The 72089-nt window shown below is 34.9% G+C and overlaps 3 protein-coding genes across 6 annotated transcripts; 1 reads left to right on the forward strand and 2 right to left on the reverse strand.

Moving 5' to 3' along the window:
- Positions 1-14739: 14739 nt before the first annotated feature.
- On the reverse strand, positions 14740-46028 carry LOC106102136 (rho GTPase-activating protein 100F). 4 transcript variants are annotated; one of them, XM_013281563.1, is made up of 22 exons: positions 45854-46028; positions 27326-27445; positions 27065-27148; positions 26548-26646; positions 24808-25084; positions 24435-24555; positions 23870-24034; positions 23581-23721; positions 23269-23399; positions 22712-23180; positions 22553-22638; positions 22233-22384; positions 21426-21660; positions 21010-21263; positions 20735-20923; positions 20417-20639; positions 20085-20285; positions 19759-19869; positions 18914-19084; positions 18024-18104; positions 17761-17873; positions 14740-17690 (listed from the first exon to the last, which is right to left on the reverse strand). In XM_013281563.1, the coding sequence occupies exons 1-22, from the start codon at positions 45938-45940 to the stop codon at positions 17112-17114; spliced, it is 4089 nt and encodes a 1362-aa protein (XP_013137017.1). In that variant the 5' UTR covers positions 45941-46028; the 3' UTR covers positions 14740-17111. The 4 variants fall into 4 exon arrangements, with proteins under 4 accessions (XP_013137017.1, XP_013137010.1, XP_013137003.1 ...); XM_013281556.1 differs by having other exon boundaries at positions 22712-23177; positions 24435-24564; XM_013281549.1 differs by having other exon boundaries at positions 24435-24564.
- A 4019-nt stretch (positions 46029-50047) lies between these two features.
- Positions 50048-55003, forward strand: LOC106101371 (dedicator of cytokinesis protein 3-like). Its single transcript, XM_013280575.1, has 4 exons — positions 50048-50229; positions 51036-51119; positions 51765-51958; positions 54723-55003. The coding sequence occupies exons 1-4, from the start codon at positions 50193-50195 to the stop codon at positions 54873-54875; spliced, it is 468 nt and encodes a 155-aa protein (XP_013136029.1). The 5' UTR covers positions 50048-50192; the 3' UTR covers positions 54876-55003.
- A 1009-nt stretch (positions 55004-56012) lies between these two features.
- On the reverse strand, positions 56013-70452 carry LOC106101366 (innexin inx3). The gene is made up of 9 exons (XM_013280563.1): positions 70213-70452; positions 65216-65401; positions 59008-59204; positions 58580-58702; positions 58115-58210; positions 57928-58038; positions 57700-57836; positions 57305-57452; positions 56013-57105 (listed from the first exon to the last, which is right to left on the reverse strand). Exons 2-9 carry the CDS (start codon positions 65376-65378, stop codon positions 56920-56922), a joined length of 1161 nt encoding a protein of 386 aa, XP_013136017.1. The 5' UTR covers positions 65379-65401; positions 70213-70452; the 3' UTR covers positions 56013-56919.
- Between the last annotated feature and the right edge of the window lie 1637 nt (positions 70453-72089).

The following is a 72089-nucleotide window of genomic DNA, read 5'->3' on the forward strand; positions in this document are numbered from 1 at the left end:
AAACTATCCTTATATTGATTTGATTTCAACAATTTATAATCCAATAGGAAACTTTTTCGCCCTAAGTTAACTATTGGCAAATTACCAATAGTAATACTTAAAGCTAACTTCGACGCAACTGAGTATATTTTAAACATTGCTTACAGGCGTGAACTACGTCTTAATAATTCATAGTCATCCCTTATTCATAGTAAGTTAACGTTTAATAATTCATTTGAAACATCCCTGGTTGAGTTCTCGCCGAGTTTTATAAAACTAAAAGACTGATCTCAAAAGTGTTTTATGAACTTATTGAAAATTTAAATAATAACAATTATGAATTTTTAAACAATGATCTTATTTCTTTCATTTGACTAATTCTTTCTCTTAATAAATTCAAAACCGTAGTTTTTTTTTCTTAGGAATTACATATACTTTCAATATGAAAGACCTACCTTGACGTTAACGTAGAAATACATTTTATAATAACCTCATTTCAAATCAAATGGAATATTTTCTGCAACATGACACTTCACAAGAATTCTTAAGAATTTCAATTTCAAGTTATTTCCGTTTAGACGGTTTCCATTTTTGTAAAATGAAACGCCATGAGAAAATTTTGTAAGAAAAATTTTGGGCCTTTTCCTTCCTGATACATTGATAAAACAAACTATTGTTAAAATCGATGTTATCCGATAAATGTAACGTGAAATATGTTGGAATATTCGACTTTCTTTTAATGGAATAAAGATTGATGTCAACAAACATTATCGACCGATGTTGTGTATTGTGTACGTGTGTGGTAATTACAAACAATTTTATACTCTTTTATAATAGAATAGTTTTAAAACATTGTAGCAATATTAGTATAAATATAAACAATGTCTAAAATACTCCAAGTAAAATATGCTGAAGCACGAAGTAATATTAATTTTGCTCCTATAAAGTTTTGTATGCTGAAACGGGAAGTTATCCCCTTATGTATTTTATACATTATTAAACCAAAGTATGGTCGATTCTTTTGTACTGTATTTAAAAACGATACAAAGCTTAATGTAATTCTATGTAAAGTTTATCTCAAGGATGACTCAACTCAATCGTAATCAATCTCAACTGATCTCAAAACGCGGAATGACAATATGTTTTTATTTTTAAATATAACTGGCAGTAAAAATCCACACTAAGATAAATCCTATTTCTATAAATTTAATCTGTCTGTTAATTCTGGTTTATTACATTTCAAGCATTGCATATAAATAAAAATAAATTCTTCAACCGTAATTTTAATGGTTGGATGAGTAATTAAAGAAAATAATTGATCGATTGCCCATCTCTAACTTTGTTGAACTCTACTTGCAAAAGTTGCAGTCTGGCAAGATAGTGCTGAACTTACAAACATGTTGGAAATAAATTGTATAACTTGGAAATTTATTTATTAACTTTAATAAGTAGACCTGAAGATCACATGGTCAAATTAGCCTTAAACATGCCGACGACGCGAACTCGCGGAAGACCACCTACCACTTGGAAGATGACGATCCAAAAGGACATGAAGGAAATAAAATTTGACGAACAAGCCTCTAAGATTCGTGCTGTCTGGAGACTTAGGACAAGGAAGGCCGACCCCAAATAACTGGGAAAAGGCGAAGATAGAAGAATAATTAGATATCTATGACAAATCAACACTGAGTATCATCTTTAGTGATACATTAACGTCTCTGAATACAGTAGAGAGACTTTCCAATAAAGTAGAGATTAAATTTAGTAATTTTTTTGTAAGAATAATTATTTTCGATGATCCAAAAATTATTAATGGATTTAATTCCTATATCCTTAATATTTTGATCACACCGCTTGGTTAATGGTACTTATAGGTGAACCGAATCCTTTTTGGAAAGGCTTTCAATTTATCTGAAAAGGACTTCAGTCAGATGAAGGACACATATTAATTTCGAATGTTAAGTATAATGAATTGAAGCGTTTTATAATTAATGAAAATACAAAGCGATGTGATGAAATTTAAATCATTTTAATCTACCATTTTTATACTGACAAAAATGCTTTCAGCTTTTGTTTGGTTATCATTGAATTTAGGGCAAAAAACTAAATATTTTACTAACATGTAATAAAATTAATTTTCCAACAAGATCAACCTGATGTACTTAATTATTTTTCAAATGTCTTTTAATGAGTTATTTTTAATAAAATATCAATTTAACTAAAAACTACAAACTGCAGAAACTATAACGTGGTATAGATTTACAAAACAAAGCCTAAAAAGCGCAGCTTTGGGACAAAAACATTTTTTTTCCATTCAACTTGTTTTTCGGCTTCGCGTTCGGGTTTACATACTAAAGCTTTATAGGATAAAACGTAGTTTATTTTGATTACAAAAGGGAAATAGAAACTGTTTCACACTTATGCCTATTTTACATGTTTTTAGATAAAAAAAATATTAAAAAAGGTATTTGATCAAAAGACGACCAAGCCTCGTTCATTCTTATTAACTCGATGATAAAAAAAAAGTAAACATAGTACTAACTAGTGACTAATGACTTAAAAGCAAACAACAGTATCTGGTTAATGTTATATTTGAAATTAAAATAAAAGAAACTTTATTTTAGAAAAAGTAGGCTTGTTTTTACATGATTCCTTTTAGAAAACAGACCTTAATGTTTATTTTTTATATTAAAATGTAAATATTAATTATCTGTTGTAGAATGTGTAGCCCCACGCAGCGTGCGGATGACGGATGAAAAGCCCCTACGGGTTGACGCCGACATTTACATATCTTTGCATAATTTTAATCTCAGGCATGAGTGTACCCTAACAACATTCTCTTTGTCATAATTGTACATGATTTATTAACGTTTATCTATAGCATTTAAAGCTTTTTAAATAACATCTAATCTGACAGCAAAAATTTTCCGAAATAATATTCGTGTATCAATTATTTTTAAATTTTTGAAATTCGAACACTTAAACCTCCTTCGTAGTAAACGAGGGCACGAAGGAAACTCCCCACGATAGTAAATTTACATAAGTACAGGAACCAATAAAACGGTAAACGTAGGGCCATAATTACTGACTACTATGGGTATCATAAACTATCATAAAGTATTGTTTGAACACACCCCTCGTTGTTAGAATCGATCGCAACCAACGTAAACTACAATAAACTTCATATATTATGTATCAGACTAGCTCTCGCCCGCGACTACGACCGCGTGAATTACAAAAAAAAAACAAAAGCGAGTAGCCTATGTGTTCTTCCGAACTATCCTCTACAACTACAAATTTCATCGAGATCCGTTCAGACGTTTAGGCTATAAACTCTAACAAACATTCATCCATCCATCCATCTAAACTTTCGCATTTATAATTATGTATCAGATTACAATACTTTAGAATACGACTACTTTTCAACAACAGGTAATTAACAGTTTTATAAATTTTTGTCTAACGTACACATATAGAAATATAAAAAAGGCTAGGACATAAAATTCTGAGTATTTGTAGCTCGTCCACAAAGTATCAGATTTGCAGCTCTATTGGACGTAAATTACGCAAACCAATTTGATACAAATTTTATCGATGACGTTACGAATTCTTGAAAGTTTTCGTGCTAACCTTTAAGACACGTAACTTCTGTACTAAAACAACCTCATCCCTATCATTCTCCTTGAAAGGAAAAGAGATAACAATCTATTTTCGTACAAGTATTCCGGCAATAGGAACCCAAGGTACGCAATGTGTTGTAGATGATGACATTTAAAGTTAATCGATGTGTCGTGTGACAGACGTGTGGGATATTGGATGCGGCATTTTTAATTAATTTTCCGTAATGTCGCGAACACACGTTCCCTTAAAATGTTCGTGATAAATCATGTTTTTAATTTGTTTTTGCGATCGTTAGATCGCTTGAATTTGAAAAAAAGTTAAACAAAATACTGTAGATAAGCATAAACATTCAATCGATTATTACCTTCGGTCTTTCTAATGTGTCTGGAGAAAAATGCTTATTTAAAAGAAATATCTGAATTCTATGTAAATTGTTGTTACTATTTCAGTAAACTTTCTGATGTACTTTGAATATTTTGTTTGAAAATAGAAGCAATTTCTTAGGAAAATGGCAAGTTCAAGGTAATATTTCGTGAGTAACGTCACATGTTACCGTTGAAGGTAAAATAATACATTATGTAGATTGGCCGAGCCCGCACAGCCCGCACAGCCCGCCAGCCCGCAAAGTCCGCCCCTGACTAACATGTCCCTATTTTATATCGTACATTTCTTACGATTTTCCACAGTATGTAAAACAAAATATATTCCTAAATGTATACTTAGATGTTTACGCATATTAGTACAAAAGAATACTTGCTTGTGATTTTTAAAAATTAGTAACATCGGCTAGCCTAAATTACTAACAAGCTTGTTGCTATTTGATCACTAATTTTGTAGAAATATAAAGCTTTTCATGTTCAGATAATCTCCATGAATTATTCGTTTAAACATTAGGTAGTATTGTTTTTAATTAACAATATTTATAATCTGTATATTACAGCAATTTTTGATATGAGAAGGTCATTGACCTATTCTTAATTAATATGTAGCATTTGTCTTTGTCTACTTAAGCGACAATTTCGTTTCACTTTTGTTGGCAGCAAATTCCAGTAGCAAATTTTCAAAATCACTTTAACTTTAAGGCAATCTCTGCCGTCAGAGACTGTTACATGAAAAAAGGAAATTCAATTTGACTGTGTTTTAGCCGGCAAACGAGATTCAGTGTAATGTCACGCCGAGTCTCTGTCACGGCACACTGCCTTACACTAAATAAAACATTCTATACAACGTAACATTACGTTTCTTTCTTGAAAATTGAAAATACACTTTTATTAGATAATGTATTATTATCTATACTAATATTATAAAGCGGAAAATTTTGTGTTTTTGTTCTTCTTACGCTAGGTTTTTTAATAATTTTTAAATTCATTGGGACGAAGTCGCGAGTAACAACTAGTATGTTAGTACTTTGTAAACTAATAAAGTACATCTATATCTATGCTAATATTATAAAGAGGAAAGATTAGTAATTTTGTACGTATTTGATTCATGCAAAAACTACTGGTCCGATTTTAAAAATTATTTCACTATTAAAAAGTTAATTTATCTGTGTGTAACATAGGCTGTATTTTGTATTGTTTTTTTTTTAATTTCACGCGGGCGAAGTCACAAGCAATAGCTAGTATGCTATATAACGTATTTAGCAGTTATTTTTGTAGTGTCGTTCGATATTTTAAAGGAAGCATCAAGTTGACAAGAAGTTTGTCTTCATACGAATTGAAAATAATATTTTCAATGAAAATGAGCTTACATTATTACAGATTATTCTTTAAAAAAATCAATTTCCAATTCAAACAGCGGCTGACCTATTTAAATGCCAAAGGGATTGCTAAGAAGGGCCAAAGGGGCACAGTATTACTTTTTACGTATAAAAAAAGATCCCCAATTTTCATTTCGACATTTGATAAGTCTATCTTTCTTAGACCGTATTTAAATAGCGAACAGATATTGGAAATATATTGTACGTTCCTATTCACAATAGACAAAAAGAACTTTTTTTTTTAAATATCTCAATATCCATATTTGAGAAGACTAAAACTGATCGAAATTTGTTACTAACAAGGGTACTCTGTACAAAAAGAGTTGAAAGAATAACGAAACGTGCTAGGCTTATCCCGGCTAGTGCCACAACACTCATTGCGCCATGTTTATAAATATTCAGAAAATTATCTAATGACAATGTATTCATTCTAGATACAATTCAGAATAGCTAAATTCTAAACAACTCACGTTCACTTAAAATATACTTGTACATTTGCTGTTCATTATTATCAAAAGTTTTGGATTAACTCAAATTCCCCAGTGTTTTGTTTGAGGCATAATTTAATAGCAAATTTTCACACGAGCTCACGCCGCCTTTTTGTGGGTGAAAAGGGGTCGATTTGTAATCAAGTTATGGGTCTAATCGAAAAGGGATCAGTTAAAGAGCCGTCAATAACAAGGTAAACTGATTACGTTACAGCCCTTAAGGTTGGTTCTTAATTCTTAGTGAACGATCTTAGTGATAGGTATAGTATATACTCGTATTTGTAGTAAGAACCAAGAACTATACTTGACTTCAAAGTAAAGTAGTACTGAGAAGTCTTAAAGAGTATCTACTGACGTAAAATCTTGCTTATATTATAAATGCGAAAGTTTAGATTTAGATTTTAGATCAGTGATTCCCAAAGTGGTCTATATCGACCCCTAGTCTATGACGACTTATATGTACATAATTGCTGACATCTTAGGCAAAAAAGAAGTGTGTATTTACGCTCTATTATAATAGTATAGAAGTATAGATTGTAGTTTTTAAATGTTTTACTAGTAGTTTCTCAAATCCTTGGCGAAAATATCTTAAATAAAATTCAAATAGATTTCAAACTCAAAGTCTTTGAGTCAAATATATGATTAAGACAGTAAATATACACTTTTTGGTGCAAAAAGGCGCAACTACAATTTCTAATGTTAGTTTCAACCTTGGTAACATTTTCTACAAGTAATTCCATTGACATGTAAGCGATCTGTTCGTTCATATAATATCTTCCACTTTGTTGAGTTTCCAAACAATTGAACAATCCCTGCGTCTAAAGAAAGAAAGATGTAAGTATAAAATACCAAAGAAAACTATCTTTAACAAAGCTTGCGGCCGAATACTGGAACGACATTTTAATATGTAAATGTAACATTTAAATTACGAATCAATTAAAATTTGGACACTTGTTAATTTTTTGAGCGGTATCTACGCAGTGTTTAACTTTTGTTTCACTATCCGGCCGTAGTCTTTTTCTTAGTTTCATATTAATACACACTATGTATGGGTACCGAGAGAGCTGCCATCGTAATTCCTTAAATATGCTGTAGCATACAGCAGTATTAATGAAATTTCAAAGTAATTAATAATAATTTAAAAGTTTGTAATACTTCCCTAAATTAAATTAAATAAACTTTATGTACTAACTCTCGCCGGCCACTCCTTTCACATGTAATATAAAATCAAAACCCGTTCAGCAGCTTAGGCTAACAAACATCCATCCATCAAAATTTTCATATTTATAACTTAAAGAAGTATATTAAAATTAAATAACTTAAAACGGAACTAATACATCCTGCGTGGACTTGACAGGGCGTTAAGCTACGACGGGCATTAATTAAGCTTAGATGACGCATATTGTTCGCTGCGATTAGTGGAAGGCTTTGTTAGCTATGTATCATCATATCTTTGTACATTATATACTGGAGCAGTTATAATGTGGTCTTAAGTAAAGGTGGAAAGGGAAAAACGAGGAGCGTTATTATGAAGTACAATATAAAGTTGAAATCAGAATAGTTTAGTTCCATTTGAAAAAAAAATGTTTTGGGGCAGTTTTGCCTCTTCTCCAGAAGGAGGAGATAGAAATACTATCTTTAAAGTTTTTTTTGATATTGTAAAAAATAATTAATGAAATGAGGCCCTTTTTCTTAAATGGCTTCAGAAAAAATGGTTTCTGAAGGTAAGCTTTCATACAATAGCGGTAAATTTCTATGTGATAGTACTGAGCTTCGCATTAACTGTACCTATTTTGGTATAATACACTGAAGGAGCGCGCGCACACCTTTGATTAAACTATTGCCCAACTGTTTAGTCTCGCTTTGACTCCTACAAGCTTATATGGAGGTGCGCACACTATTCAATTTTTAGTTGTGCAACTAAACAGTTTTATTACTGCAAAACAATCGACAATCGCAGAACGGTTGTGCGACTGTTAAGTCTAATATGTGCACTCACTTTTACTATGTAAAACTCGTATGAGTTTGGTAACATGCAGAGCGAATTAGAAATTGTCAAAGTTTGATGTCGTAATATTGTAGAGTAAATTTAATTAAATCGAAGTGGCAGTGAGCCATTTATGTGCAAACTTAGTTCTTTAACTATGTCAATGCAAATTTAATTTCTTAGTTTGACTTAAGTTACTATTTGAATATCGAGTGAAACTATGAGATGACCATAATTTTACAGTGGTAGAGCCCGCTTTAACATCTTAGCACGAATTGGCCGGCACGCCCGGTGTAATACCACGACCACATAGAAGACAGGCGTGAAATGGTACCAATTCCGTGTTTCGTCCGATGAGTGTGGTGCCGGTAGCCTAATTTTAGTCCCTTTATCTTTACCACCTTTTTCCTATAAGAAGAGAATGGAAAGAGGAAGTGGATTTGACGGTGGAGAATATGCTTAGGAAGGGGAAATATCCTCTTTATGTGCGTCTCCTCCTCCGTCGGATAAGGGTAGGCAACGCATCTGCAATTGCGGATGTCTATGGGCAGCGGTTGCTTCGCCATTTTGGCGGATTGAGGTGGTCGCTTGCTCGTTTGCCATCATATGTTATAAAAAAAATATTATACTAATTATACAATCGTAGTACATAATTATTTTAAAAATGCGAAAATTTGAAATGATGGATGTTTGATGCTATATCTCCAAAGTAGCTTAACTGGTCTCAATCAAACTAGGCATAGTCAAGAACATAGCATACTTACTAAGTTTTTTTAAAATAAAAAAAACTTGCTGTCAAAAGTTACTTTTAAATAAATTTTAGCAGAAAGCCTCAGGCTGTATAGTAACAAATAGGTAAAATTTGTTTACTATTTAATTACACTTGGTTACTAAAAAAAACAATAAATGTACCATATTTTAATGTAAAATAATTACAATTATAAAAGACTCTGTTGCATCGTACCACTTTGTGTAAACTTCCACATTTCTCTTGTTTTAGAATTACCGAAAACCCAAAATAATATTGAAATAGTACAATGATACATAGACAATATATTAAAGGATATAACAACGTATTTAGTTGCATTATCTATTTTATAAACTATTCTATAAATATCCGCAAACATTTGATGTACACAAAAACTAAATATTAATATATTTATAACAACAATTATCCTCGTATTACTTTCACTATTACTCAAATTAAACTTAAGTATAGATCTCAAAATTAAAATTAAAAAAATAAAAACAACACATATAACTGGCCATTTAACAACAAAAAGACATATCAACACATTTCTATGATATTGTTCATTTTTAACGCAAAATGATAAATAAAATACTAAAGTTATTACACCTGGTAGTAACCAAGTACATAAACTTACCAAATATAAATTAGGATTTCTCAATTTAAATACTTTAACAAAACAATCGTACATATGCTTACTGAAAACAAACATCCAAAATACAAGAGCAACTTCCGTGTAAATCATTGATAGAGATCCGATTGTATGAAACGTAATTACTTCTGTATGCATTCTGCTGCTAACATAACCACGAAGAGCGTAAAGAAATCTGGAGAACATAAATTGTATCAATAGTTGATTCTTGTAGTTCTGTCTCCATTCTTTAAATAAACCAGCTGTTAGAATTAATAAACATAAAGTACAAGCCAATAATACTATGCCGATTGAACGACTTATATATATAAAATCCATTAATACTGTCGAATTATTATCTAAGACGTAATATAAATTAATGTTTTCCATTTCATTACTGTTGATCGTTTCGTAAAAAAGTATCGATGATTTTTATTTTGAAAAATTCACTTCACTTTTTAACTTTTTTTGTTAAACTATATAAACTTTCATGACGGAAATAATTTTCTTCTTCTAGAAATGTTTTGATATTTATCTTCAAACTGAATAACGATCTTGAAGACATTTTTATTTAAAATTTCTGTACTTTTTCTCTTATATCGGTCTTACACATGACGCGGTGGGACATCAGTCTGTAAATGGTTTCAAAGTATATTAACACTAATACTTGAAGATAACGTAATTTATCTAACGATAAAATGGGATAGTCCAATCATTATTCGACAAACATTTTATATTGGACCTTCGTGATTACCTTTATTGACAACTTATCTAGTATCCACGTTGTCTATAAGTAATTAATACTGTATTTTAACATAATTATCATATTATAGGAAACGTTTTAATATTTTTTTAATAAATTTATTATTCTTTTTATATCTATACATATAATAACATTAAAATATCTATTTGTAATATCAAAAGGAAAATCCCAGATTTTGGGAAGATACGTATTTGCGTTACTGATAACGAAAATCGCATTCGAAAATATTTGTCTGTCTGCCTGTCTGTCCGGAAACTGCATTTGTTCCAGGTAATCTCCAAAACGGCTGAGCTGATTTCACATGACATAGACAGGCATATTATAGGCTACTTTTGTATATTAATATGGCGTGGCCGAAGTCGCAGGCAACAGCTAGTACGCTATAAATACGTAACGCAAAAATATTATTTTTATAAAATAAATAATTCGTCAGAAAGCCCCATATGATATGGGTTTGAGTGAGTGAGGAAAGGCATTGTAAGGCCGTCTATTGTTATCCGATATCCAATCCTGCTCATAGCCTTACGACGCGTCGTTTCCATTCCGGAGCCGAGCTTTCCTCGTATTCTTTACGACGTAATGACAAAATGTGTTTCAACAACAAAAACTTTAATAACACCCATAACATATACATTAAAATACAGACAATTTGTTAAAAATTGAACGTACATTTTGTGTTATAGTTATCGTTTGTTTTTTTTTTTTGGTATTGTAAAATAATGTTAAATACCAAAAGCATTGTTTCGACTACGATACATATTAAAAAAAGCAAAAATCCGTGTCAATTTTCTATTATTCTTAAGTTTTAAACTAACAATGCATTATGATGAAGAATTAATAAATTATACTTGTGATGACTTTATTAACTATGACTTTATTAACACAGTTGCAGTTACTTACAGAGACAAATGAAAATAGAAACTATTATTTTAGTCTAAAACCACCAAAATTACTAATAAATCGATATCAATTTGCGATACTATCATCTCCTCAATACGTGTCAATTAACAAAGGATATTAAAGCTCACTATAGAGGCTAATGCATAATTCATGTTATAATATATTTAGTAATACCTCCGGGCATTCAAAACAGATCGCCGTGTCATCCAAGTCATTAGAATAACAAACCATCGCAATCAGCAGGTTTCCGCTTCTGCGCGTTTAATTCTAGCCTACAATCGATACAGCTTTACATTCTATAGCTTTTGTAGGCTATGTGATTGTGCTTGTCATCGCTGCACTGTTATACATCTCTATTTTATTGTCCATTCATCCAGATAGCATTCAATACCTCCAGCCTACACTTTACTGCGCAGCAATATAGTTCCTGAACGCTGTTCCTATTGACAAATATATAATATGATGTAGGTGAGTTTACAGAATACCATTTAGTACGATTTTAACATTCTTTTCCATACAATAAACATATAGTCATGAATATTCGCAGTACTCCATTTACAGAAAACTTTCTTTTACAACGAGACTTCTTCCTCTTCTTTCAAAGGAATGAGTTTAAAAGCTGAGTTCTATTAGTAATAGTTCCGCGTCCAGATCTCAATGTACAAAACTTTCAAATGACTTAAGATTTTTTTTTTATAATAATGGCAAACGAGCGGCGAGAACACCAAGGTGGTCAGCGACGCCCATGGACATCCGCAACACCAGAGGAACTACAGATGCGTTGCCGGCCTTTGAGGAAATGATAGGCTCGCTTCTTGAAGTACCCTCAGTCGTATTGGTTTGGAAATACCGCCGACGACAAACCGTGCCACAACGAGGCTGTGCGGGGCAGAAAGTTTCGCGAAAACCGCACGGTTGTGGAATGCCAGCCATTGAGATGGTGAGGATGGTACCTGGCGGTCTGTCGTGTCGTCCGATGACGAAACTCGGCGGTAGGAGTCGTTCCAAACAACTTCTCGGAACACTCACCGTGGTAAATGCGGTAAAATATGCAGAGGGAACTGACGTCCCTCCGCAAGGCTAGAGGATCTAGCCGATCAGTAAGAGCTCGGTCGTTGACGATTTGAGTTATATCACCGCCAGATTCCCCGATTGTATGTTTAATAACCCTTTATACCATCTAATCCTACTTGTATGAATTAGTAAGAGTAGGTATTATTATTAACTTAGAGCAGCACATACTGTGCCGACCCTCCATAAGGGATAAGGGCAAGTGGATGATGAGGTATTATTATTAACTTGCGGCTAGTTATTTATAAAGTAATATAAAAGGGCGCTGGGAAAAGCCTTACCATATATTGCTTGTATTTTGGATGACATGACGTTTATTGAATGAAAATGGTAATTAATGGGAATAAATAAAAAGCAAAGTATAACGTCGTATTATTTATTTTCGTCTGTGTTCCAGCCGCCCGGTACATATACGAGCGGCGTTGGTTACGTTTAATACACGTAGTAACGCTACTTTATCAAATTTTCGAAATACTGATATTATCTGTGAGGCCGAGGGCCTCGCAACGCAAACGAACGGCGGCGGCGCCCCCTGGCGGGCCCTTGCACACCTACTCTATGAACACCTAAGGTACACGTACATACAGGACACGAAAGGCAAACAAAACACTATTTACATGCAAACATCTGAATAACAATTAGAAAATATTTCATTATTGCTCTACATCTGATGCTCAGACCCTCCAATCGCATTGAAGGGCTTTGGGGTTTATAACTATTTCCTTTCCGTTATCCAGTCAATGAAAATAATATCTCACACGACTAAAATCAATTTATAAGATAAACACATATATCGATCTCGACTCACATTTATATAGAAGCATTGTCTAGTTAAAATTTTATCAACAACAACTCCGCGATACAACAATCGTTATTTGAACACCAAGAATAATTAAATTAATTTATATACAAAACATCTCACAATAAACTATATTCTATTCTCTACACTTGTACAAAGAAATATCGTTTGTACAGAAAATAAATGCAACATTTAAACGGGCCAGTATTTTAAAGAATTCCTTTGTAAAACTCTAAAAAAATCCTATACCAAAATGGAAGAAACAGACTCGATGAATTTAATAAAACTTTAGGATCTTTAAGACCAACAGTTATAATTTATTTATGGTTTTCATTTGCACAACACGTAACAAATCTATCTATATATAGGAGAGTGTAGGGCGAGGTTTGGGAGCGCCGCCGCGGGAAAGCCAACGCAAGCTGTGCGCCGTCGTCACTACACTACCGGTCACGCACTGTCGAGCGACACTTCAAGTCCCACGTATATCTATGTAGATGTCATATGAGCGGCGACAATACACTGTTAGACTCATAATGGAAACAGTGTCTTTATAAAGCTAGCTTCACACGACAGTAGCACAGCAGAACTGCTATTGCGTGCATTTTCAGTAAGTAATTATGTTCTTCGTAGAGCTGCTCTCGTGTGAAGCTGTCAGAACATTGGAATTTGAATTCTAAAAGATTTATGACGTCACTTTAATCTGTAACAATTGTTAGCCGTCCATGTGACATCTCAGTTAGTACTATAATATCGGTTCGTATTGTTGGATTTAACAATAATTCTTATACAATATTTTTCCACACAAACCCTGTTTTAATTTCAATGAGTTTACAAAAATTAGGATCGTTTTATTTCGTGGCATGACATGAAAATTTTATAAATGAAATTTTAATTACATAAATACTAAAATTAAATAAAAAAAATAGTAAAGGAAGTGACTAAAATATTTTCACTAACAAAACATTTAAAAAGAAAATATCCTGTTGTGCTTCACTTGCATACTAATTCAAGGGTAATCAAAGCAGTTTCCTATCTCAGTAAATACATATTTTTCTAAGCAACATTTTTTTCTATATAGAGCTATTCTTTTTTATAGAAATTACCAAATTTATTAGGAAAGGTTAATCAGTATAAGAGAATCAAGAATAAATCTGGCACCACAATCAATTTAAAAAAAAAAGTATCGTATTATGATGAAAAATTGTATGTAGTTTGATATAGTGTATTCCCACTGAAATATCTACAAAAAAATATAGTTATTCCATTAACTCAAAAATGGAATAGCAATATATTTCTGCACAAATATTTCGTCAGTGGAAACCGACGGTTATGTGAAATTAAACTACCAATACCCAACGATACAAACCGATGAACTATGTAATACAAATTTTAGTAGGCGTTATAGTTTAACATTAAATATTCATTACACTTTTTTTTTTAATTTATAGCTAAAATTATATTGTCATTGATTGTCAACCTTCAGATTTGAGTCACACACCTTCAGTTTTAATTGAATATTTTAAACGTGCGTAAGAAACTATAGTTTGTCTAAATAAAATAGATTAGTTTGATAAATGACGTTATGAAGTATCGAATTCAATTTCTATGAAGGCAAATGCCATACTTAAAAGACAGGTATCATAGTGACGAACAAACACGCATAGCGAATAATTTGGAACTATCGATATTCGGTTTAAATAATTATCGAACTCGACAAAAATTATTATTTTCTTATTAACTAATGTATAGGACAATCTAGTATTGATTATAGTGTAGAGAATTTAGCAATGACAGAAATAATAGCGAAATCCAATTCAATTACGTACGGCTGTAGTAGTAATAAACATTTATTTACTCTCATTATGTGTTATCGTCATTATTAATTTAAGAAATGAGTGTTTTATTAATTCATAAATTTTAATTACAAACCTATCGATTCCAACTTCTGCAAGAATAAAAATCAAAAATCGATAAAATTCATAACTGATTTTACACAACCCATCCCTAATATATTTTAAATGAATTGTCAAACTAATCTAAATCATTTAGATTCACTATAAGAATTACAGGCTGACGGTTGGAATGTTGCCAACACCTGTTTTTAATAAACAGTCTAAACTTACATTTATAACCGAAGGTGTGTAGCTGGCTTTAGACATTTTAATGTACGTGCATGAATTCCTTGTCACAAGCGATCAATGAAGATTTATATTCAACAATTTTTGTTACAATGTTACCTGATACAAAAGTATTAATACTAATTAAATCCCGTCGTGCGTAATAAGAGAAACATATTTTTATTTTAATGTTATAAACCGATAAATTAAATTTTATTAACAACATATTTTTTTATCTACATTAGTTGACTTCACTTTTAAACTTCTCCCAAATGCATATTTTTAATAATAAGTCGATTAACTCGTCTACAACTAAAATTCAATTTCTATTTTACTCTAAACACTTAGTTTAGTTCACACACCTAAAAAGCAGAAGGTATGAACTCATATTACATTCACATTGGTAGGCAAAATGTGTATTCAGAGAATTACGTCAATATTACAAGAAGTTTTCCCTAAATTTACGCACGATGGAATGACAGTACAGAGTTTAAATTTCTTTAAACAATTATATTTTAAAGTTTAATTATTTATTATTATAGTTTCTGCTCAGCAACATTCGACTTTCATAATCATCATAGGAAATACACCTAAATACATCAACATACTACGACTACATATTCCTCTTGCAAAAAGTTATTTTTTTAAATAGTTTATAAATTTATATCATAGATTGAATAATTAACAATGTTATTTTGAGATATATTATAAACTAATGAATAGCATGATAAACAAATAACGATGGTGCATAAGACGCGATTTCGAAAAGAAATTTCAAGAATCAGATTACTATCGGCTGAAGGAATTCGTGAACGAACGTTACTCAGTTACATTAGGCGAGGTCAAAACAAGTATTAATGCCGGACTATATGGAAGGCTTTGGATATATGATGCCGATATTATAAGTGAGGTTAAATCATTACATGTGCTTGAAATCGATGAGTTATGGAACAGTGATACGGTCAACATTCATACAAAGCACTCCATATAACCCTACCTTAAGTATTCAGTATCACAAACGAGAAATAGGTAAAACAGTAAAGTATCAAAAACATTGTGTCCCATATCAGTCGTGTTATTTGTGCAATGCTATTATAATAAACAGTAATAACAAAACTTCGCCTTGAAGTGTAGCTCAAAAGTTGTTTGTAACCAAACAGCCTCCGGCAGACATATAAACAAGTGTAATTAATACGTTACATTCTCTATTTAAAATGGACCAATCATGGCAGTGACAGTCGAATCAGTGCTGTCATTGGTCAATTTCTACCACTCTTATATGTCTAGCAGACGCACGTCATAAGAACTGAGATGCTATTTCAGAATCTCGAAGGATCATAGATAGATTGTTTAGTTGCATAGTTCTAAAATAACAAATCGAATGTTCGACATTCGAAAATAGCAAATAGACCTTGAGATTGCGACCTCAAAGGATTACACCATTCCTTCATAGAATTAGCGACTCGTAAAAATGCTCCACTAAATCTATTTTAGTTTAATATACCGTTATACAATTATAGACATTAATTGAATAATGAACAAGGATTACTTCGAATATTTAACTTTCAATCAAAACTGCTTTGCTTTAGCTTTACCTCTTAGACGTCGCCAACCGATCACGCAATCGCTCGTTCTACGACGGATGTCCATCGCTACGCTGTACGAGCTACTTCTGATATGGTCTCAGTCTCAAGACAGTCCATACGTCTGATCTATGATACGATCTCCCTACTCGACCTACTGACTTGTGTTCACTATCGACACTACTACATACGACTTCCCATACGATGCCTGTCGATCATTTTGTTAGTCAAAATATGTTGGTTGATATTTGGAATGTACTGCACGATCTTCAACAGTTGACCGCATATTTTTCCAGTGTCGAATGTGCACGCAAGCCTCTGATATGTGGGATGATGTGTAGCGCGTCGGACCGTCCGTCGCCGCCCCGCCCGACCGGTACAAAACTGGAGCGCATATACGTATATTATATACAATGTACAATACAATATGATAACGCTATAGCTACAGATGCTACGGGGCGGGACGCCGGCGGCGGCGAGGCTCCTGCCTCACGCATCAGAAGGTAAACATTCTCACAATAATATACATCATAAGTCGCTCTATATATAACAAACATTAGACGAACGCGCACCACGCTCGTTAAAAACATAATATACAGCAGAATCGTAGCACTCTTTCGATTCAATAAAAAAATTGACTAGAAAATTTCAATTCGCTATGAGCACTATGTGTGCGTGGAGGGCGAGGAGAATATGTCGGCGGCACGCCACGCCTCCGCCTCCTCCTCCGCATCGTACTGCTGCAGGAACGGGTTGGTGGAGCTGTAGCGCGGGCTCAGGCCGCCGCTCGCAGCGCTCGAGTTGAGCGTCACCGCCAGGCCGGCCGATGTGCCCGGTATAGCCGAGCGCGGGGATTCGCGCGGTGTCGACTCCCGCGACGTCATCTCTCGGGGCGTGAGGTCCCGTGGCGTCATCTCACGGGGTGTGAGATCCCGAGGCGTCAAATCTCGCGGCGTCAGGTCTCGCGGCGTGGACTCGCGTGGTGTGCGCGGGGAATCACGCGGGGAGGCGCGAGGGGAGTTCCTTGGCGAGGCTCGCGGGGAGGCGGCGCGCTCCGGCTGCCGCAGGATAGACGACACAGAACCGCCATGTTTGATGGTATCCGCCGGGCTGTGGCTGCCAGAGCTGCTACTGGGTGAACCGGGAGATGAGACTGTCACCTGCCGGGAGCGAGGTGGAGCGGGCAGAGGGCCGCGCAGCGGCGACTGCGGACGATATTGGCCGCCCCTGACTGATGAGAGAACCTGCAATAAATTATGAATAATGTTATGTTAAGTTTTAAGCTTTGTTAATTAATTAAATAAGTGTACATACATGTGCGGGCGGCGATCGGTCGGCTCCGTGCCGAGCCAAGAGAGCTGGCGGCGGAGATGCTGCTGATGCTGCCGCTTGAGGCCGATATGGACTGGCTGAGGGCAGAACTCGGCCTGCGCACACGTAGACAATGAGTAAAGTCGGACTATAGTGGATTAAACTACAAATAAAATCTAGCAAGTGTCAAAACATGTCAAGCCTCCAACGAAAAGAGAGAGGTTGTTTAGTACAATAATATTAACTAGTTAGTATAAAATGGTGACCTGGGGGTAGGGTGGCTGAGCCCGCTGGCGATGCACTGACTCTGTTTCCACGCGGCCCGGTTGCTGGCTCGCCGCGCCGAACTGTCTACAAACATACATGCGTTAAGGTACCGCTTAGCCATTAGTCTGTTGAATACATTTGGTACATACACGCTGCAACTTTGTGTCTCTGAAGTTCTTAAGTAAACTTGTAATAAGAAAAAAGCATTGTCTTATCGCTTTGTTTAAATTTGGAGTCTTTTCAGAGATTCAAAGTTTTGTAGCAAGATTAAAATATATAGTGTTATGCATAAGTTGTAAGTGAATTTTGAAAATTGTTGATTGTTTTTGAAAGGAATAAGTATATAGAATGTCTTAATGTTTCTAGTGATAATAGTTGCCAATAAAATTACTGAACTAATAATTTGTATAACTCAGTTCGGAAAACAGTAATTAAAAACATTTGAAACTAAATAAAAAAACAACATGCAAAATTGGTCACCTTTATATAACTTTATACGTAAACAACTGCGCATTATATATTTATTAAGAAAAACGTATAAAGAGAAAAAGAATTGCTCCTAATAATAGCTAAATGAATGGACATCGATTAGTAGAAGGTGAAGGTATAGCATAAAAAAACATACAAATGGATAAGTAGCTTCTCGTGATAGCTGAAATGTTTATGAGTTGCATACTTATGAATAAAATCAAACTTGTCAACAAATTTAATGAATCTAATTATCTAAGACTAGCGTAAGGGTAGTGCTAACTACAAAACTATTTTGTGTGTATGATTGTATCTTGTATGGGTTGGTAGAAGCAGTTTTCTACCGGTCGTGCTGTGAGCGTTCGTTGCGGGTTTCGGCGGGTCTACATTCGATGCTCTGTGGCATTGGAGGTGACATTACCTGAACGTTTAGGCGGGGGCCATATTTGTAGTAAACACTGTAGTACGTGTATGGGTCTTTTATAGTCTAGTTCGTTAGGGGGTTGTGAGTGTAGCATGAGGGGCGGCGCAAGTGCCACGGCTAGGTGCTGTGGCGACATCTTGTTGCGATCCTGTGCAGCCACCACCAGAGCTAAAGCAGAAACAAGACGTTTAATCACACGGTTAACTTTTAAAAAGCCATTTTTTGCAAGGTGGGAAACGAGCAAGCGGCCACTAATTCCGCCGAAATGGCGTAGCAACCGCTGCCCATAGACATCCGCAATTGCAGATGCGTTGCCTACCCTAGATCAACGGAGGAGGAGACGCACATAAGGAGCATTTTTCCCCTTTTATGCGTCTCCTCCACCGTCAAATCTACTTCCACGTCCATTCCTTTTCTTATAAGTAAGGGATGTAGCGAGAAAGGGATTAAAATTGTGCCTCCGGCACCACACTCTATGTTTGTTTTTATATGTTTTTTTTTCAAATACTTCTTTGTAATATTGCATGAGCTTCCTATTAATTGAAGTTATGGTATGATATCTGTATATTAACACGAATAAAAATTCTTTAATAAAAAATACAATCGCTTCATATTATAGGAATCAGTTTCAGAATCATAACGTACCTATATTCTTTGTTCACTTACGCATCTGAAATGTAGTCATTAGCAATAAACAATAGCTAATAATTAAATTATTTCCCCAAATTTTAACAACTTCTCTTTATATTTACTTCATTTTCTATGTAAATGTGTTCGTGAAAATACATATTTTAACAGTTTTTTTTTTTTTACATTTCGCAAAATAATTTTTGTATGAATACCTAAATGATCAAGCAGGAAGACGAGTGTAGCACGCGCAGCTCGTGGCAAACATTCCACAATAGATGCCATCAGCCTCGCGTTACCTTCCCTGTCATCTGGCAGACAAACCCCTAGAACATAAGAACAAAGTTAAAATAAAAGGCAAAAACTACAAATTGTGTATGTTTCATTTTGAATTCCTTATGTTACACTTCATATCTTCACTTCACTCATTTCATCAAAATCCGTTCAGCTGTTTAGACTACAAGCACAAACAAACATCCATCCATCCATATAAACTTTCGCATTTATAAAATTAGTATGATTAGGACGAAGAATAACATACCAAGAGCATCTAATGTCATTTGATACAAACACCGACTGAAGAGTGGTTGCGGCAGCTCCCTGAGGTAATCCTTGAGGAGGCCAGTGATGACGTTGATGTCAGGAACAGAATCCGGAGTCAGCTCGACACCTCGGGCGTTGCGCTCAAACGCTTCCCGCAAGATTCGCTTTTTACTTGCCGCACCGCACAACCTATATAGACCTGTGAATAAAACACCACAAAATTAATAAAGCGTAGTCCTACAGAATATAAACTGTCTCCTAAACTGGATTTGATTCAAGTTCAGAGCGATAGCTACTCTAAGCTACATGAAAGTGTAAGCTTTAACCTACCTATGATATCGAGGCCACGGCGTTCGATCTCCTCTACACAGCGCCTCACGATGAGAGGCACGGGCGGGGCATGCGAAGGCCTCACCTCCCGGGCGACCACCGATTCCAGTTCAGCGCCGAAGAGCGGCGGCGGGGCAATGCGCGCAGTCGCAGGTCGCCGCCGGAACAGTTCGTTGGGTTCCGTGTGCCGCAGTTTCACGTACAGCAAGCCGCGTGGTTCCAACTAGTCATCAAATTATTTATGCATAACATCATTCCCTTTTCACATTTACTGTCTTTGATTAACCTCAATGGTATACAAATCTTAATAACCCTTACCTTTATAGCGACCTGATGCAAGGGCGGCGCGACGGTGAGGACATCGGGCAGCAGCGCGAAGCCGCGATAACACAGCTTGTGACGGTGCTGTGGATCCCACGAGTAAACCAGCACATCCAGCTGCCGGTTGTCCACCAGCTCCAGCTCAAATGACTCGTCCCACTCAAAGTTTAGCTCACCTGTGCGCACCTTCGAACAATAGTTTTTTTTATATGTATAACTGACGAACGAAACATTAAAACTATATTCAGTGAAATATTTAAAACTTTATTTACCACAGTCCTAGCCTTATGGACTCTGTCACACTCCAGTACGCAGTACAGGTCTCTGGGAGTGACTGGAGGCTGAATCGGCGCCAGTGGGCCCGAGGGCGGGGTGTCAGGCGAGTGTCCCGTGGGGTGCGTCCGCAATTCCTTTCCCCCTGATAGGTGTATCCAGAGCATGCCCGATAAACCCCCGCCCGATAAGCGGGAAAGCCCCGTCATTGAAGAAGACAGTCCAGGTTTCTCTGGTTTGTATTTAACGTAATCTGGAAATGACGATTCCTTTGAAAAATAATTGAATTAAACACAAAGTTGAGTTTATGGGGACTTATCAGATTCCTATACACTGAAAGCCTCCTTTACTAACTCTGTCAATATCAAGAAGAATATTCTGTAGAAAGAATAATTCAAAAGAAACAGTCACTGACCATTAACATTAAAGTCCGAAGCCCGGTGGTGTCTGGAGCTGGGTGTAGGCACGGGGCTGGGGTTGGGGCAATTGAAACGAGATCCCAGCTCGAGCAGCTGCCGCACGCGGCGTGTCGAAGGCGAGCCGCTGGGCCCCAGCTGTTGGGAGGAGAGTGAGCGTGCGGGCAAATGCCGCGGCCGCTCCATTCGCCGCGCCAAGCCCAGCGACGACCCGAACCGGCTGCCGCTCTCCATCTGTATACATACAAGAGAAACACGTATAAACTTGTGTCTTACTGGCGCATTCACAGTAGTTAATTGCACATTAACAGAGGTCGCCGAGGAAGGTCTTCAATAATTCTCACGTTTAATAACATGAATCACAAAAAAAGACAGAGTTAAATGTCAAATGAGACATTTTGGACTTGAAACCGCAATAAATAATTAGTAATCATACCTTTTTTTTAAATTTAGTTAGATTTAAGTAATTACATTCACATTAAATAAATATTGCCAAGTGTAACTTAAGCAAATAATTATTTATTTTGCATTTAAAGCAAGCAAAAGTGTTTGACGAATAAAAGTAACAACTATTGTTTTGCTTTATGCAAATAAATACAGCCGCTACAAAAAAGGTATTAAATAATTAAGCTTGTACAAGAAGTTATTTTAAAAAAAGACATCAGAATTTTGAAGATAAAAATACATTACTAGAAGAAACATTGGTTTATGCAAATTATTTTTTCGGAGATATTTTACTAAGCATAAAATCCACCTAAATATGTACAAGTAGGTAATTAAGAAAATAAAATAAAAACAATACTTACGTTTTTGAGCGCGTCGTGTATATTTTCAGCGGAATAGTGTGTAGGAAGGCGAGGGCGTAGTGTTTCGTAAAGTGCACTAGTTGAGGGCGCTCGTGACAGCCATGCACGGTACTCATCGGATGTGAACACTGAAGGCGAAGAAGGCAGACGACCTGTCATCGATGAGGCAAAATCATTCACAAACGTTCACACTTACCTCCACAACGTATATTTATTGGCAAAAAGAAATATCACATCGTAAACATTTTGTGATTTGACAAAAAATGGTGAAATTAAATAGCGGAAATATAAAGACATTTTTATTTAGCTTTCAGGAATACCTCTGGAAGAACGAAGATCTAAACGCGATGAAAGTGGTTCGGGTTCGTCTTGAAGAACGCTACCGGCACGTCTGGACAAGCCCAATCTGATGGAGATTTAAAAAAAATTAAATGGTCGTTTGAATAAAGAACCAGAAACCGATGAAACAAAAAATTCACCTTTGGCCTGTTCCCCTAACATCTCTTGGTAACGAGTTGAACTTCGAACCAATATCTCTTCCCAAGGTACTACTCCTGTAGCCACTAAGTCCCGAGTAGTATGGGGTTCTAGTAGGAGCTGTGGCTTCCGTATCTGAAGAATAATCCAAGCTTCGATTCCTGCGTGTCGTACCGAATTTACTGCTGTACGAAGGCAATCCCAAACCGGTTGTACCGTATCCACCGCCTAAAGTTGAACCCAAACCGGTTCCGGTGAGTCCAGCTCCGAGTCCTGTGCTCGACAATCCGGATCCCACTAAACTGGATCCTGTTAAACCACTGAGGCCAGTCGTTGAGAGACCGGAAGGTAAACCCGATCCACCAAGGCCGGAACCCGATAAACCAGTTCCAGTTAATCCACTGCCTGGGAGAGGTGGACCAGTCATTCCAACGCCACCATATCTGTGGTTGTATCTTGATAAACTTGCTGCTGCAATTACAGAAAAAAAAAATACATTTCAAGTCTTTTAGGTGCTACTAAGTCCAATATATGATTAATTTGGTAGAGTTTGGTTTACCTCCTCCAGTAGCAGCAGAAGCCTTTAAGCTGGACCTGAGCAGTGAGTGCCGGCCGAAGTCGGCGTGAGTCTCGGCGCGTGGCAGCTGTTGTTCTGAGCCCGAGCGCGGGACTCGCCCGCCGAACCGGGTGCTGGGGAAATGCAAATCCATACACACAACAATTTTGTTTCTTGTACAGATTATATGCATTTAAAATTAAAAATTAAAATAGTTTACGCCTGATTTTTATCTTTACTGAAATATCTAGTTTGAAAAATGCAGACACACTTGGACTATGTCTTTTCTTGAACCAAGTGTTATTTTTTTCTTACCTTCCACTATCCTGTGGGTAGAATGAGTGCACTTTTTCCGCTAGGCTCTCCAGCGTGTTGGGATAGGATCGCTCATATGGCACGAAGTGTGTCGCCGTTGACTTTGGCTGTTCCGTTATGACTGGTGGTGGCGGCCGGTAACTGTATAACATTGATTAACAAATAACCGTCATTATAAACTCTCATCTCTCTCTTATCCCTTCATTGTATGAAAAAAAAACTCGTATCCATAGAAAGAACAAGATTATCTTAAGAACTTCTTCTACTTCTTTAAGAATTTTCTAAATACCTCCAAGTGGAATGATCCGATGGCGGCCTTGAGTTGTAATACAGATCAAGCGGCGTGGCATCGGGTGATAGAGTCCCGAGCTGTAGTCTATTCCTCTCCTCTCTGCCGTCGCCAACCGGCCGCACACCACCGCCGGGTCCACCCGTCGAACGAAGGGTGCCGTGTCTGGTATATCAAAATTAAATTCAGTATCTTTATTTAAAAATCATTTTAACTGCTTTAACACGCAGCATCCAATCTTTTTTAACTTCATTGGTCTATAAGCAAGTTTACAATTCCATAGAAAACATAAAGAGGATAAATTGGGTTATAAGTTATTTCTAACAGCGGGCGCATACCTTTAATTAAACTGTCGCACGACTGAAGTGCGATTATCGATTGTTTAACAGCCCCTTCAAATGTTTAGTTGTACAACTACTCGTAGTAAGCAAGTAGTGTGCGTATCTCCATATAAACTCATAGGAATCTAAGTGCGACTAAACAGTTGCGTCAGTTTAGTCAAAGTTGTCCGTGCACTCTAACTGTTAGAAACATAAAGATAAGCATTAATTTTCTTAGAACATACTGTGAATATAGGCCATCAACGCGATCTCTGTCACGGTCGTCGTCATCCCGGCAATCTCTCTTCAGCACGACGACAGGTGGCGGCTTGTGCTCGGCGCGCGGCAGCGATGGTGAACCCGGCCCTGATTTACCTGCAGTATTAGTGTACACTCATAACGAAAATAATACAGATAGAGAAAAGAAAAAAAAACAAAAGAAGAAAGACATAACAAGAATAAGATTTGAGAAATACTATAAGAAAGAAGGAACTTAAATGTGAAGAAATAAATCTTGAATACAATCATTATGGAATTTTTCAACGAATGGGTTGGCACCACCAGTGAAGGCTTTTATTACAATGGCAGTCGTATCTAACATTTCAAAATATTTTGTACCTTTCCTTTGTCTTGTACATAACAACAATCTTCTTGGTATCGACATGATTATGACCACATCATCCAACGACATTCGCCTGACGTCCACTAAGTTCACGGCTAAGATCTCATCGCCAACTTTCAAACAGCCACTGTTGTAGACTGCTGACTCGAGTGCTATCCGGGAGATGAATACTCCATCTGTCCTTCCTCCGCCGTCCCCTTCCCTGATATACAAGCCTAGAGTCTGGCCTGGACGCTTCACTATCTCCACCAGTTGGACTATATGACGGGTGTCCTGTAAAATAAAAATAAAATAAATCCACATTTATAATGATAATTAAAACTTTAGTTAGTTTAACTACATTTATTGAAACTAATAGAACGAAAAAATATATAGAACCTTAACGTTAAGTAGAAGATTAATTTTAAGTAACATTTTAACAAAAATGTTATGAAATTGATTTTTATACATGATTAAAAAACCTTCACATTAAAACAACACAAAAGCTTTTATTTTTTTACTCCTTTTGTGACAAAACCATGCAAGAATATAAAAGAAGTCCTTCCTACAACAGTTACAAAAGAGCGCAATTGCAAACCGCAAAGTGCCGGGATATGTAAACGTATGCGGTCCAATCGACCGCAGGATCCCGGCGTTGCATAGCTAGACGCGGGAACAAACTGCTGGCATACCAACAATGCTGGGCTAGATTGCGTACATTCCGCGCGATCTAGGCCAGTACCGAACAATAGGTTTGAAGCACCGCGCTCTTTTAACCGATCTCTCCTAGGTTACGTCGAATATTCGGGTCAATAGACCGATGGAGGTAACCTTTTTTAATGTTTATGTGTTTCTAAAACGATTGAGGATCTAATTGATCAATTAAAATAAATAAAATATGAGTTATAAGAAACAATCATCTTTTTTATGTTCCGAAACACAATAATCAGTTAAATTATCGTTTCGTTCTACTAAATTTGTGCGGAAATTGCTATCTCTCAAATTGGGACGAGCTCAGGTATAGGTCATCAGAAGATCTGATATCAGTCTGATAAGATTCATTTGTAATTGTTGAAATTTGTTAGGGTTAATTGCATCATTTTTTAATTTATAAATTATTCTCTTTTATGGTCGTTTCAATTCGTAACTAATCAATAGTTTATGCAAAGCGACTTAAAAAATCATACACCAATAAGATTATGTTACATTTAGAATAGAATAAAGGTAAAAATCTAATTTAAAAACATTCAATTCGTTGCCAGGATGAAGAATCATACTAAAACGATAGCGTCGCGGCCATGTTTTATGACAGAAAAGTAATCTTGCAGTTTCTTTAACCTAGATAAACGACCGAGATGTCTGTTTAAGACAAACCAATAAATTTAACCAACCCAATAATAACTTGGAAAAGACATTGAGTTTAGCTTCTCATGATATCAGTGCTTCTGTATGAAGAAACCATAAGTGTTCTTGGATCATGGACTAAAGGATATTTAAGAAGACTTTAAAAATACAGCAAAAAACCAAACAATCGCACAACTGTTCATTCTCGCAATTTCTATGACCTTATATGGCCACCCTCGATTGTTAGTTGTGCAACTAAACAGTTTAATTGCTTGCGAAACAATTGAAAATCGCACAACTGGTGCGATAGTTGAGACACAAGTGTTCGCTCTTAAGGTTGTTGTCTTTTAGAAGTATGTTATTTGAAATATTCCATCTATGATTGATAGTTACTAGGATAGTAAATAACAAACCTGCAGGGAGAAGAATTTCTTGGCGGCTTCTATGTTGTTTCGTCCAACTTGTCTCAATTCAAGTATCCTCACTATCATCTCGCCACGACGCTCCACCGCCTATTAAATAAACAATTAAATCATCCACTTCATTATTCTTACATTTCTTTTCAATTTTACTGAATAATAGCAATACTTAGTTCAAAAGATGTCACTTTTAATTTGTCTTTTTTATGCTCGTTAGTGTACCATCCACGGAATAGAATACTTTTGAAAGTAAACGCTGTAAACTGAAGAGCGTTTACTATTCAGTCTGTACTTACAATTAATTACAATGTACAATACATCAATAGAAATAAAGGTAACTAAGATAACCGTTATACCAATAAATATAACAGAAGAACATTATTCTTACAAACAACACGGTTAATTACAAGATACTACATTGATTAAAGATACTCCTAAAATCGATATACTGTTATAAATTTTTAAATGTAGAATGTATGTTAGAGGTGAAGCTGTAACAAATGTTATTTACCTCGAGCGCCGCGGCGGTGGTGGCGTCGTGGTCGTTCTCGACCATCTCAATCTGCCTGAATATTTCATTGCTCACACCCGATACCTGAAATACGATACAAACTTATATTCTATATAGTCTGAGTTTATTTTTATCCAAGATCCAATCTTTTAGCTAGACTTTAGATATATTTTAAACGTAAGATGTTTACTCAGATACCTTCTTATTAAAGATACAAAATGCTCACTCTTTTGCTCTGTTTAACAATATTAAAGCACGTACCTTTCGGAAGTCCGGCTGCAGCACGCAGGGCGGGGCGTGGTTAGCGCGTGCCGGCTGCGGCGGCCCGGGCGGCGCGCGGCCCGGTGACGCCGTCAGGTCCGGCGCCGCGCGCCCGTTCTCCTAAACACAACCAAGAACTTATTAACTCTACGTAGCGTATTTATCATTCATTTGACTAGGAAGTGACGAATGCAATTGGTAAACTTGCAATTTTAAAATAGAAAGTATTATGCTTGAATCCGTGTAATTGTTAAAAATCACATCTTCCCAGCTTTATCTCGCACACGTGGAATCGTCGCCAACCAAACCCAATGTTTTCGCTTTATTTTAATAGACAGCCTCCGCCAGTTCAAAACCCTACTTGGAAGAAAAATTATAGGTAGATATATAAAAATGATTTCTAAAAAAATGCCAATCCACCTCCTTATTGAAGTCGGTTATAATACACATGTGTAGAAAACATATGTTTTTTATAATTATTCTTATAATAAATATAGACTATATTTAAAGCTAGTATTTAGTTACTATTTTTTTGTAATTTTATTAAAATGTCGTGGGGTCATAGATATTTCAATGCTCGTGTTTTATTGCATGTCAGTTGTAAATACAATTCACCGGGTCACAAACGCCGTGCATCTAACCTGCACATTCGTTCTATTGTTGAAAGTAGGTCGGGGGCGTGAGCGGGAGATTGCATCTCCACCACAATATCGATATGCGACTCGCTCTATATTGTATTTAGTAATTGGCATGTCAACCTTCGCATACAGTAAATAACAGAACATTGTAAAATACTAAAGCTGAATAAAATAAAATTTAAAAAACAATATTAACTGAGTAACTACCGGTTTTAGCTAATAACGCCCTGCGAGACATACATATCTGTACATAGAGAACCCCCTTTTTGTCATACATAGAAGAGGGGCGTTAATATGCTCGTGTGTTTCTTTGACTTTGGCGCCCCTTTCTGTCTTGCGCCCTGGGCGGTCTCCCAACCCTATACTAACGCCAGCACGGAAAATGTTCCTTGACCTTTTAAAAAAAACTAAAAATAAACTCCTTATAACTTCGGAGTTAACAATCATAAATATCGTATTTCATTTGTCACAGTTGGATTAAATCTTTCCGTGACATTTCATTTGCTTTGCGAAATGTATTACAGTCCTTTCGTTAACATAAAGAAAAAAAGGCAATCGGAATACCGCCGGCCAACCCTTTTCATTCAGGAGTTATTACTCGACAAACGTAAACTCCGTCGTCTTATTTCCGTTCCGCAAAGCCATCGACGGGGACAAATTCCCGCATCCTATTTTCCGGTCTGGAATCAATGTATGTCGCGCACTTTGACTGATAATAAATCATGGAACTGTATTATTTATTGAAATATAGAAATACGATATAAAAGTTCATCTACATACACTTTAGCATCGACAAATAATAATAATTTAATTTTTATGAAAACGCATGCAATTTGACAATTCTTTCGCTTTTTAGTAGAATTTAAATGCAAAAGACGAGACCATAAAAAATACTACAAGAAATCCGTGTCGTGTTTCCATTTATATAAAAAAAAAACGAAATAAGAATGTAAAAAACATAAGACTAATTCCATAGGTTTGTATATAAAAGTTTATTTTAAATCAAAGAGAACGCGGTAATTCATACAGGAAGTCATTTGTTATAAAAATGGCCGCCAGTTTTAAAATGCTACATCACTGAGACAAAATAGGATACTGCTGTTAACATAAAAAGCGTCAGCGCAACAAAGCAGATTGTTAGGCTTTTGTTTTTTATTCATTTACAAAAAAGTAGGACAAACTGTTTATTGGTATGCCAGATTTGAGTTGTGATTACAGTACTTCAAAGATAATTCACTAACAATGCAGAAATACTTGTTAACTCCACATATTTGTAAATCTAGATTTTGAAATAATCGATAATTTGTTGGAACTGTGGAATATTAATTTGTTTTAAGTTGTAAAATTTGCATCCGAACCTATTTATAAAAATAAATAAATTATTATGAAGAAGAAAGATTTGTATTTCTGTATTTTTGTATGTATTCGATTCACTTAAAATTTGCTGATCCGATTTCAAAAATTCTTTCACCACGAGATAGGTAACTGTGAGTAACATCGCCTATATTTTTTTAAATTCACACGGGCGAAGTCGCGTGCAACAGCTAGTATTTTCTAAAAAGAGGCAAGAGTTGAGTCTGCAACAAAGGATTAGCCATGCTTATAAAATGTTTTTCATTTCACCTAATACATGTTTGTATATGCCGTTAGTATGTTAGATGTATTACTTATTTTGTCAGTACGTGAGTAGACTCTAACTTTAATAAAAGTCGGCACGGAAAATGTTGGTGCACACTGAAATTCGATATTCCGTCGCTTTCCGAAGCTTTTCCTGAACTCCAATCGGTTTCATGAATTCGTGGAAAGAGCTTTTTTTATTAAAGTCAAGAAAGCTTAAGCTTAAGGTAAAGTAAGGTTTTAATTACTTTTACCTTGGATTTACTTAGCTTAAGTTTCCTTTATGAACTTTATAAGGTTTCATCGAGTTACGTATCGTAACTAAAAGCTACGAAAAGACATCATACATTTGCACAACCCTGAAAAAGCTCGAGCAATTGAACGTAGCGTTGACCTGTTAAGTTAGTGCTCCCGTCAGTCTAGACTGTACAGAAATTCGGCAAACGAACAATTTTGTTTCCATGCGATGCGAATGCGTGGGAAATTTGGCGGTCGATCGAGTGCGGAGACGGCGGGGGTAGGTCGGGGGGCGGGGGCCCTGACCTAATTCCCCCCGCGCCCCTTCGCGTACGCACGAGGTCACTGTACTGCAGCTGCAAGCCTCCGAATGCCGCAGAGGTGAGTGGACTTGTGCCGTGAATATGAAATCGTATCGCATCTACGACAATGATTTTCCCGGGATCTTCTGTGACAAAGTCATACTTTTTACCTCTCTGAATATGTAAAAATTAGATCTTTTTCTTTTCTATCTCAGTATAATTGGAATAGGTCTTTTAGTTTTATACTCATCCACTCTTAGCTAAAATTTTTACGTCCTCTTTTATATCTTGGATAAATATGTGCCTAACATTTGGGTCTTTTTTTAATACAAACTCTAATTTTACTAATATATGAATGGATGGATTTTCTGTTTGGATGTTTGTTAGTACGTAAGTCTAAATGGCTCAGCGGATCTTGCTGAAACTTGGCATAGATATAGATAGATATAGTCTGAAAGACAAGGGAACTCCACTTAGGGTTTTCAATGATGCGAAAGGACTTAGTCAAACAATCGATTTCTTATTTAATTTTCATGTTGATCCCTAGTCTAATAAATACTTAATTATAGTAGAATATGAAATAAAACAAATTTAATCACGCAAAGATTTGAGAAAATATTAACGTTTAAAAAATAGGTCGGCTATGAATTACAAACACAACCTTCTCGCAGTAGCTTTGTTGTGTTGAATACAATAAATAGTTTTGTGCAACTACGAAAATGACACTATTGTTTAAGATATTAAAAATATACAAAGAAGTAACAAATAAAGTTTGTATTAAATTATTTACTTAATGTTAAAACGCATAAAGTTAGCATTTGTTAATTTTTATACTTTAACATATAATATAAGATAACAGATTTTTAATCGTTTGTGGCAACAGATTTCATATACCTAAAAATTCCGCGAGACACGAGAACAATAACAATATATTTAAATAAAAAGACAATTTAAGATTAAATCGCAAAAATCATTTAATAACATTTATTTGTACTTATGTTTGAATTTAATCTCAAAATGTTTTATGATGTAGCTAATTTTTAATTGCACATATCTCACGTAAAACGCCAGCTTGCAGTCTGCGATTCTTGGCAAGGTCTACTAAGAATTTAATTTGAAAACTTTAAAAGTTGAGATAAAAATTACATTTCAGTTAAGGTTTTTCAGTTAATTTCAAGTAGCCATTGACTCTAATAAGGTTGTTTAATAATAATTATGTTAGTAAATAGTTATGTTCATTTATTAATTGGAGATTTAGGTCATTCAGGGCTTGTCCCGACAAATTTTAAATTGTCTCATAACATTCCAACGTGTAAAACATGTGATGGAAATATGTTGTTACCTTATCTGACAGTGACGTCATATTTAAACTATCTGAGTCTCTATCAGCCAGTGGTGGGACTGGCCCTTAACCTTTTATTTAAATACACACGCATAAAGATCTTGATTTATTTCATTTGACTATGTTTTTATTATTTCGTTGCATTATATAAAAGTTAAAGCACATTTGGAATCTCACTGATCGATCCTGTTCAAACAGCAATATCCTACGATATAGAAACCGAGGCCTTCTTTATTTCAATCTATTGGGTTTTCAATTTCCAAATGTCAGATGCGCCCCGGGACAGATTAAATACAGTCGCACTGACGTAAGCTTCATTTCGTCTAGACTGTTGCTAAGATTATGTGATGGAAAATGTTTGTAACATTTTTTGCATAAATCGTTGAAAGTTAATATTTTAGTTTATTCAAAACTACTTCGAGAACACTTAAATTGTGTTCTTTATGATTACGTTTTTTATCTATTCTGTATTTCATCAAAATGTATGAGCTGATTTAAACATGACCTTCTAACAAATATACGAGTACATACATTTAAAGTTTCTTATTTATAATATTAGTAAGATTGCGATATTGACAAACAAAAATGGGTTTTTAGATTTTTCGCAAACAAATAATAATTTCTCAGTTTTTTAAGAATTAAAATTTATAATTTTTATATTTGTCTCCGTTCTTCCTATTTGTGTAACGTAAAAAAATGATAAAATTAAAACGACTTCATTTCACTTCATCGGTTCTTTCATAACCTAGCTGCAATGTTAGACTGCAGTCTACCCGTTACAATTTAGCCGGCCTGATAGTATTAGAAACCTTTGCAACTCCATGGATTATAAGGGCTTACTTAACGTATAAAGCTAAGCATTTAAATACAAAATGTACATAGAAATTAAATCTATTTTTTATAGCTATAAAAGCTCTTAAGTTCTATATTTAATCACAGACATAGAGTTCTTATCGACCTTAGAAATATCAGTAAAAATATGCTTAAGTATAAATAATAAATTTCATTATAACTTTGTATATACATTTGGCAAAGATATCGTATATCCTTCAGTAACATTGCTACCCGTTTTGAATCGTAAATTTCCATTGTACTCAGTAACATTTTCTGAATACGTAAACTAGTAAAGTGTACACTCAGCTGCACAAATATGTATACAGTTCCTAAATTTAAATAAGTCTTCGGTCTCAAAAATATGCATGCACATATTCGTCAATAGGGTCTACTCTTGGTCAAAAGTGTACGGACGGATAAATCCATGCATATTTTTGAAACTGAAATCGTTTACAAATTCAGATAGCTCTACAAATCTCCTATCTTTTGCCTGCGACTCCGTCGGTGTAGAATTAAATAAATCAAAAGTTAGTAGCCTATAGTTCTCTTAGACAATCCTTTACATCTACACAAAATGTCATCGACATCCGTTCAACCGTTTAGACTACAAACTCCAACAAACATCCATCCATCCATCTAAACTTTTTCAAAGATAGGTTATTGTATTAAATTAGCTCTATAATTATTTATTTATTAAATAAATAAAAAAAAATATTGTCTTAATTACTTAAAAATACTTATACAATCAAAAATTCTTAGGTTTTAAAATACCTTACCGTACTATGCCATGTTACATGTGAAAGACAGCATAGTTGTAAATGGGTCCCCCGACTTACGTCCGAGGTGACAGAGGGAATAATTAAACTAAGAGCTAACCAACAGCTTCCCATTAAAATGTTGCACTGCAGTTATTAAAATGTCTCCCAACCGCAGTGTGTATCACAGATGTGATTTACTAACAAGTTTGAAACTGTGTTTCAAGTTTTTAATTCAAATAATTTTAAACCAATATCTTCATCCAAATAATCATGTAAATGAGTTTGTATGATTGTATATCTATCTGTGATTACATGTGGTTCAACATCTTTGTATAATACCGCCTCAAAACTGAACTCCGCGCTCATAGCATAAGCAATCATTGTCAAAATCAGAATTTGAAGAAACCACAGAGTATGTAAGAATAGAAATATAAGTGAACTCTTATTCCCTGTGAACTCTTTGAGCTTCTCAACGTTGAACAGTTAAATCAGCGCGTCTCGTTAACGGCCTCCACAGATTAAAAAAACAAGAGATGGCCCAAGACGAAGCACTTAAAAAGACGCTCGGGGCCGCGGGATCGATGGAAGGCGTACACCCGATCGATACTCTCGTACTACCGCCTCAATGGATTGCGCGCGCAGCCTGGCTTACGTAACGCGCAGCGCCGACACCTGTTGCTGATACTACCTCCCAGATATAACGCGGCTAAATCGAAAAGCCCGCCGAGATTCTTCCAACCTCACATACTAACACGCCCATACGTTTCGGTCGGGTAGCCGGTGTCATTGCACCGAGGCAACCTTCGACGCTGCACTCAAGGGTGCATAGTAGGGGCCAGTGGTGTGTAGGAGGGATGATAATGATCTTCGTTAGCGTTATTGGACGCCTGAGCACCGAACCACTTATTGTTTTGAGCACGGAATTGGCGAGCAATGGTACAAATACTTGGAAATACTTAAAACTTATCCCAAAGCTATCCACTCATTATGCAAAGCGATTAAACAATTCAGTTCATTAATTGTATAAATTGAAACAACTATTCGGACTCTATTATAATGCTTATCTGATTGTTTGATCACTACAAACCAAACACCAAAAGTAAATTTCACACTATAGTTTCAAAGTTAGCGGCTAGCGTAAATTATATTTTTAACCTACCCCATTAAGGCTTAAAAGCTTCTGAAATATAACGTAATGTGTTTTTACCGCGTGCGGTTTTAAACATATACAGAATGCAATTTTTAATTTAAAATATTATACACACGCTCGTTATAATGTTTTAAGTGGAATAACTTTACAAATCCTATCTTATAGCATTAAAATTTTATTCGTACATTTACTAGTAGAATAAAAAATATAAGGCACAAATACTGTTTATGCATAGCAACATAATACACTAAAATAAAACACTGACTAAGCAAAAATATCTGATATCTAAACGTCAAAGTTGTAACGCCCAATAAAACTTTCCTACGGACCCAAAGCGAGGAATGAGTCGAAGTTAAACGAAATTTGACTTCTTAGAGATGGCGGGGGAATGTAATTTAGCGCGGTTCGTTTATCAAGTATCTCTCAATCCTATTTGCGTAATAAGATCACTTCTAGCCACCTTACAAATTGACTTGAACATCTTGTTTAGGTTAACTAATTACCAAAATACATCTTATCCTTCTCTTATGATCTCATACGTCTGCAGCCTATAATCTAGGATAGGTGTAAGTTAGCTACCATTAACATATTATTCGTAGTCGTTTTTATATTTGCTGGCGTAACGTGTGCAGAAGTTAATTCCGAAGGTAAATCACTTTAACTTACTCGTATCCTCTATTATAGGCGGGAGTATGTCGTAGATAATGAAATAATAATCGTGTAATATCAGAAACAGACGTTCAACAATAGTAAAAACTGCACAACACAATCTAACCGGATAGCAAATATTTACAGAGATTAACCAATTGACTTTATACGTGCGTACCGAAACTCATCATTCTAACATTCAATAACAACTATCTTTTACTAGCTTTGGCCGGTGACTCTTTCCGGTAATATTAAAAAAAAAACAAAAGAGAGTAGACTATGTGTTCTTCCAGACTATCCTCTACATCTATAGCGAATGTAATCAAAATCCGTTCAGCCGTTTAAGCTACAAAGGCTAACAAACTGAATGGATGTTTATGATCTAAACATTCGCATTTATGATATTAGTAAGTAAGATTATTCGTTATTTCTTATGTCATTTCTTACGCTAAAAATTAAACAATTGTTTAGTGTTAAAGTACAAACAAACATAAAGTTTACCCATTTTTAATTTAGTAACGTTTACTAACTTTAATAAGATAGACGTACTAAAATATTAAGTAAAGAAGACGATACAGAAACACAATAACAAAGTAAATGTGGTATTTAATATGTATGTTTAATCATAGAAAGGGGGTGAGGGTGAAGCCACGTCAAGACCGGGGAAGGGGGTGTCTAGACACGCGGCATTTGAGCTGGGACCTAGGAAGATTAGCTGCGACCCAACTTGTCACCGCCACTGACTTTAGCCTCGCTAATGCAACTTTAATATAGTTTATCGACAGTGTTTAACTAAACATCATTACCAACCGCACTCACAGTCGTTAGTTGGCAACTAAGGGGAACTTTTACCGCTCATCATAGCGACTCTGGGTGCAGTCGATAAAATAATAACTTACATCTTTATTACATTTTATTTATATCGTTATAAAGTACATTTTCTGTCGCTTTATATATTGGATAAATATATTTAAACCATACAAAAATTCAAGACATAAAAAATATTATGAAGTACTTATGTTTAATCTAGCCTTTGCCTGCGACTTCTTATGCGTGGAATTTAAAAAAAAGTAAGTAGCCTATGTGTTCTTCCTGACTATGTTCTACATCTATTTGGAATTTCATCCAGATCCGTTTAGGCTACAAACTCTACCAAACATCCATCTTCTTCCGAAATTTTCGAGTTTAATATTAGTATGTTAAGCCAAGCAACGCATATAAAAGCATAGTGTGACACCGTTTTCTAAATATGTGTATCAAGAATAACTATTGATTGAAAAGTTACAGAAACTGCAGTGTAAAATAAAGGCAATTCTTTATAATAAATTAAAGTAAGACTATCATAGAATTATTTAATAATAATCGTATCGTAGGGCAATGCATCTCAATTATTCCAGTTATTGAGTTAGGTGTAACAATGTTAGCGGAGCCGGCGACACGCCTGCGACTGCGAGCGGCTCGAAAATTAATTGCATACCCATCCAATTTGCAATTAGCTGCAGTAAATAAAATGTTTACGATAGACTCCAGGGTTTTCTTACTTGAATCATGCCTTTATATTCCTTCGTATTACTATCGTATATTTCAAAACGGGTTTTTAGGTCAGTTTTAATAAGACATTTTTAATGAGTTAATGTTGATTAAAATTAAATTAAATTTGGTACTCATAGTATTCTAACAATTCAATCAAAGGCAAAAATAATTTTGACACATTACATTTTTGGGGGGAAACAATTGGTAGTAAACGGTAGTATGTGCACTGATAATTTTAAATAGTTTGAAGACACAACATTACGACGATTGTTTTTGTAAATTCTTGTAAAAATACTTTTGTATTATTTAATATAAGACATGTTTTGATAATAGCTTTAAAATACATAACAAAATGTTAGTAACCAGTGATTTGAGGAGACATTAATTGGTGTAACATGAAAGGTCCTTATAATTAATAGGGTTGTCAATTTTCAAGGCGATTATAGGACGTTAGGGTTGTCCAATTTATGTCACCGCTGTCAATAGACATCAATGTAATAGAATTAATTCGGAGGCGCCAGTCTAGACGAAAAAGCCTTGATGTTAAAACTGGAAGCGGTCCACATTTTTCAAGGCTCACAAATAACTTAGCAATAACTATGTCTGTTACATAAACCGCTCTAAATTCGTCGAGACGTTTGGCGATTTGGACAACAAGAGAATGTCCAGTTTGTAGTTTGTGACTTACGTCACAGTCTAGTCTAGTCTAGTCTTACGACTAGTTTGAAAATTGAGTTTACCTGAATCTATTGATTTTTGTAATTTTAAACGGATTATCTATTGCTTTTTATGCTTAGAATGGGAAACCGAACTAAAATGAATTTATTACACATTTTAACATTCTTCATTCTGGAAATCCCAGTCAGTATTTACACGTTAACAAAGCCGTAGTGAGTCAGCGAGCCGTTTCATTGTTTCTGCATAAAGGATCAGTCGAACCGATGTCGACGGCTGATAAAAGAAAGAATTAGGAATTCAGAAAAAGCATTAATCTTACAAGCACCAAATTGTCTAAAAACCTGCTTTGATTATGAAATTATTTGACGTAATTAAAAATCCATTCTTAATAAACTTATATCTCTTACTAATATTATTAAGCATAAATGTTAGTAAACATAGTGTTTACCGCCTAAACTGCATCACGAATTTCGATAAAATTTAACATAGATGAAAAAATAACGTGGAAGAACACATAGACAACTAATTAGGTATTCAAATTCCGCGCGGACGGACACGCCGGCGAATGCTAGTTATGTTATTTATGTTTATGGTGAAACATATAACAACGTTGTCCATACAAGCAATGTCAAAAAACGAAATTTGTAGCTAAGCGATCTGCGCTCAGATCAGTTCAATTTGTACATGCATGGAGGTGTTATTTACATTAGTCACAGGGCACTTCATGGTTCGCGGCTCCCATAGTACTTATCCTATTGATCCGTGAGCTGCTAATTCAGCTTTTGAGCCGCAGCTCAATTGAAAGGTTATGTTAGCTGATCTTTTAAACTGATTCAGAGCTGATAAACAGATGTAAATATGAATGTACAAATATGGTATTGGTAACCGAATTACACGATATGAATTGAACAGTCATAAACAATATGTCGTATTATGTTCAGACAGCGTAACATTCGCAAGGAATAAAAACGTTCATATTTCTTTCAACTCAGTCGGCACCGAGTGGTACGGGACTACACTGCCTTATACAATTTATAACCTTTAATATTGTTTTAATGAAATTAATAGATCGTTCATTGTTTTTATTTATTGAATTAATTGTATTTAACCAAATTATTCTAACGTTATAAATGCGAAATTTAGATGGATGAATATTTGTTATATTCAATGGCTGATCCTCCTTCTGCCTGCCTGAATCTGTTTGCTTTTGCTTTTTTTAATTCTACACAGATGGTGTTGCTTGCAAAAACTAGTATTACATAAGGATGACCTTTTTTGAAATCTTTTTAACCCATATTATATATTATAACAACAGCGTCAGAATCTAGACTTTAGCCTACCCATTTACAAAGTGGGGTTTACTCTACATATAGTTTTTGCTAGCAAAGAAAAGATACAGTACAATTGGTAATATATAAAGTACGATTTCTATGCAATACACGAGCAACGCATTATTTGATGCACATTTTATTCTTATTTAAGATTCTGACGATAAAATTATTTTAAGACATCTTGGTAAATCTTATTACAAAAGTTGCATTTTGCAAAATGTAAAACGAAATGTATCAGATTTCGTTTTATAATTCAACATTCAACAAAATCACATTGCTTTTAAAAATAGAATTGTACATCATATTTGACTTCCAATCGCCATTTGCAATAGTTTCGCTCATGTAGACACAGATATAAAAAATAAAAATACTGTAATACGATTTCTATTGGTAAATAGAGTTTAATTCTAATAAAAATACCATATGCATTCGATTTTAGAATGAAATTATAATACAGATGAAAAGTTACATTATTTAAACATAACATTTGAAAATAATAAACACACTTGTTCAACATTATACGTAACGAAAGACATAAACCTCTTTGCTCACTTGTCACGTCCTCACACTTAAAACTTTGTACATTCACATCTGACTACGACCTAAAATGTTATAACTTCTTATGAAGCTTTTAAATCTTTTAAAAGTTTGACGTCACCTGTGTAACAAGCGTTAAAGTCAAAGAATTTAATACGCTTCCCACTCGTACAGCATTCTGACAAGTTATTTAACATGTACATTTTTTATAACAAGTTTTAATTCTAATTTTATTGTCAGCGTTACAATGACAATTTATCAACGTAGGAAAAATATCCTCGGCTGTACATTTGATTGAGAAATTGAATGCGGGTTGAAATTTTATTAAATTTAGGTCAATTAGCCCGCCCACAACTACCATTGCTTACAAATGGGCGTTTTATTAAAAACTACTGGAGTGAATTAATAACTGGGTCAGTTCAATGATTCTACGCCAGACTGAAGCGTAGGCCTACCATTGTCCGATCTCGAGTTCGCTATTTTCTACATTGTTATTTAGGCCACTGCTCAATGTATTTTGTAATAAATGTAATTCTCACTAAAAAATAGTTACGATACCAAAAATATCTACGGGTATGTTTTAATTTTCTAGTAAATTAAGGTAAGATAGACGATAAAGAAAAATACATCCAGAGTCGATCGAACGAACAGAGGAGTATGGGTTCAGATTGTGAGGACTCCCGTAAAGAAACAAGCAGGTTGATGATGATTGTAAATAATGTTTGAAAAGATAATATTTATAAACAATATCTTTAGCTTTTATTTACAATCCGCATACAAAAATAACTTATAAAGTTTTTATTTATATATCAAAAGGAATAAACAAGATTGTTTGTTAAAATATTGTTAATTGTACCACACGATAAAGCGTAACATGAAAACGCAAAAAACCTGAATATGTATCTACTTTTAAGCACCGCTTTGAGTATTACGTTTTCGCCAATCTCCAACATTCTACCGGAAAATCCTTTGACGTCGCACATCATTACGTGAATACGACTTTACTGAGGAGCAAATAGAGTTTATTTTAGATCATTTCTGTTGGAGGCTCATTAGGCCGCCTACAAGCGTCGGTTCCAGACAGCCACGCCCACTTAAGGTCTCTCATGCTTCAATAGATTTAATGATACGAAAATCGTTGATTTACTTCTAAATGATTTAATTCTGGCAATTAATGGAAGACCTCAATGGATGTATCAGACACTCTCTAGCGTAATTAAGAACTGTCGGACTTCTGTTACTAGAACTTCGAACGGTCATTTTATTTATTACTAGCTGTTGCTCGCGACATAAACAAATAATAAAAAACATAGCCTGTGCTACTCAATGATATTGTCAATTTCAATAGCTACAGAATTTTTGATATCGGCCCTCTAGTTTTTAAGATATACAATACATACAAAAATACAAATCTTTCCCCTTTGTAATGTTAGTATAAATTCGCTGTACTTTGTAAGTGTAAAAGATACCGCTTGCTCTGATTGAGAACATAATTTTTACCCCTTGTATCAATAACCGTATACACTCTGAAAGGAGATATCTGATTCAGAAATATATATCTTTTACGCTAGACATACTTGATTAAATAAACTAAAACTTGAGAAGCTTAATGTTGGCAAGTCATGCCAAGCGTCATATATCTTGAAAAGGAACAAAACGTTCCATTTTAACACATTGTTACGGCTCGTTCCTTTCTCTAACAGTACTTCCCTCCCCTTCTACGTCTCGGAATTGCCTCTAATGAGAAGCGTTGAGATCTAAAAATTCGGTGCCAACTCAAAGTCTACAGAGCTCTAGAATGTACGTAGAACGGAACTTAAAAGTGGGACGTTAAAACATTATTGATCGAATCAAACAAATATCGGTCTTATCGCTGAAGCTATAAGAAAGAGAACGGCATAAAACGTTTGCAAAATGTTCACGCTGAAGCGTCGAATGGTGTTGTTGATAGAATTTTTGCGATTCCTCGTTTGAAAGTGCTTTTGAAGTCGATTGTAACCTGATTTTACAATTTAATAAGAAAATCGTAAATCAAAGGAAAAACGACATTATTTTAGGATGGTTTAGAATAAAAGTTGTCTGAAAAAATAGGTAATATAATATTCTTATCTATGCTATATTAATATATTTTCTACATACTTGACCCTAATCCTTTTTAACTTACAAATACACTGAAGTACTATAAATTCTATTCGTAGCATGTTCTACGCCGTAGCATGTGTTCGTAGTATAACCTTACTTAAATATTAATTTAAAAATACTTTCTAATACTATCTTGTATCACTCATATTACTATTCGAAAGGTTACAATAAATTATTCAATAGAATTGTAAAATCGATATCGATATCTCATTCCTGGATCAGTTATTTTTTTGTAACAACGGAAGTGTTTGAAATTATAACTCCATTAGTTGAATGTGAAATGGTTTTGTGACTATCAAAAATCACTTTATTATTAACTGGTAATTTATAATACGTTAAGGTTCTTTAAAATAATATTCAAATAAAAAGATATATAGTTTGTTGTTTGAGAACAAACTTTGATGTGAAACTTTCTTTCGTATCCCTTAATTAGGGGTTATTATAATAATGACCCGTAATTAACTAGTTAACATAATACTTAGGGAGCTCATACTAATTTAAAATTGTAGTACCAAATGTAACATACTATATCAAACTTAATAACATAGGATTAGGGAAAACAGTTTATGACAAACATACTTGTATCGTGCCAGAGTTTGTTCGTGCTATTTCGTAGCCTTCGTAGCAACTTCGTAACAAGCACGTGAAGCTAGATGTACTTTAAGATATTTTTTTGTTTTAACATTTACTAATGCCAAGATCTAAAAAAAGCTATTTTATAATAATGTTTCTTATCTATCTTACTAATATTATAAATGCGAAAGTTAAGATGGATGGATCCATCCATCCATCTAAACTTTGTTTGTTAGAGTTTGTAGCCTAAACGGCTGAATGGATCTCGATGAAATTTGTTATAGACTTAGAGGATAGTCTGGAAGGACACTTGGGTTACTTACTTTTGCTTTTTTAAATACCATGCGGACGGAGTCGCGGGCAAAAGCTAGTTAAAAATATATTTCAATGTAGGTTTATTGATCCGCGTGCATTAAACGCACTTCAACATTTCCGTTTAAGTGGTATTGAGAGGAGCTCTTATTGCGATGACGTCACATATAGCTGTGACGTCAGCAGTAGGCGGTAGTTGAAGCCTTTAATGCATTAATGTATTACGTAGGCGAGAGTTAATTCATTTGAATATACAAAAGATAAGTGAAAATATCTTCGTCAACTCAAATAAAACGTTTTTTTTATATGTATTACAAAGGTGGCAAACGAGCAAGCGGCCACCTAAATCCGTCAAAATGGCGAAGTGAGCTCTGCACATAGACATCCGCAATTACAGATGCAGAATATGGACATGTTTAATTGTTCTTAAGGTTAGGTTTCAACTTTAGGAAAGTTACAAAAAAGGTTTTGTTTGCTAGTGAAATAATCAAAATTTACGTAACCAAATTTAAAAAATCGATTACTCATACTATAGAACTCTACTTTTATTATAAACTAGCTGTTCCCGTGCGGCTTCATCCGCATGAAATTGTGAAAATTTTATTTTATTGTTTACATTTGTCAAATTATCAATAGAAACCGTCAAAATGACATGACATGACAAACCTTAGCAATCTTTCTTTCTTAATGTTGGCAGCAAATTTATGGTCTCTTTCCCACATTAGGGTTTTTATCCAAAACATTTACCCCCTAAGTTTAATAGCGTTAAAATATATACCCTAAAAGAAGAGTTATCCAAAAATATGTTGTAATTGCTGACATCTTAGGCAACAAAGAAGTGTGTGTTTACGCTTTGATATAATAGTATAGATTTGTTGAAAATATTTTGTTAAACAATTATTCCTTTAAATAATGTTATGAATTAAAAAATATTTTAATTAACTGCTCAATAACATTAATGCTTAGGCTTATTATTACTATGACAATGGCATTTTATAAATCGCAGTCACTAAAGGCTAGCTAATCTGACAAACGAACAATTATTAACTTTCATTAGTGGAGCTTTGAAAAAAAGCCATTTTGCGTATTTTCCAAATGCCTATTGACAAAGCTCTGTATGCCAGGGATTTCAATTTTTAATCTTAAAAATCAATAATTTGGCTAGAAATAAACTCCTTATCAATAAATAAAACTCGAAATTTTGTCTAAAAATAACAATTTATTCGTTATATTCAAAGATTTTTAAAAATTTCACACTATATTTGAATCTCTTCTGTTTTACTCAAACGTAGTTAGTTAAATTCAAGCCAACAAACCGAGTCGACACACAAAACATAATTCAAACTCCATTATTACGTGTCCCCAAACAAACACAGTAAATAAGTCAAACTTGAACCAGATATTAGCGGCTGGAAGTTCCTCGTACGAGTGCTAGATTTGTCAAGTTGTCGACGTTACAAATGTTACTTAGTACACATTTCAGTCGAGGGCTGTGATTATTTAGATTCCAACCCCGCCCAGTCCGTGGCCTCAAGTTAACCGAGGCCAGAGGCCAGTGTAGTATTTTATTTGATATTACTTTACAGCCAGCCATCAAAATTTGGTCGTTCAAATTTCACTATACATTTTCGAATAGCGTGCCCTCTTTAACCCATTTATTGTAATAAAAATAACTACGTTTATTAACATATTCATAAAGATAGTAGAACTGATATGTTTGAAGACATATGAGTACCATAAATGTAACCCTTTTAAAAGTTTTTAGGAAAAGAAATGTGTCTTCCGCTGCTAAATATCTTTGAGAGAAAAGCGCCGAGCCACTTGACGGCAAATCTTATTCACATTTTCTCACTTTCGTACATTCAGACTGAGACTGTCTCTTTTAATGATATCTACAGATGGAATAAAATTTTCTTCTATTCATGAGTTAGTCTTTGAAAAATCTTCAAGATGATGAACATGAGATGAATTGACGCAATCTGAAAACTTCAATGTGGCTTAACTTTCCGCTGTAATTACGCGAAATATTGGTCGCTTTTATAACGTCGTTTGCGGTACACTCCTAGTATATTACAATTGTATAGCACATAAGTTTAATATTGTGTACTCTTCGTAAATAATTTATTCACATCAAGCTAATTAACAACCGCTTACTAAATGAAATAGCATTTATAACAAGCTATATTCTAGCAAAATTCGCCTCATACTTAATATTGCTATCTCTGTTTTATTCTAAGACAACGAGAGGGATGTTAATATATTTTTGTAAATATATTTAGAGCAAACACCCACGGTTATAGAAAGTTCGTAGAGAACTATAAATGAGGTTAAACCGGAATATTTGAAAAGGTCAGTATATTTATAAATGGAAGAGCTACTTTCGATTGTGTTCTATCGTCTACGATATTACGACAGATTTGGATTTAGTTTAATCGATATATTTAATTATTCTACTTCTATTATGAGATTTTAATGTTAACGAATACTACTGTATATTACAATAAGAGCGTGCGCACACCTGAAACTATCATACAACTGTGTAGTAGGTATTTGATTCCTATAAGCGTATATGGAGCACACTACTTTGTGCAACTAAACAGTTGACTTGCGAAATAATCGACAATCGCACAATTGTTATGCGATAGATTAGTCAAAGACGTGCGCCGGCTTTAATTTTATTGTATCATAGAAATATTGTTGTCTATTTCTTGAATCTGTCAAATAGTAGAGTATAAATTACTCCTGAATTTTAAGAAGTTCAAACATTACGATGTTAAATCCAACGCAACTGAAATTAACCTACATCTTTCATGGAGGTAGTTGAACAAAATTCAAATCAGACCGACATATAACTTCTCAATATAATATTGATAAGTTATTTGTCAAATTGACTAGCTTTAGTTCTCGACATCGTCCGCGCAGATTCTTCCATCTATTTATAAATATAGCCTATGTTACTGTGATAATAAAACTCTCTAATGTCAAAGAATGTTTAAAACTAGTCCAGTAGTTTTGAGTTTGTTCCTTACATTTAAAAATACAAATATTTCTTCTTTATAATAATATAGATTTGTAAAGAAGATATTTTGCAGATACCGATATTGTATAAACTTTAAACAAATAAAAAGTTCGCGTTGTTTGGAAATTAATTCACGCTCCTCAGTATTGAAAGCCGTTCGCTAACCCACTCGGCCATTCTGACTCGAGTGACCTAAATAATTGACAAAAGTATGTCAACTTATAACCTATTACATCATAAATTCAAAGATTTATTAATATTATCGACACCTAACATCCTTTAATATCGTTAACAATAAAAAATATGCAATTTTAAGGGCGGTCCACTCACGACGCACGTTGAAACGGCCACAAGATGGCGAGTGATGCTTCAGGAGCGATAAAGAGCGCAGTTAACCTAACCGCTGCATGCGCTCATATTAACATACATACATTTTAATGACTTAAACTAGGATCAGAATTAAGCTCAACTTAATATGCATAATTGAATATTTATTTTATAGTGAATATTCAAAAGAAATAACAAGTTGCCGGGGCTTACTTAGTAATTTTCTGCGGGTGTTTTGCTGCTGATGATTGAAACATCAAGTGATGATCTATATAATATTACATAGACACATAACCTATTAATTTAAAATATCTTAATTAAAAGCTTTCGTATAAGCAGAAGCCAGGATACGTTTACAATGTCATGCATATTACGGATTTTTCGTACTTTTATAAAAATGGATAAATCTCTTTGAGATTTAAGTTACCAGGACAACTAAAGAGGCTAGGAGTTAGGGTGGCAGCGCGCGGGGTCGTCGAACGGCGTCGGCGACGCGTCCGGGCCGGGAGGGGCGCCGGTTTCGGCGCGCGCTATCGATCGGATCGCATACCTTCCTGCGGCCGCAGCAGAGCATCCTCCGAGCGCGCGACTGACCGCCCGGCGAAGACTTCAACCTGGCTAGCTTGCGCCACTGCATGGGGACAGGTTAGCGCGGCGCCTGCGGACGCGGCCGCGGGGCCGGCTGCTCGCGCATCGCGCCGCCGCCGGGCCTGGGACGCGGCCGGAGCGCGCGAGCCTTCCTCGCGGAGTGCCCGCGCCCGCCGCCCGCCGCCCGCGCGCCTGCGCCGACCCGCCCTCGCGCTCGCGACACGAACCCCGAGCTCTCACCCCACACCCGAGGCCCCCCGCCTGCCCACTTACTCCTCGCGATTAATAATTCCGGCTACGCTGGCAGTGCGTATGTGGGTTAGTTTTTTGGCGATCGATGCGATATTCGGTGCGAGCCGTTTCAGAGGTGCAACCGAGTCGACAGTCGGCCTATTAGTGGCCCGCGACATCGATAAGGTCGATGTTTAGTGACGTGCTCGCATTCGCAATTCTAACCCTTTAGCGAGCCTGTATCAATGGTCATTTAACTAACCTGAACAGGTGGTCAGTTACAATAAACTGTTGTTGTAGTAAAGCCGACTTACCGCTTGCGTAATTTTTCTCCAAAGCCATGTTACCTCATTGACCAAGTTTTAGAATATGTCGAGTTAATCGAATACATTTCGCTCGGCGTTTCATCATTCTTTGTATTGGAAAATAATTTTCAATTTAAAGTTTAAGTTAATAAAGTAGATAAAACTTTAATCAGCTTATACAAAAATGTTACGTTTGATTTGAAAAATATTCCTAATAAGCTACTCCGCAGGTCGGTTTTCCTAACTTCCTCTAGCCACACAAAGGCCCGTCAAAACCGCATGAGGGTGGGTCGCAAACTTTGCTTAGGTACTTTAAGACTCCGTTACTGTATTGCGGCCTTAAATTAATAGAATTTCTACGAGCTTTCTGGTATCCAGCTTACATACTTAGCATACAGAAATGTGTCCCAAGCACAGTGGCCGCATTAAGCAATCAAACAATAACTTGGATATAATTAAAAACTTTTTTTTGAAATGCCGCTTCAAACAAAATAGTGTACCGGTACCCTTTAAAAAATCGCAAACGTTTGACGCTCAATCTTTCATTTGCATGCATCAACTTGGGCGTTTTTTCGGTGACTAATCCAGTTTCAAACGAAGTGTTATTTAAAAAGTTTGGAGAACTTCATTAAATCTAAAACTTATATCCTATGAAATGTACTAAAATTATTCTAATTAGCAAAGTAACAAAATCATGTTAAACATGTTGACGCAACGCTAATGTTTTCATAAAAGGGGATCGCGTGCTGATAGCCTTAAAACGGTTGTGAAAATTGCCCCACGCACACTCGTCGTAATTCAAATCGAGATTTGAAACACCTTTGGAGGTGAATGTCACTAAACGTGTATAGTCTGTGACCTGGAATAACTAAGCTGAATGAAAGCAACGAAGAACCGTTAACAATGAAAAATTCACAAGGTAAAATTAAAATTGACGTAAATATTAAACAATTAACTGTTTGTCCACGCCCGCGACTTTGTCCACGCACTATATTAAGATAAAAAAATAGCGTATAACATGCGCGTCTATGTGAGCTATCCTGCAGTAAAAGTCCGATAGAGATCGGCCCTGCCGTTTCGGAGGTAACCCGGAACAAACGCGGATTGCGGTCAGACTAACTGATAAAAAATGCGATTTTCATTATTAGCATCTTACCGAAATCTGGATTTTTTCTTTTGATGTTACAGCCACTGCAATTTTATTGTATGTATAGATTAGGTACCCACGGTTTAAACATCACTAATCTGACTTCCGATGTGTTTGAAAGGATAATTCGATGTTTCTAAGATATCCTTCTATTAAAATAGAAATTTGAATGGACAAAGGTGACAGTTGACTTTGAGTCGCGAGATATTTTTAACGCGTGTAAGAAAACTACATATAAAATTAGGGTTTCTTTTAATTCCATTATGAATTAAATATTAAATTATCATTGAATACAAAATATGTTTAACTGCATGAAACAACGTCGTCAGTCCCTAATTTCGAAATAGCGTGGTGTCCACCAGCCGAATTGATTAGGGCAATTTAGTAAATTATTTTTATTTTTGTTTCACCCTTAGGCGAGGACATGACGAATGCGTTTCATGCTAACCCACCAGCTTATAAAAATGTTTATAATTCAATAAGGTAGTGAGCTTTCTATGAAATGGAAAAAATTAATAAAATAATCCACTTCATGTATTGAAGTTTATTGAAAATAATGCTTTATGGGATACAATTTTTGTTTTTTTTTAATATCATATAGGAAATCCCATGTATTAATTTTGTTTAAATTTAAAATTTACCAGGTAACATTCTCAATTAAAAAAACCCACAAGCCCTCAATAGTACAATGGACCGAGGGCTGATGGCTGAAAGTAATATCCCAAAGATACTAGTATCTCTTTCTGATGGAAATTAGTCTTAAAAACAAATGAAACTGAACCTTGTCATGTCATAAGATTTCTTTTACACCATTAAAATGGTTATTTATATAAAAAAATTTTTACAATTCATTTACATGCAACATCAATTACAATTTCTTATTTTTGCATGATTGAAATTTGTCTAGTAAGGTATTTCATTGTATTTGAAAATGTTCTTCAAATGACTACACTTATCCAATAAATTGTTCTCATCTAAATTTTAACAATCTTACTAGTATTGTAAATGCCAAAGTTTGGATGGATGGATGTTTGTTAGTTATGTAAAATGGATCAATCTTGAAGAAATTCAGACATAAAACAGTCTGGAAGAACACTTAGCATACCAATTATTAATTTTTTACTTCACTATGTGCAGACAATTTTCACAATTGTGCCTTTTGTGTTTTAAATGAACCCAGAAGTAATTAAATAAATCATTCTTTTCTTTGCCGCAGTTGCTCCCACGGATCCTGCAGCATTGAAGGATGTAAGTACGCATCAATGTTACTCTTGTTATCTCGTCCGTAACTGCTATTGCTGTCACTCTGTGAAGGTAACATATTATTGAGATACTCCGTTACATGTTATGTATTAAAAATCAATAAGTAAGTATCAAATAACAAATCAAAAGTAGACTGGAAATCAACATGCATAAACATATCAGCACTTGCCAAGAGTAACTAAGATAGTTTGACATTTCAGCGAAATTAAATCAAACGAATACGATACAACAACAAAATCTTCACTGTAAATGTGAAAAAGCAGTATACAATATAAGCTTTGCCAATTGCCAAATTAAATTTGTTATGAATATAATTCCTCACATACCGTATAGCTATTTCTTGAAGAATTATTGCCCCACCGATTGTTATAATGACCACGTCGCCTTTGAAAATTCTGTTGTCTATTATTTTGAAATGAATTTTGATTTCTTCCCTGCCATCGGTCTTGTACGGGCGTACTTTGGTTCAAAGGAATAAAGTCGTCAGACATTTTTAATATTCACTTCACACGAATAAACTTTACCTATTTATTTATATCAAAATGCAACAGTCGCGAATAAAACGATTGATGCGAATACTTATAGTGTTATCTGTGATAATTCCTGTGTGAAATTCAATTACTTTTGAATTAAATTCATATTTGTTTAAAACATAATGACTTACTTATAATCAAATTCCTTAATATTAATAATGTAATAATAGATTTTAAAATATTATTTAAATATTGACAGGACACCTGTCATCTGTCAGATTTTCGATTGGAATGTCAAATGTTGAGCAAAGATAAACTAAAGAATATTTGAATTTTTAGAATGACTTTAAATTCACATATTTTTGTCAAAATCAGGTGTGCAAAAGCTGTAATCTTTTTCTTTTATCACCGTGCAATCTAACATAATGCGCTATTCACAATTCGCCGTTTCACAAGCAATCAAACAGACTGGCATTCAACTGGCACAGTGTGAACACTATGTGGCGCCAGTGAATCCTCACAATCTGTTATATATTTGTTTCTACATTGAGAATAGTTTAAATCAAATGAAACATTCTTGCTATCATGCTGTATTGTGATACTCTACACATCCTGCCGCAGTTGGCATATCTAGCAGTGACGCCAAATTTATAACAATGACTGGCCGTTGCAACTACTAACTGTACTGGCCAAGTGTGTACCACGCAAAACAACTGATTTGTATATCTGTAATCTGTGAATTTGAGAAGTGAGAAGTGTTGAAGTTGAGAGCTGTAGTACAATTTGTGTTTATTGTTTTTGGATAAATTTTGCATTTAATTTTATTACTATCAGTGATGTCTTGTGGTGTTGATTTTGTTATATAAACGTTTCATCGTAAAAATGTGGATTGCATCAAAAACACCTAAACTAGGTGTCGGTAAGTTTGACATACAGTTTTAATCAAAATTAATGTATCCTGATTACTTCTACAGCGGAAATGTTAAAACATGTCTTGAATTTTTAATAAATAATATTTTAAAATGTTACTTCTACTTACTTGGATGACCTGCTTCAGTTTTCTTGACATTTTAAGCTTTAAGTGAGTACAAAGGAATATGCTTTTTTACACAAAAGACCCTAACAATTCTGCGAGGAGTATTTTTTTATGTCTATAGTTTAATATGTTTTGTAAAATTCCTTTGAACTAGTCATGCAATGGCACTTATTCAGTCTTCTAGTTTTTGATGTTTTTTGTCTAGTTAATATTAAGATTTTTTTAAACTAGTTTCTGCATCTTAAGTATATTATAAATCTGTTCTTCTGAGTATAAAAACCTTTAATTACTTATTGATGTCTGGAAATTTATATGTATTGTGATTTTAAAATAAATAAAAATATTTCATATTCTTGACTATTGCAATCTTAAATGGATAAGTTTTAAATACCAAAGCTAATTATAAATAACAATATTACAATTACTTAAGCAAAATAGGAAAACTTTTTATATTCATATTTTGTTGTAATAAACCCACATCTTACCAAGCAACTATTGCAGTTAAAACTTACAAGATTTTATTTACTTATGTTAATTAAATCATTATTTTGAACAATATACTTTGTGTCTTCGGAATCTATTGCAGACATGCCAATTTACATCCAATGTTCACGTCTTAAAAATAGAACATTGATTTTCCCTTTAAAATTACTGGTACAAGCAATCATTCCTTTAAAATGTTTTTTTAGCTGTCTACAATTGGAAAGGAGATGTACGTTCCGGGCTACCTTTGGAGATCGGAGAGACAGTGCAAATATTGGAAGAAAATGGAGGTAATCTAATTCAAATATTATTCAAGTTTTGATGGTTGGATGGATGTTTGTTACTATACTTAGTAAGTGATACTTCTTCTAAATGGATTAACTCTGATTTGGAACAGATGTAAACCATAGTCTGGCATATTTTTAGTCATTTTTCCTTTACACCCTTAAGAGGCAAGGATGGGAAGGAAAAGTGGATTTGACAGCGGAGGAGATGCATGGGAAGGGGGAATATCCTATGTGTGTGTCCTCTGTTGATTAAGGGTAGGCAATGCAACTGCATTTGGGGATGTTTCAGCAGCGTTTGCTACGCCATTTTAACAGATTCAGGTGGCCGCTTGCTTGTTTACTTTATAATACTAAAATAGGATACTTAATAAATGTTTTATTAATTATGCACCTACAGAGTTGTGTACTAAACAGTTTTAATATAATTTCCTATGTGAATGATCTGATCAAAGTGACATGAGTTAGTATGAAAATAATTTTCATGCCCTATCCTCCGATATACCAAGTAGGAGAAATAAATAAATTATGACAGTTTTTTTATTGGCTAAATTTATCTCATTTAAGTCTTTATAAGGTGCCTTAAACTTATTTAAGTACATAATTTTTGTATCTTCAATTGAACTAAATATTTATGTTTTCTCCTTTCAGGCTGGTATAGAGGATTCAGTACAACAAACAGATCAGCATGGGGCATATTCCCTGCATGTGTGGTGTCTATACGACCCTGTACAGTCAAAGGATCTGGAGCCACTGCTATTGCAGAGTTGAAGGATGATCCCCTTGTGCGGGAGATAGCATGTGTCTTGAGAGATTGGGCACGTTTATGGAAGAAACTATATGTGGTTAGTATAAGATCCTAATAGTAGTGCTAATATGTTGTTTACTTGTATGACTAAATCCATACATAATTTATGTGAATATCTTACCTAAAAAGAATGTATTGCCTAGCAAGTATTTATGTCTACAAGTATCTCCTTATTTATTCTGTTTAAGACTATTATTATGCAAAGAAAAAGAAACATTTTAATTTTGAGTCAACATTCTTGCAGAGTGCTAGATTTTCACATTCTATCATTGTAGAAATGCAATCTAACTAATATTATAAATGTGAAAGTGTATGGATGGATGGATGTTTGTTAAAAGGTTTCTACAGAATGGCTAAACAGATCTCATTTCATATTCTAGAAGAACTTATATGCTAATTACTAAAAATTTTTAAATTCCGCACGAACACAGTCGCGTGTGGTTGCTAGTCTATAATAATATTGTATAGGAAAAGATTTGTATTTTTGTGTTTTGAAATAATTCAAATACTACTGGACCGATTTCAAAAATTCTTTCACCATAAGAAAGCTACGTTATCGCTGAGTAACATAGGCTATGTTTTGTAATTTTACGTGGGCGAGTGATTTAAAAAAAATAAAAATGGCAAATGCGTAATAGACTATGCAATATTGATGTGTTCGTGAGCATGTTTGTACATTAAAGGCCGGAATCGAATATGATTTGTATCCTATTGCTATCATGTCATTGAAACATGGTCAAAGTCCGCAGTCCGGAAGCGATGGACGCGCGGGACATATTTATTATATTGCGTAATTGTACGCGAACATATATGGATACCTTATTGCCCCCATGTCATGGAGAACATTGACTGTTAGCTGGGAAATATATTTAGTTGATATCCACTTTGGGTTTTTTACTGCAATATTCAAATAATATTCTATCTCTATTATACCCAGTTTATTTATAGACAGTGAGAGGGAGAGAACAAATTTTTCTATGACTGTATAGAAAATGGAAATCCCAATATAATTTAGCAAAATTAATAATTTTGAATTTCCCATCATACTTTGTTGTGTATGATACAGTAAATGTTGCTTTCATAATATAATTTCGCTTCATATCATCGTTTTGAATTGACGCAATTGTTGCACAGACATTAACTATTGTCTTGTTAAATATTTGCCTATTGTTTATCATTGCTGTTTATCCTATCATGTTGGTATTTGTGACCTCATTGCATCAAGATCTAACAACATAACATGATCGAATGAATTTGTATTTTCGGGTCTCAACCCGCGACTGTCACCGCGGAATTAAAAAAAAAAACTTAGTATGTGTTCTTACAGACTGTTTTACATTTATGACGAATTTCAACGAGATCTAATGAGCCTTTCTGCGTATATATTTTTAAATCTGAATGGATCAATCCATCTGTATGAACTTTCACATTTAAACATTACTAAGATAATATCGATAGTAAAGTGTTACTCGTTCTCACACCGTTTTGTTCTGCATTAATATGTTTACGCCCCGAGTTATATACTTTAGCGGTTTTTGTGGTTTAAGATGATACTCCTAGCGGGATAAGGCCACGTTCATACAAATTAAATCTTTTAATAATAATTCCATGAGTTTTTCCACTAATTTTGTATTCTCGTCTATTTTGCTAAATACAAGTAATTTTCATGTAATAGTTTTAATCAAAAATACGAAGCTTTTTTTTTTAAATTTAATAAATAGTTCCTAGTAATCATTTTTATAATATTAATAGACAAGATTAAAAAAAATATTATTTGTGTAGACATTTCCTAACTAGTTATATTGTCATGTTAGTTTGTAATAGATAGCCGCTAGTTTTTGTTTAAGTTAGTATTTGTTCGAATAGCTCTTCTCGTTAGTAATGATAATACAAATAAGATAATTACTGATGTTCTTTGTTTGGTTCAAGTTTTTTAAGGATGACGTAAGCTTCAAACTAATTTAAGGTAATTGTGTTTATTTTAAACCTCGAAATAGTACAGCTGAGAATTTGTAATAAACAGTTTTTTACAGTACTTCCAATTCGAAAAACAGTTGTTATTATCTTCTGCAAAATGCTTTACTATGTAATAATTTTGTACCATTCTTAAATTATTAATATTTTATATACATATCATATTTTAAATTTACTATTTTTGCGCCACTTGTGCACCTCTTCAAGCTAACATTGATAGCAAGGAATAACTTTAGTATTTATTTCTTGTACAAAATCTACATGCCGAATTTACTTTAGTATCTCTCCAAAGTGTTCGTAGTTTTTGAACCGTTATCGTGGCAAGATTTCTTTCTGCTATAAGACATCGAAACTTTTTTTTATAATATAGGGTGGCAAACGAGTCAGCGGCCACGTAAATCCGCCAAAATGGCGAAGCGACCGCTATCCACAGACATCCGCAATTGCAGATGCGTTGCCTACCCTTAATCGACGGAGGAGATGCACATAAAGAGGATATTTCCCCTTCCTATGCGTATCCCCCGTCAATTCCACTTTCCCTTCTCATCGTTTCTCATAAGAAAAAGGATGGGAAGGAAAAGGGACCATAGTTGGGCCTACGGCACCACACTCATCAGACGAAAAGCGGAATTTCTCCCACTTGACGTCTGTCTTCTGTGTGGTCGTGGTATTTCACCAGGCTAGCCAGCCCATTCGTGCGAAGATGTTAAAGCGGGCTCTACCACTGTAACACCAAAGATTGATCGTATATTTTAGAACAGTACTGTGTATGGTATACTATATAATGTGAACATAAGCGTTAGTTTTAAAAGTGGTGTAACTTCCAGGAGCGAGAAACGTACAGATTCAGTGCGGTCGCGAAGGTTATGCGAGAGTTGTTAAGCGGCCGCCGCGCACTGCTCGCCGGCACTCTCACGCAGGACCAAACGCGTGCGTTGCGATTGAAACTCGTCGCCAAATTAGACTGGGGGAATAGGTGAGTTTTTTTATTTACTTTTTAAATTATTGATGTGATTGAAACGTAAGAATGTAGTCGTCTCTGCTGACGTCGTCCGCACCTGCTACTTCGCGACCGTACACTCGCTGCTACAGTACGGCTCCGAGTTGTGGGTGCGTGCGGCCGACAGGGATAGGGCATTCTTGATGCAAAAACGCGCGGTTAGGGCGATTGCTAGGGTACCGCGGATGTCCACGCCGAAACCGTTGTTTATTTCGTACAAAATTCTTACATTGCCATAATTTTTTTTAACATTCTGACTTGTAATTAGCTTACCAATAAAATATTTTTATTTGTATTTTGTAATGTATTAATTGGTAGATATTTGACATGTTAATTGTTAATAGGATTTATTTAGGCAATAAAGAATTGCTGAAGTAAACATAAATCGCCTTTGAGAGCTAAGTTATTTTGCATTAGATATTTTTTAATTTTCAACATTTTTAAATTATCAATCACATCTTGACAATAGAATCTTAACAGTTCTTTGCAGTCAACATTAAAAATGAGAGAAAGGAACAAAAAATGAGTTTAAACCAAAAAAATAATAAATTTCTATAAGATAAGTCTCTATAAGAGTCCATCATCCATACTAATCAACTTTATACTACGAGTATAAGTATTATACTTTACACCATAATCAGACAGTACATTAATAAACTATGCAGCATAGGAATGGGCCGTTTTAGTCTATTTCACAAGTCAAGCTATCTGTAAAACTCTTCTTTTTAACATCATCTAATAAAGGACTCTTGAAATAAAACACTGATTTCTTATAATGCATTTTATTCTAAATCAAAAAGAAATTACATTGATATAGAAATCGTTACAAAGGCAGTCTTCGTAAAAATAATGTTGAATACAACAAAACGAATTTATTCTAGGAATGCTTAAATTCATACTAATCGATGCTTAATTTAGAGATGCAATAATAAAATTCATTATACTACGTATCCTAAATAATATGTGCTATTATGCCTTAATTATTAATATGGAAGAATTTTGGAGATTCATTGAAGTTGGAGAGGGTAAGGCACTTATTGTATATGGCTTAAATGACTGCTAGAAATATAAACTTATCTACTAATTATGTCAATATATGAAAAAGTGGAATTTTTCGTTATACAAATGCAAGCCTGGTGCATGTACACCGCTTCATCCCTTCAATGGCACAATGGTCAGAGTAAATGAGTATAATATTTTTTTATACAAATTCCACACCTCTTTTGCACCAATGTTCACTAACTAAGTCGTACATATTTCATTATCTTACTAAAACTAACAAGTTTTTTCAATAGCTTACGTCTTTTATAATACTATGCTATGTAAAATGAAATCAGTAGAATAGACACAATACTTTCAACGATGTAATCAAAATAATTGTCTTAAAAACTATGTTACAATTTATTTTCATGTTGAAAATGTTAAATTCTCGTTAAAAATTATTTTGAGCGATATGTCTTTTTCTATATTTTTTGTTATGTTATAACTGTCTAATTTCAACAAAGTATTTGATTTAAACACTAAAATTGGATTTTCTTACATTTACCCTGCATAGGTAACATCACAGACACTGTTTTGTTTCCCAATCTCTCATACATTTCACATTATTGCCTAATTGTCAATTCACAATGGATTCACTATATATATTTAACAACTAATGTCATGCTCGTCAATTTTGTTTACTGTCCCCAAAAGGGGTTATAAATATAAAAATACTTCCATTTACAAACAGATTGAGACCATGTAAAAGCCTATTAAGGCAAACTGTGTCTGATACCTTAACAAAGGTAAAATCGTCTACACAATAAAGGAATGTATTGAACGTAATGAAATGGAATTGTCTTCAATAGAAGAAATCGTAACACTAGGTATCGTAAGAGCGTATGAATATTTTGAATAACTAAATATAAGGAACAAAAAATGGCAATGTCTCCATACATAGTTTGAGATTTACAAATATATTCCCAATGAAGATAATGATCTCAAAAAATGTAAATGAGACATAATAGAGTTTACCGTTTAGCTTAGGTTTCGGTTTCTTTCGCATACTTTTCGATGTTAGGATAGATGGGTGCCATTTCGAGGGTAGATGGCGCGGAGGGCGCGTTGGAGCCGAGATGAAGGCGACGCGACAGCTCGTCCAGCACCTCGCCGAACACACGCATTGACATATTCTGACCGAGCAGGTGCAATAGCAGGAAATCGCCAACCTGGAAAAAAATAATAGCAATCTTAAAAACTAGTCTGTTTGAAATTTCATTACAAAGTAGTGAAAATCATCAGCGTATTTTGAAAAGTAGCCTTAATTAATAAGTTACACAAAACAATTTGTTGATTTAAATTTTTCTTTGTAGGACATCTATCCATAGTTACAGTCTTTTTAGTGTAAAAACATGTTTAAAACCATACCTGAGTCTTCCTAACAAGTGCCTCAACGCCGTTAGGTGTACCAAAGCGGAAACGTCTCTTGAGAATAGTCTCCCGGGTACTCGGTAGAAGGATTACAGCAGCCGAGTACACGAGTGCCAAGCCTGACAAGACTGATAGGATGATGAACCTAGAACCACGGAAAAATATTATAGTACATGTCAATAGCAACGCAATAGCTGTAAAGAATGACTCAATACAATTTTCTTTGTCTTCAACTAGGAAATGCCCTACAAATACGGACAAAAACAATTAATTTTACATTAGGAAGTCTTACCCATCAAGGATTTTTTTTTGTTTCTATCGTCGTGAATTTTAATGTCTGTTCATGTATTTAGCACGAAGTAACTATAAAATAGATAAGCAAATCTACTTACCAGAACCACAAGAAGATGAATATCTTTTCGTTAAGAATGTTCAAGGCGAGAACACAGAGGGCGTCGTGTTTCTGGATTGTTCCAGAAGCACCAAATTTGTGGAAGGTGCATTTAGTAACACGCGGGAACACTTCAATCTGGAAAGAAATTTGACATGATCACAGAAATTCTAGATTATGTTAGGAAATTGGATATAGTTGTTCTAGTAATTTTAAATGTAAAACGTACCATAGGGTCAGTCCGTTGCTCCTGGTTCATGTTAGAGAATTTGACGACATCAGTGCCGTAAGTCAAGAAAGCGCCGCCGAGGAAAGTGTCCAGGAAAAAGATGTTACCAACCTAAAAAAAAACATTTAATTTATTAATATTTCTTTGAATATCTCAGTTGATATTTTATTGTTAGGGTTATACTTACCACGTTGACAAAGTTGAGAATCTCACAGAAGAAATAGCCGAAAGAATAGGAGTTGTGCATGTGCAGGGTGTCGTACAAGTACTGGACCAGACGACTCTGTAAATAACACCATTAAATGGCTTAGTAAAACTATTTCCCTAAAATTGTAGACTCTGCTTCATTAGTTTTCTCTGCGTTTATAAGAGTAATGTCTATCATTTCATTGTATGTTAATGTAAACTATCAATCGGGGTTACCACATTACTATGGACGATTATGAGGATAATATTATCAAAACAATATGTAACCGGTAGCTTATGAAATGAACAATATTCATAGTACTCAAATAACGCTACTCGTGCAACAATCACCGGGTCAATTACGATGGATATCAAGTTTTATTAGCACCGTGCCTTATCTCAATTGTAGCAATTGGTGAAGCGGGACACTACATCAGTTATAATTTTATGAACAGGATCGGGATACCTGTCTCTTGGACTTGTCATCTGCGATGCAAGCGGATGTTCCTCGCATGCCGTCGGAGATCATGCGCACCTTGCCCTCCTCCCAGTTCTTCCAGATCCAGTGGGGAATGTAGAAGAGCAGACCCTGGAATTTTATTAAAAAGCTTGTATAGATTATGTCAAGTTTTTTATATAATCGAAGATGATTCGAAAGGATATATTTAGTATCAGTCAGTATTCACCATTAGTCATGTTTTAACCATTAATTATGCTAAAAACAAATCATCCACATACTATGAACTATTTAAATATTCCTGTACAAAAATTCCAATTAATTCGACCTCAAATCGTCCACTATGATGTGTTGATGATTGCAGAAATGTCATAACCAAATTTATTTACACTTTTTGGATATTAGAGATATAATTAATGAATTTTTCATGCCCTTACCTGGAAGAACAGCATAAAGGGCACCCATTGGTAGTAGGCATGAATGCGCTTCTCCTCTTCGTAGTCATTGCCGAGGCCAGGGTGCGCGATGCCTTTGCTCTTGGTGTAGGGCAGGGTGAACGTGTAGGTAATCCAGCAGTACGTGTTCAGGATATGAGCGGATATCGCGCCGTCGTTTATACACGAAATAGGATCACCTGCGAAAAAAGTTTTGATATAAACAATATACTTGTAGAAGTTTCCGGTAAATCCTGAAATTCATAGTGTTAGTAAAATGTTATCACTGTTTTACTTGATGTTAACTAGACAAAAAATAAATAAATAGAGTAGACAGGTAGTCAAATTCTCAAGGTAAATAGATTCATACTAATTTAGGCACATATGTGTAGATTTACCTATACCGATGATTCAAAAGTCATTGTCCAAGTTCAGTATTTATTTAGTGTTATCACATTGTATGCAGTCATTAGTAAACGGAAAAATAATTAAAGTAACGTCGAATATGACATTGTTTTTGTACGTTGGCTAATTATGAACTCGTGTTTCCATAAACAAAATATCTAGAATTGCCAGTGTCTTATCAATGTTTTCAATGTTTACATATTTGTAGTTTTAAAAATAAAAATCGTTCGCTCGCTCTGCGATACGTTCTTTTTTTTAATACAAATCTATAGAACTAAAAGAATAAAAGTTACAGTTATAAAAGAATATAAAAAAATGAAAATAATCTTTCTTGCTACTGATTTAGATCTTTTTTCAATGTATAGAAATCAGTTATGACGCAGTATTGCATATCCTTTCCTACGCTGATCCCAGTGTCGAGGACGTATCTAAATGCAGTGCCCCTGCCTATAGTAATTGTATCGGCCGTGACTCGAATCACCTTGTCCGTTATGAGCACCCCAACCTATACTTTGCATAATTGTAAACTAGTTTAACACGTGGGTACTGTTTTATCTGTGCGGAACTAAAGCGGATGTATTAGTGATTATAAAATATGAGTAGACTTGACTAAAATAGAAATATTACGGAAGTACAAATTTCTTTACAAGTAGACTTTTGATTGTAATCTAAATCTGACGGTAAATAATGTCCAAAACAATGTTGGATACAGTCAATTGCAATGTACTTTTCAAACTATTAATTTCCTTTACGCAATTTAATCGATTCAGCCGTTATGACTTTCATTTTATTAATTCACTAGCTGTTGCTCGCTACTTTACCCGCGTGAAATAAAAAAAATATAGCCTATGTTATCATTGATAACGTAATTTTAAATGGTAAAATAATTTTGAAATCGGTTCACTTTTTGAGTTATTTCAATACATGCTAATTACAAATGTTTCCTCTTTATAATATTAGTAGAGATTACATATACGTTGCTTGTAAGTAAACAAATATATTAAGATAAATGTTATTTTGGTCCAAAAAATAATTAGTTAAATAAGGATAAATGTAATCAAATTTTAGGGGTTTATTTTCCTTATTGCTAATAACCACAATCCGTTTCTTTGAATGCCGTTTCACTTTAACTTACGTAGTTTTTATTTATGACTAAGGTTGACTGATGAAATGCCGTACCCTGTTTGTAGTCACGTATTACCGTTTTGGATACAATGTTTACCCTCCTGGCATTGAATCATTATTGAATGCTTAGTGATTGCAAATACGACGAGATACAACACAATAAATACGATTTGCAATCTAAGTACATAATTAGAGGAAGCGATACTTCCTGTTTGCAGAATTATAGCTAATATAATGTCCTATTCATATACGAGGTTAAAGGTGAAAGAGTTAGATGTACTATTTATTACCCAACTCATAAAATGGGTAATTTTTTTTTACTTTTGTGTCTTAAGGTATACACATGTCAGTGCCAGGAGACAAGTGGCAGTCACTGGCGTACCAGCTACTACTTTATTGTACTGGCATTTGTGTACCCGCCCTTATACATTAATCCTAACTATGGAAAAAATAATAATGTATGTAAAGTCTATTAAAAAAAAGTTTGATTACAATAATGGATGACTATGTGAATAATTTCTCGCACATATCTTTTACGGTCATATGATTTTAATTAACGTTTAACGAGCATTAGTTGCTGCGTTAATCATCAATTAGTCTTCAGCCTACGTCTTTATGCAACACGGAATTAAGAAAAAATGTAGACGTAAAAGTAATCAAGTGTTTTTTTTCCGAATGACGTAAATATACTTTGTACAGATAGGAAACCTGTAAGCTTGGATAAATTATATATTTGTATAATTTACAGAAATTTTATTACTAATGTTAAAACGTTTTACTTCAACATTATTAGAGTTTATTCTAGTTAAAATAAATAAAAGACATAACTTTTGATTTATATTTTAGTTGAGCAATGTAAAATCTGTTTTGTTCGTTTTGTTCTAATGTTCGATGCAGTATTTTTTAGTAACTTAAGAACGCATGCGGGTTGATTCTCGTTATGTTAATTGTACCGTTATGTCGTTAGTTGTGCTGGTATCGGTGACACGTGTGATAAGGTTTAACGATCGTCGATAACTAGCATCGGTACGGTTTGCCAGCGCAGTACTGGGTCACGGCAAACTTGGGCTCTTTGCAAACTTTAGCCTTGCTTGTGCAGTTTGGACCTTTCGATTCCAAATTGCTATACTTCAACTTTCTATGATACATTGAAATGCAAAGTTCACGATTATAATTAGCAAATAAATAAATATATACCTGTGTAAGTTATATAAATTTATACTAGGACTTCGAAAACAAAAAGTTTTGAACAAAATCTCTGATGAATTACAATCAAAAGCGTCTAAAAGATGACCTGTATATCCGGTTACTGAAGAAAATCTTTTTTAATACGCATGTTAAAGTAGCCTTGATATAAATTCCTAGTAGGGGGCCTAGAATAAATAGAATAGCTAGACGAATAAATGTGCGACAATCGATTTAAAAGTCATATTCTAAACAATCGGTCATGCGGTCGCCAAAGTTCGTTATTGTACGCCTAGGATTTTTATATCTTTTTAACAATGGACATGAATGCAATGGCAACTGTTATAGTATTAGTATTGCGTGCATTAAAATAATTATAATAATACCTACCTGTTTTTCTTATTTTGTAACATTTTATGAGATTATACTGAGAACAGAGGTCTGTGAAATGCAATATTAATGAGTTAACCCGTTTACTTGGAAATGCATTGCTTTTTTTCAATCTTAACTTTGATGTAGATTAACTCTTTTACACAATTCATTCATATTTTGGAAATGTACTAAGCTAACACCAGCCAGAAATAATAAAAACCAGTAGACATTTTACAGAAGAATTACGCTTATTAACTTCAAGACTAAAACTAATACAGGTAAAAAAATATTTAACTTAACGTATAACAAAATAATTGAAATATATGTATTGCTTCTGCAGTTCTGAATATGCAATGTAACCTTTTTGCTTTTCGAACGTGTTGATGTCTATTATAATTATCTCACAGTTAGGATCTAATTACAATTGTTATCGCTGTTTTGATTAGTAACACCTGAAGTAGACAGACAGATTAGGCATTCGCAATGGACAGGTCACGAACTACTACGTTGCATTTTGATATCTTGCAATGCTTATGCTTGCAGTGAGATAGGATTGTTTCTAAGAACTGATACAAATGAACACGCCCTAGAACTTAAAATTATCTGTCTTTTTTATTTTTAAATTTGGATCAGTAACAATTAATGGAGTTTCTTAACACGATTACCAACGCTATGTCTTTTTGCAATATTTTATAACAATCATACTTCATACTAATATTATAAATGCGAATGTTTAGATGGATGGATGTTTGTTAGAGTTTGTAGCCTAAACGTCTTAACGAATTTCGATGAAATTAGGTAGAGATGTAGAAGATAGCGTGGATGAACATATAGGCTACACATTTCTTTTTAATTCCACGCGGCATATAAATTTATTACTTTTGCTGAATCTAGAACTTATATAGAACGTAAACGTGGATAAGAATGTTTATTTTTTGCTCATAACAATGTCGTTTAATGTATGACATTTAGGTACAGTGAACGTGATTTAATGCAATCTAGATCCGGTAATTGCTGCAGGTAATAATAATGCGCATACGCACAGCTTGAATACACGCCTTTTGCCACGCACATGCTCATTTTAGTTTTATGCCTACGTACAATAATAATAATTCTTTGTAGGGGAAACGAGAGCAATTGTAAGGACTTGTACACATGGGGTCTATTCTGGTATTGTTAGTCGGAATTGAAAAGGATTAAAGTATTTTTAAAAACAGATTTTTTACTCGTTGGGCACATTTTGGTAACATTTTTAATTGTCAAAATATGCTCACATTTTATGTCAATATGGTTACCTTACTATCTTTGTGTTAAAATATGGTCACTATATGTTTTGAGTAAGCAACTGTTTGTTTAAATCGTCACCAGTCACATATTGGAAATTGAAACCTGAGATCGTTTGATTACCTTGTGTGGATTGATCATAAGCGACAATATTATGAATAACAATTGAGTAACTGTCCACTCATCACGCTTTACGTGGAATTTAAAAAGTATCAAGTTCATATCGATTTGCGGTCAAAAAAGACAAGACTTGTCCTGTTTTGTAATCAATTCACTCACTTCATATTTTTAATCGACTACCTAATAGAAGGAGGCACGCAAGTCGTCTGTTTGTTTTTTTTGTACGTTCATTTTTACCCGGAATTAAGGATACCGTTAGAAAACTGCATAGTAGAAAATGTATAAATTCAGCTATCACATTGACACAGATATCTTATTTTAAGGCACAAGTCCATCCAATTCTTTATTTAATGATGTATTAATGAAGCACTGATACTACAGTCATTAACATACAAAATATGGGAAGCACGTGTCGGGCTCTTAATAAAAACAATAGCCTGTCTGCTTCTATTTTTTTTTCACTTACATGTGTAAAATATCTTTAAATAAATCGGAGATGAATGGTTCCAGTTCATTTAATTTTAACCACTTATCGAAGAAGTCGTTATATCTATCTTTCCCAAGACAAAAATCCCCCTTTACCTAAGATTAAAAAAAAATTTATACTAGTGTTATAAAGAGGAAAGATTTGTATTTTTGTATGTATTGAAGTAACTCAAAAACTACTTAGCCGATTTTAAAATTATTTCACTGTTAGAAAGGTAATTATATAATATTATAATATTTTTTAATTTTACGCGGACGAAGTCGCGAGTCCAGACATAAGATTCTGCACCATTCGTTCGTGTGCGCACGCATGTATAAAGAAACCGGTTCAGGATGATTGCTATTACGAATATAATGGTCGTTGTTATTTCATTCGCTGTCTGCACTACTTTGATAGCGGAATAAGCAACTTTATTGTATGTTAGTCAATTTTTATTCACATATTCATGTCATAATTAAATAGGCTAAAGTTCAAATTCCTCCAGGCCGTTGGCTATTGACACTTGCAAGTTTATCTACGTTTTGCGCGTTACAAGTGGAGATGAGCTGTTTATCGCGATTTCGAACGCTTTATTTATTAACATGAAAGAAAAAAGATGAACATAATAAACTAATTGACTAATCGCAAGCATCAGATTAAGTTTAAAAAAATAACCGCCCTTGATTATGTTAAGATTTTAATGTATGTTGAGATTTGTTTCTAGACTAAGTTATACAGTTCCTCTACCTATATTGTGCGTCAAACTAAAAAGGTATTGAATACGCAGTAAAACAAGAATAGAAATGAAGGCGTGAGTGAATGCTTGTAGCAATATACCTTTTACTTTGTTGGGAAGAGTACCTTGCAACAAGTTCAATGTCCCATACACGCTCGGTCTTAACCTTATCACGTATGCTAACACGTTGTTCTGTTTGTACTACTCATTTGACATGTCTCGATTTGGGTAACTGTTACATACTGACCGTTTAGAATAATGAACTGAAAGTGATTCATCTCTATTTACTGTTGTTACAAAATCACACAGTCCGGCTAGACGAACTGTTATTTCCGAGATTTATGGGTTATTTGGATTTCGGTTTCTAGGTCATTGGATTTCACGGTTACTATAGCAATGGTATTGTTGATCTTAATTATAACGTTTTGATTGATAAACTTTCACTTTAACGTATTATTTTCGCTTTTCACTGTAAGGTATGACAGTTAATGAAGTCATTGTATTATCAAATAACTTACCGATAAGATTATTGGCGGTGACGAGAAGGCAGCACAGGAACAGGATGGCGGACGTGATGCGGTAGTGCATTCTGAACACCATGTTGTCGATGACAGCCTTGTCGATCAGGTAGCGGACTTTGACGAAGCCCGCCACCGCCGACGCCATACCAAACAGCGCCATCTTGGATTATTTCTTCCTCTTGTCTGAAACAAACGAACCTATTTTATTTACATGCTTACGTTATATCCAACAGACAATGGTTAGGGTTAGGGGTCTATTTATAAAACCGTCACATTGACATGTCCAACGTGCCGACAATTGCCATACGGCGCACATACTAAATCGAAACTCAAACGGTATATTTTATTACGTTCTTGTAATCTGTACGTTCTCACTATTTATACAGTGTCCCGAATTTATATCTATATTTACTTTCGTCGCTCCGATAAAGGTCCGGTTTCGGGACTTAAAAGTCTCAAACGTTAAATCATCATATACCTACAATCATAAAGCATTACAAGTGACAGTACCGAAGACGTGGCATCTCAATCGATGACCTCTCATATAATTTAACGATGTAGCTACTTCTCGCCCACGCTCCGCATTAGAATCTCGGGTCCGCGTTTTTTATGAACCAATATTCGACTTCACAGTTCAAGCGGTCACACGCGTCGGTATAGACACATCGTTATGTCTATTTTTATTTAATGCATTTGCACTTACTGAGAATATACCGTCAGCTGTAGTTATGAAATATGCACGTAGAATTGAATGAATACGATCCTAGTGGGTAATTCATCACAAATGGATTTGACCTTCGCGACTTCTTGATCCCGTTCCTACGCAGTGTCCACGCTGCTATTTAGGTCACATGCTAGCAATAAATTAATATCATTTTGGTCTATCTGTTTTTACCGCTCGTCTAGTATAATTACTATTTTGTAATGTTGTTTATAAATGTTAAGTAAGACGTTTATATGTCTTGGCACGTAAATCTTAGGATAACTAAGTACACTTGAAAAGCTTTAATCATAATCTCATAATCGCGGTAGGATGAGGTCGACCGCGACGAAGGCGAAGTGTGCGCGGGCGCAGGGCCGCGGCGGGTCGTCGACCGGCGCTCGGCCCATGCTCGGCCTGCGCTCAAACCTCCCCTCGCTCCGTGCGCCCCGGCCTGCTGCTCCTGCAGCGAACCGACGGCAATTTTACGCGGAAACCAGTTTTGAAGTTTGCGTAGCGACAATCTTGAACGATTTGGCGAACTTACAACGGTTGGCAGTTGGATTTCCCTGCACGCCCGCACAAACATTTGTCTCCTAATATAACATGTTAACTACCCGGAATTATCATAATTGTGTCTTATGACGCTGTCGTAACGAACGAACATCTCATATCGTTAAAGTATTCCTTTAACGAGTGTTTGATTTGTGCGCTGTTTGCTCAGTGATAATAACGTAGGCGTGAAGCAAAGGGCACGAAGGAACATTCTTTTTTTATGACAGTCGCAGACGCATACGTCATGCCGTTCTTTGTATTAGCTTTGGAAACCAGATACGTTGGTCTGATATTATTCTTATAGTGTTTAATTTTTGTCTTACTTACAAATTATGCAATCTTTAGCATGTTTAATGAGTCATTATAATTTAAATTGAACAAAGAATGTGGCGAGCCGAGGTTGTGCGCATCGCTTATTGAGGCGGACGGCACGCGACGGCTCCCTGAATGAACACTAATTGCGGGAGACGATTGCGTCTGTGCTCTATACCAACGGGCGGACTGGCGGGCTCACATAGTGCGACCAGTCCGTGGGAAAGGAATCCCGTGTGTATGCATTCGACTGCAAACAATAGGAAGTGCAGACGCACTTAAGGTGGGCAAATAAAAGCACACGAATACGTCTATCTAGTATCTAGCTTTGATTGGTGCATTTTTATATAAAATTATCATGATGTTTGAAATTCAAACCAAATTTAATCGTTGGTATATGGTTAAAAGTGTTTACAAGAGACTTGTAGACACTTTTTGTGTCAAATTTCTTACTAAAGACGAGCTCAAATATCGATATGGGCGTGTAAAAGCGTATCTAATGACGCGACATCGATCCGCGCTGCATTTGTTAGGTAATCTGCGGTCGGATGCAAGTGAATGGTGAATTGTCTGTCGTAATTGTACGTGACGACGACAAACGAACAACAACTTCTCGTATTCGATATCACAACTCGATATGTTTCAAATTTGATAACAGCAGTAATCGAGGAAGAGTCACCGGTAATGAAAATGAATTAATTGATCGCATGTGGACTTTTACACTTGTTTCGTCTTAAACTAAAATCAAAACAAAAAAATCATTTTTGTATTTCAGACCGGTGGCTAAAGTGACTAATGCATTAGACGCAGGTGTCATAAATACTATTATAGTGACTGTTTTGTATTCCCTGAATTACTAATAAGTTCCCTTAGTGGATTCTTGGAAGAGAATTACTAAATGAATAAACTAATTTTATTACAGGATTATCCGAAAAGAGATCGTCGTTACCGTATTGAGAATTGTCAATTGGTTTCTATGGAATATTTGATATAAGAAATCTACACTATGGATTGTTTAAGTAATCTTTAGGTTGACTGTGGCATCACTGTGTGTCATCGGAACAATATCAAGTAATACGGAAACGGCTCATATCTATGTTGCGGTTACCCTTGTACTGTACTCACGTTTCAGATAATCCAAGTTTCATGTACCAACTTCAAGCTTTTGTATTTAATAAGAATTATTTATAATCTGTTTAAAAAAAAAACAATTAGAAAAACGTAAGCAATACAGAGGTGGACCTTGAGATTTAAAATATGTAAATCATATTTTTTCTTAACATCGGCAAACGCGTACAATATTGTTAATTCATATACGTGTTATTTTTATTTTCGGTTAAATCTCCGTTATTTCTTGGTTCACGATATTTAAGTAAATTATCGTATCTGTCCAGGTACAGATTATTTCAAGATTGATGCAATTTATTACAGTGTTTTAACACGAAAACAAGAACATAATGTTGAATTGATCATATTTAAGTCAATTTGAAGTCTTTGCCTACTCCCTTTGGTCTGACAGGTACGCTATTATCAATACTGCTGAAAATCAGCGCAGGAACGGCTTAGTCCGTCCTGCATACGCTGAGCTGGCTACCTTTTGCCACGAATATGTCACCTTTAGAATAAGTCTTTGTTATATAATTTCTATTTTGTGGCAATAAATACATTTTCATTTCATTTCAAATACATTACTTGTAAACATTTATTGCGTTCAGTTGGTTATCTTAAAGGTCAAAGTTACCGATATTCGCGAAGATTGGTACGCGTGTCGCGTAGTGTATAACTTGTCCGTACTAATTGTTATGACGCGAGGTGCATATCAATAGTTGTTTCGTCGGCTTTCAAACGAGATTATATCGTACGAACAAAGAACCGGCAATTCCTGTACTCGACTTTAAAAAGTAGCTGTTGCCCCAACTTCGTCTATGTCGAATTGAAAACTGGATCCTTAACTCTATTCCAGACTTTAGTCTGTGGTCCAATTTTTACACATTCCTGTTCAGAACTTCTGGAGTTTTTTTATTCATAATATTACTGAGATGTTTTTAGAATCTTAGTTGACTTGTATGGGTTATTATTAACACATAATGGTTATAAATAAGGACTTTATTTATATATAGAACGTTTCTAAATATATAAAATCCGGGATGATCGATGCAGGTTGCGCGCGCGCCGCGTGACTGGAATCCAACAAGTGTGACCTGTTAAGGATGCCACCGGAGTACAATGAAATTCCCGCACACTACTGTGGGAAACTCTTTTTCTCACATGTTATCTGTGACGTATTGTTATGTAACATATGACCATTGTACAAGATGTTCAAATTTTCCATCGAACTTCATTGATGCGTTCTCATGTAAGAAAAAAAAGACAAGCAAGGTGGACAGATTAACACGTGGGAGATGTTTTCGAACCCAAGTTAAACTAGACTTGGTCAAATTTACATTTCAGAAACTAATTTTGATTTTAGAAATTATGTAGATGCAGGCTTTTAATTCTGCTTTAAGTATAGTGATGTAACGTTTCACTTTTTTGACCGAAAATATCAGAAATTATTAGACCGAAATAAGATGAAAGTATTTTCTTATTTCAGTCCAGTAATTTCTTAAACCATCTACCTGTAATCGCAAACTACATGTTATCTGATAAATAAGGTGATTTTTACTTTTAATTCCATTAATATAATTATGAATAATAAATTTACATGGATATTATGCTAATGATACCAAGAACTGCATTCGAGCTCAACGTATGAATAGTTTGTATGGCGTAAAACCGCAAAAACAGCACACCATTAATAAACGAGTAATTGAAATTAAAGTAAGAATCTCAACTCCCAATTTCTAGTGCCCACAAAAAGACTGTGACTGTTGTCACCGTTAAGTTTTTATTATTGCGGATCTGAAAAATAATGTTGTGCCACAAATAAAAAGTAATGATTGGCAACTTAAACAGCACAAGCTATTCTAAGTTTTTTACCGAAACTATTGAGGGTCATTAACCACTGACATTACGATACGGCCGTTGCTTCGTTTCAATTTTAAATTAGTGTCGCAACAATATGGAAATATTACAGTAGATTTATTAGAGATTCCCTCGTCTTTTATTCACAAATGTTTCCCGGTACAACCCTTGTCTTTTATTACAAACAGGTAGTGACAAAATATATCACAGGTAGCGAGTTCTTGGGGTACCTTAACACCTTGTGTTGTTCAATAAAAAAGTTTTGGAACCGTCTGGATGGAATCTCAGTTTACCCAGCGGCCTAACAAGGTAGCGCTCGGAGTAAAAAGAGATCCACGATGACTGTGCACAAGGCTTTTGTTCCTGCATATACCATACACATGCCGTCAAACTGCATTCCTCGCGTCGCCGAAACGTGTTTCCGATTCGTCCAGCCCAGTCTTTATGACACAACTTAACTTACCTTTAAAATCAACAGTTACTTTTCCCTCGTCGCTCTCCCAAAACTTCGGGCACTATTCGTCCTTACTAACGTCACAACACAACGGAGGGCTCGTAGCGCGTACTCGTTCAGTTATACGTCATAGTTTAAATGATACGTCATGGATATAATAATGAGTGGAGTGAAACCGGTGGCGGCGTCGCACGGGCACGCCAGTCGCCTGCGAGTCGGGAGCGCGGACTGGAAAGCGCACTCGCGCGTCGCTGCGCGCCCGCTCGTCGCGCGCTGCCGGCTGATGCGCGGCGTGTACGCAGCTACGCTTGTCTCTTTCCCTCTCCTACTGCCAGCGGTACCCGTTAGACATATCTCTCTTTCCACCGTTCCAAATGCACAGTAGTCGAATCCGAGAATCCGTCGAACGAGTTCGAGTCTGTCGTGACTACTTTTCTCCGTTAGCGGCGCTTTGAAATTTCGTATGGCAATTTTTTTTAATGCGCCTATAATTACCGGTTTATACGAGTGAGAATTGCTTCCTGCATTTAAAGCGCGTCGCCTTATGTGTTAATATCGGATCGGCCGGTGTTATATTGATGATAATTTGAAATAGATTTATGTGCTTTCAGTTGGAAGTATTATAAATATAGCCGATTAAGAAATTTGTTTTAATTTACTGTTTAAAGATTCTATGGTTATGATTATGCCAGTTCGTATCTCGGTAATGTTTGTTATTATGACGCGGTTCAATCGATGTCGATGTCGGATGTCGCAATATGCACTGATTAATAATAATTCATATCGGGCACAAAGAGGCTAAGTTAAATGTCTGGGCTGAGGTCAACGCAGGCGATCGGAGCTCTGTCATTGGCTAGGCATGCGGCCCATCTACCTGTTGCCCGGTTCCTAACAAATAAAGGAATAAATTACAAGAAATAGACAGGTTTCAAATTATCGGTTCTGCGTATCTATTAATCATAAGATGGTTGAACTATGCAAATTTTTAACACTCTTATAATTTCTTAAATGAATACAGAGTTACGAAGTTATTATGTAAAATCGGGTTTTTAAATGACATTACCGAATCCGTGGCAAAACTTGTTACTTAACTGTGTGCTGTCTTTTAATTTCCTTTGTGCGTTACGTGATATTTTAAAACATGATTTAGATTAGAAAAACTTTTAAAATAACTCAGCCTTTAAATCTAACTACGGCGCTATGATTTACAATAAACTTGCAGTGCAATAGGTATATTACCTTAGATATGAATAACAATTATAGAAAAGTTAGCTAGGTACGGAAGAATTAGCCGTTTAAATTTGCTTAATTAAAATTCGCCATAGCATTTATCTATCTATTAAGGTTGTCGCACAATAACCACTTTTTTCATTAAAATATCGATCGAAATCTATACCCCAATTACTATTAGTCGTGTTCGGTATGAATCCTTATACCGTAATCTTAAGTAATTTTAAACTAAATCATAATAAAATAGATATATCACCCTATAAGCAGTAATAAACGTTTATGGACATAATGACTGTAAGCTTTTATGGTTGTTTGTATTAAGCCTGAATTTGGCACAAGGATGAAGAATAACGATCGATAACTTTATACAGCTACGCTCGTAATATTCCTTATTAGTCAATCACACGTTTGTACACATCTGTTTTATTTATTTTTAAATCAGAAATGTTTACAAAATAGATTTTTTTCTGTCATAACATTGGGAGTCACGGTAATCAACGTGACTATACCTCCTTAATTTATTGCTTTTTTAAAGATATGTGAAACTAGCTGTTGCTCGCGACTTCGACCGAACGGTATTAAAAATAGTAAAAAACATACCCTATGTTACTCAGTTTTAAGGGAGCTTTTTAATGGTGAAAGAATTTTTGAAATCG

Source organism: Papilio polytes, unplaced genomic scaffold (genome assembly GCF_000836215.1).
Source record: "Papilio polytes unplaced genomic scaffold, Ppol_1.0 DF824303.1, whole genome shotgun sequence".
Taxonomy (NCBI): domain Eukaryota; kingdom Metazoa; phylum Arthropoda; class Insecta; order Lepidoptera; family Papilionidae; genus Papilio; species Papilio polytes.

Excerpts from the sequence above, each read along its gene's own strand:
- LOC106102136 (XM_013281549.1), bottom strand. The coding sequence starts at position 45,940 with ATGCAGTGGCGCAAGCTAGCCAGGTTGAAGTCTTCGCCGGGCGGTCAG. Across the intron at positions 24,565-24,807 it reads ATGTACAAGACAAAGGAAAG|GTAAATCAGGGCCGGGTTCA; the intron begins GTACAAAATATT and ends CTAATACTGCAG. Across the intron at positions 20,640-20,734 it reads TGCATCAGGTCGCTATAAAG|TTGGAACCACGCGGCTTGCT; the intron begins GTAAGGGTTATT and ends TTTGATGACTAG.
- LOC106101371 (XM_013280575.1), top strand. The coding sequence starts at position 50,193 with ATGTGGATTGCATCAAAAACACCTAAACTAGGTGTCG. Across the intron at positions 50,230-51,035 it reads AACACCTAAACTAGGTGTCG|CTGTCTACAATTGGAAAGGA; the intron begins GTAAGTTTGACA and ends ATGTTTTTTTAG. Across the intron at positions 51,959-54,722 it reads TATGGAAGAAACTATATGTG|GAGCGAGAAACGTACAGATT; the intron begins GTTAGTATAAGA and ends TGTAACTTCCAG.
- LOC106101366 (XM_013280563.1), bottom strand. The coding sequence starts at position 65,378 with ATGGCGCTGTTTGGTATGGCGTCGGCGGTGGCGGGCTTCGTCAAAGTC. Across the intron at positions 57,837-57,927 it reads AGCAACGGACTGACCCTATG|ATTGAAGTGTTCCCGCGTGT; the intron begins GTACGTTTTACA and ends ATTTCTTTCCAG. Across the intron at positions 57,106-57,304 it reads CACTTGTTAGGAAGACTCAG|GTTGGCGATTTCCTGCTATT; the intron begins GTATGGTTTTAA and ends ATTTTTTTCCAG.